The sequence below is a fragment of the Centroberyx affinis genome, unplaced genomic scaffold (genome assembly GCF_046629955.1).
Source record: "Centroberyx affinis isolate AG114_WGS23_722 - 3 ecotype Tasmania unplaced genomic scaffold, CSIRO-AGI_Caff_v1 ptg001922l_1, whole genome shotgun sequence".
In the NCBI taxonomy this organism is placed as follows: domain Eukaryota; kingdom Metazoa; phylum Chordata; class Actinopteri; order Beryciformes; family Berycidae; genus Centroberyx; species Centroberyx affinis.
The window spans coordinates 1-55,866 of NW_027280285.1; the positions used below are offsets into that span (position 1 = coordinate 1).

The window sequence follows — 55,866 nt, forward strand, 5'->3', positions numbered from 1 at the left end:
TTTTTCTTTGACTCTCTCTCTCTCTCTCCCTCTCTCTCTCTCTCGCTCTGTACAACACCACCCCCCACCCCCCCACCCCACCTCACCCCCCCCCCCACCTCTATCTCCTTGCAGACATACAGTCCATGCTGAATTTCACTTTAAATCAGGTCACTGCCTTCCCAGCGTCTACTCCTCTCTCTCTCTCTCTCTCTCTCTCTCTCTCTCTCTCTCTCTCTCTCTCTCTCTCTCTCTCTCTCTGTTCGTTTCGCCATCTCAATCGTTTCGCTTTTGACGTGCCGCCGCCAATCCAAGCCCTCCCTCCCCTCCACCTCCCATCTCGCTTTTCCCTCCTCCGCCTTCCTTCTGTCTTTTTCTTTCTCTCTCCATTTCTCCTCTCCCTCCCTCCCACATCCCTTCTTCATTGGCTGTCATTTCCTCGACCCAGTCTGCCCCCTCCTCCTCTCCTTCCTCTCCTTCCTCCCCCTCCTCCGCCTCCTCTTTTCATTTCCCCTCTCCCATTTTGTCCTCCCCTCTTTATCCTCTTTCTCTCGATTGCTCACGTGCGCTCTGTCTCTCTCTTGCTCGCTCTCGCTCTCTCTCTCTTTTTCTCTCTGTCTCCTGAAGATGTCATTTAGTAGTTGGCGTTCTCTAACAAGAAATCATTGTGTCTCCCTTGGGGAGGGGGTGATGGATTCAGAGGAGAGGTGGAGGGAAGGAGGGGGGGGGGGGGGGGGGGGGGGGGGGGGGGGCTGGCTGCAAAATGGAAAGAGGAGGGAGGGAGGGATGTGGGCAAGCAAGAGAAATGAGAGAGCGAGAGAGAGAGTGTATGAGAGAGGAAGAGCGAGAAAAAGGAGGGGGTGGAAGTTCAGTCCGGCGTCAATAAATCACTTAAGAGAGAGAATGGGTTGGGGAGTGTGTGTGTGTGTGTGTGTATGTTTGTGTGTTTTTTGTGTCTGTATGTGTGTGTACATACACACACACAAACATACACATGCATTCTCACACATGCGCACACACACACAGATGCACACACACGCGCACACACACATAGAACAGAGGCTAGCTGTCAACAAGACGAACAGCCTGCGGCCATAATGATGTTGTCATCATGATCTCTGCATGCATATCATTACTGGCCCTAACGGCCTTGTTGGGCCTGCCGCTAAACATGTTTGTGTGTGTGTGTGTGTGTGTACATGCGTGTGTATTAGACATCACATGGCAGAGCTTGTAGCCCTGATTACTGCCCTAATACTGGAGACAGAATGGAGGGAGGACTGGATGGAGAAATGGAATGAGGGATGGAAAGAGATAAATGGAGTGAGAGATGGAAAGAAAGATGGAGAGGAGGGGAGAGGGATGGAAAGAGAGATGATGAGAAGGAGGGAGGGAGGGAGAACTAGCTGTTGGCTGTGTAGTAGAGCAGATCAGAACAGACACACACCCACAGCTAGAACCACTGACCCCCAGCAGGAAGTACACACACACACCCACACACACACACACACACATACACTCTCACTCACTGACAAGGACTCAGAATGCAAACTCACACAAGAATAAGACACACAGAATAAAGACATACAAGGACGCATCAGAAACACATGCACACAGGCAGATAGCTCACACATGCACAGCCAAGACGCACAGAGAGAAAACACACAGAAACGTACGTGCTCTCTCCTCTGCCACACACACACGCACACACACACACACACACACTCTCTCTCTGTCTCTCTCCCTCTCCCTCTCTCTCTCTCTCTCTCTCTCTCTCTCTCTCTCTCTCTCTCTCTCTCTCTCTCTCTCTCTCTCTCTCTCTCTCTCTCTCTCTCTCTCTCTCTCTCTCTCTCTCTCTCTCTCTCTCTCTCTCTCTCTCTCTCTCTCTGTGTGGGCTGGCCGTGGCCACAGCAGATGCTGTCCATGAATATTTTAGCCAGGCTCCCTGGCAGAGTTTCCATTTGCATGGACCAGATGTAAGCAGCTGAAATATTTACCACACTGGCCCTGGGAGAAGCAGGCCACAGCCATGCTGTGTGTGTGTGTGTCTTTGTGTGTTTGTATGTGTGTAACTTTTTTGTGTGTGTGTTTTTTTTTTTGTTGTGCATGCCCAATCTTGGCTGTGTGTGTGTGTGTGTGTGTGTGCGCCTGTGTGTGTGCACGTGTGTTTATTCATCAAAGTGACAGTATCCCCACACCCACCCTCCCTTTTTTCTTTCAGACGGAGATTGCCAAGCGATTGAACGTGATCTGTGCTCAGCTCATCCCATTCCTGTCACAGGAGGTGGGACAGACAACACACACACACACACACATACAGACACACACACACACTCCAGCACGCCGTACCACGTTCAGTCCCTCTCTCTTTCTGTCTGACAGCAGCCCACACAGAAGGTGTGCACATGCATGCACACAGTAAGCAATAACTCATGGCGAAACACTTTGACATGCCGTCAGGCATACACATACATACACACACACACACAGACGCGCACACACACACACACACACACACACACACACAGCTGCAGATGGACGGAACTTCAAAGCACACTCATTTTCCTCGATGGCCAAATGCTTGCATGCCCTCACAAATCCCCGAGCTACGAAATCAGTATTTCAAACATGCTGTTAGTGAAAGTAGGAATACTTTTTCATGCTAATTAAGAAATATTCTACATAATAAATATTCATTTCAGTTTATGAAGGGAAAGCATCTGAGTTTAAGCCAAAGTATTTATTCAGCATCCACCTGCCCTCACTGGCCTCTTGGTTTGTTCCACAGCACCAGCAACAGGTGGTCCAGGCCATGGAGCGCGCCAAGCAGGTGACTATGGGGGAGTTAAATGCGTCGATAGGGGTACGTGGACTCCCCCCTCTGCCTCATACCGTGTGTACCCCATCCTCCCATATTTTTTTTATTTTCCGTCTTTTCTTTTCCTTTTATTGAATCAGGCCCTCGTTTGCCACCAGTCCTAAAATACACGGACCCTGTGGCCATATATTTAAAAGATAGGGTTTAAGATGGCCATTTCAAGAATTTGAGTGAATTCATTCTTTACCAGGCGCCTGAACAGCCTCACAAATTGAAGAATTTCTTCAAAAATGGGCCCAATCAAGTATACCGTATGATTTTCCAAATATTTGAAATGCAAATATGGTATGTGGCTGAGCTCCTGATTTGACTTCAGGCATTGTGCTTGTGTACTGTGTGTGTGTAACACTAAAACACACTCTCGGGCATACCCACGCTCACCTGGACCATTAATAATTTGCCAATAATTTACTGACTACACAGCAATTTAGCCTTCAAGCAGCTCTAGATTTGTGTCACCTTATTTCCCATCAGTAACCATACACTCCTTCAGATTGATTTGGCAGCAGTGCTTCCTCTCCTAAAGAGACACAGCCTTGACATCTTGAATTTCTCCTGTCCTCCACTTCATAGCATGGAGACCCCCCCGTTTTTTCTTTCCTCCTTTCCTCCTGTCTTCCGCTTCCCGTTAAGCTCCTTCCTCCAGTTCCTGTAAGTCACCCCAATATTTCTTTCTCCCCCTTCTCTCTCTCTTCTTCCTCTCTACAGCAGCAGCTTCAGGCGCAGCACCTCTCCCAGCATGCCCAAGGCCTGCCAATGGGCCCCCACCCGTCGGGACTGCCCCACCCCGGCCTGGCACTAGGCGGCGGGTCCAGCCTGCTGGCCCTCTCGGGGGCTCTGGGCGCCCAACTGGCTGCCAAGGATGAGAGGGCCCACCTAGAGGCAGCAGCTGCCGCCGCCGCCGCAGAGCACCACAGAGGTACAGGGACGAGGGGGACCTGTGGTGGGGTGTGGGGTGTGGGGTGTGGGGTGTGGGGTGTGGGGTGGGGAGAGGGAGACGGGGATGTAATGCATCATCTTACTTTTGTGATAGTTGGGGGAGTTTTTGCCGGACCGAGCTTTAGGCAAAATGAGCCATATCCACTTATTGTTTCACTTAGCGGTCCTCAAAGCAAAAAGTGTAAAATTCTAGATGAGTTTAGGGGCTTGAAGAGAGCTGGATTGCACTTTTGGAGATGGAAACATCTAGCTGAGGTGGGTATAGAGAATTACCGGAGCTTGGCTAGATGGATTCTGATGATTGGCTTGGCTTAGAATTCTTGGCAGGGCACAGAAGTGGTACTGATAATAACACTCCTCAGGGATATTTTCCACTGAGTCATCAGCTGTAGAGTGATGTAAAGTGATGGGAGATAATGTTGTGGGTGCGCGTGTGTGTGTGTGTGTGCGCGTCTGTGTGCGTGCGCGTGTGTCTGTGCATTTGCTCTCTTTTGGCCTGCTACTGGGACGTGGGGCACTGCTGCCTGGAATGAACTCAGACCGGGAAGCAGGACCGGTGAGTGAGCCACAGAACACCATCACCTGTTTAACATGTAGCTTTCCATCTCACACCTGTCCACACTTTGTTTCAGTATTCTTCAATATAGTAGGTAATCTCCTAAACTCAGTGTTGTACATTAGCAGGGTGTCCACAGAGCCTTAAAAAGTCTAGGAAATTCTTAAAATAAATGGTTTGAATTTAAGGGTTTAAAAAGTAGCCTATACAAATATCTTAATTACAGGTATTAGAAGTCATGTGTTTTTAACCATTCAATGACAGATTTCTTTGGGTTGCATATCCACTCTTGGATTAATTCAGAACACTGTTAGAAGTACAATATGCAAAACATGTGTTTTTCCACTGCATGTGCTTTACTAAACACAACTGACACATCTTTTAACAACTGATTTCCTGTTGTCCTTTTTCTTATATGCCCATTTATACTTTCATCAGCCATGTTCAGTTGGAAATAGTCTGGTTTTGCCAACTTTAATTCTTTACTTTGGTTTTTAAACTTGCCTTAAATTAAATTCCAGGTAGTATAAAAAATGACTTAAAGGTTTACATTTGGCTTTCTGAAGTCTGCAGATATCAGGATTTCTTTGAGACACAGGTGCAGGACTCAATAACAACAATTTAGTTCACAGGACTTATCAAAATACTAAAACTCTGACACACTCTGGGTGGGGGAAAAAAAGCGCAAGAGTGCCAAAGCATACTGAAACCCCTCCTTAGTCCTCTCTGCTTTCTTAAAGAAAACTTCTAACATTCCCCGTCTGCCTCTCACTCCTACAGCGAGTTGGCCAATCGATGCGGCCTGATATTCTTTCACATTCATCTCCGACGCTTATGAGCCTGACATGATTTATGCAGTCCCTCTCACCTCATTATCACCCTCTTCTCCCCTGTCTGCCCTCACTCCCCCTCTGCACTCCTCCCCTCCCCCCGTCTCCTCCTCCTCCCTTTCTCCTCTCCTCTACTTTCCCTCGCTCTTTGCCTCTGCTCTCGTTCTCAATTCAATATGCCCTTCTTCTCCCTCTCCCCTCCCCTCTTCATCTCTGTCCTCTCTCCTCTCCCTCCTCTCCTACTTTCTCTCTCCTCTGTCTTTCCTCTCCTCTCTCCTCTTATCTCTCATCTCTCCTCTCTCTTTCCTCTCCTCTCTCCTCCTCTCCCCCCTCCCTGCAGAGTTCTCTGTCCAACGGGGACAAGGGACGCTCAGCAGACTACCTCAGCAACGGCAAGAAGAGGAAAGCTGATGAGAAGGAGTTCATGACAGACTATGTGAGAACGCTTTTATAAGACTGTTTAATGTTTAAGTAACTCAATGGTAACTCAAAGAAAGCTTCACCCAAATCTGCCAGTCCACTTTAGACGAGACCACTGGTGCCTGTGTGGTGCCGCTGGGACTTTGGAGACCCGTCCTCATTTTACAGGATAATATTAAACTAAAATATTTGCACCCATTACCGCCATTACAGTAACTCAAAATGTATATATTTAGATCTATTAGCCTCATTATGGTAGTGCACGTACAAGCTTAAAGGATAAGGCTGGTGTTTTTTTAATGCATTGCTTACGTCAACAAATGAAAATAACAAAATCAACAATGCGTTTGCTCTACTCCTGTTATTTTCTGACTTCCCACGTACTGTTTTAGCTGTCAACCCAGAAGTCATTGGCTCCAATTGTAAGCTAAAAACCTTGAAATACAGCTCACAAAGACATAGTTTCAATTTTAAAAATTGCTAACTGTTACCACGAAAAGCTGTTGTAGTTATTACCAAATCAAATTCAACAAATTCTTCATTACACCGGGGACTATTTTCGGTGCTACAGAAATACTTTCCTGAGATCGCAAACGTCTTTACAGCCGGCTTATTAAGTTGTTTGAGGAAAAAGTCGGCTGGCCAGGTACATCGTGATGATGAAATATGCTGCCCAGAGCAACGGCATGGCTCTTTGACAAGTTTTAATCGTTTTTTTTATACAATGGAGTTCTATGGCTGCTGGGACATGGCTGCATTGGGCACCGGCTACATGGACGAGACTTGTTGGCAAAACAAAATCCTTGCTGATTTTGTTATTTTCATAGGATTTGTTGACAGTAAGCAATGCATTAAAAAACACCAGCCTTATCCTTTAAGCTTAAAGAGTGGGTAAGCACATTGTTTTCAGCCAGTCTCCACCTAGTGTACAATTCTGAAAGATGTGAAAAATGGGATGGGGAGCCAGAGAGAGCAGGCAAGTGCGTCTGTGATAACGGATCACTCATCTCTACTTGGTGGCAGTAACAATTTTCTGATCGTAAAGCATTTGGCGCTTCAGCGCACAGAGAAAAGTGCAACAACTATTTTCTGCTTGCAGAACCGGATTCAGGACTTAATTCGAACAATGTTGAAATTAATTACAGGATCAATGCTATTCACTATATAGAAGCTATACAACCATGTTTACAGCTCAAAAACATGATTTAGTGTTGATTCACTCTTTAAGAAGGATGATTTTTAGTAGACTAGTAGTAGTAGACTTATATATGTAGGGTGGTTATTTTATTGTATGGTTAGGGTTAGGCAAGTAATATCAGAATATTAGCATAACAACAGAATTATGCACACCCATCCCATTCTCCCTAACTACCAGTCAGGGTGCCCAGGCTCTGAACCCCCAGTTGGCCAGTGGCAGCAGGAGCAGACTGTGGGTGTACTGGGCAGCTCCCAGTGTTTCTGAGAAAAAAGGCCATGTGTGCTCAGTTAATCCTCCCTGGATAACGGTTTAAATAAGTGCACAGACAGTAGATCTGGCTGCGATGTGAACGTGCCAAAGCGTTAATCATTTGCGCCTACAATAAAAAAACATGAGCAGTGTCTTGTTTTGTTTATGTAGAGAGTTTCACCTGCATCCAAGTTAAACATCTAGAACTGGATCTGTCTCTGTTTGTGTTCAAGTGTAGGTGTGTTATATTTCGACATGTAACTGTACAACATACTGTATGGGGGTATATCTAACCCCTCTTTTTTTCTCTCTCTCTCTCTCTCTCTCTCTCTCTCTCTCTCTCTCTCTCTCTCTCTCTCTCTCTCTCTCTCTCTCTCTCTCTCTCTCTCTCTCTCTCTCTCTCTCTCTCTCTCTCTCTCTCTCTCTCTCTCTCTCTCTCTCTCTCTCTCAGGGCAGCGATGCGGATAAGAGTGATGATAATTTGGTGGTGGATGAGGTTAGTAGGCGGCCGCTGGCCTCTGTTCGCCTCACTTCACAGCTTTCATCTGCATACATCATGTAAACACACCCAGCAGGACCATCTGAATAAAAATACAATCCCCCTCCCCCCCCAAACTCTCCTCCTCCACCTCTGCCTGCCCCCCTCTCCCTACATACACAATCATAAAACACACATGCACACACACTTGCAGGCAATATATGGCATCTGCACTTTGTTAACAGTTTTATGTACAATTATTTTATGTATGACTGTTTTAGTTTTATTAGTTTTATGAATTAGTGCAGACAAAAGCAAACAAAATTGGATAATACAAACAAAGGATAAAGAGATACACACACACACACAAGGTTGGAAAACACTCCCAATGGCCTTGTAAAAATATCTACCTCACAAAGTACAACAATAAAAGTAAAAAAAATAATCAGCACAACCCATGAGTTTTTTTTTTTAAGTAATAATCTGTGACATATCATATAAATAACTTTCCGCTTTGCTACTCCTTATTGCCAGATGATACAACACAATAGTGATTCAACCTATATCCAGTTCATGAAAGCTTTTATGTTGCAGTGTTGGGTAGGTTTTTCCCGGGAAAAACGCTATGGGGCACAGGAAGTGATGTGTTTTACGTTTCCGCTTTGTTTGGAATAAATAGAAGAAGAACTGGGTAGTTGGCATGAGCAGTGATGGCCAGCATGTCTGAACAGAAAAAGAAAAGAGCGCCACCTACACAAGCTCAAACTTCATCAGCAGAAAATGCAAGGAAAAATATGTCACAGTACGGGACACACTGTTTGATTGACAGGTGATTTCTGGGAGGTGCAGTGCAGAAACTACATTTCCAAATTAATGTTCGCTTATCACCAAAAAAACAACAAAAAGGGAGCTTGAGGATTACCACTTTAAGCTTTTTTTTTTTAGTGGTTAAAGACAGTTTCCTCTCCTGCTGTCCTGTGCAATGGCACGGACAATAAAGTTGTGTGTATTGTGGATGCAGGACCCGTCGTCCCCACGCAGCGTGCAGTCCTACTCGTCCAGGGAGAACGGCCTGGACAAGATGCCCCCGTCTCGGAAGGAGGGCCCCCCGCAGGCCAGCCCCACCTCCCTGGCCTCCTCCAGCAGCGCCGCCTCCCCCTCCCGTGGCAAGGAGCCCCCACAGGTGGACACACACACACACACACACACACACACATCTGTCTTAACACAGTGTATACACATCCATTCATGTGCAGTTCACTGGCCCTCACACACACACACACACACACACACACACACACACGCACACACATTCACAGACAAACGCCCACATCTGTTTTCAGTCAGTATATACACATCCATTCACTCATTCACCCTCACACACATGCACACACACAACTAAATGGAGACAAAACACATGTACATTTGAGTCATTTCTATACAACCAACACACCCACACACAAAATAGTAATTTCCATAGTACAGATCCCAGCACACACACACACACACACACACTGTGTTTTGCTGTCTTGTTCAGGGTCAGTAGTGCGTCTCACCTGGTAGGAGTGGGACTGCTCTCTACAACGAGGAGTTTTTATATTCAACATCCCACACACAGTCAGTCAAGGCTGCTGATCCCACAGGTTTCTCTGGTCTCATCTGCCTTCACTCTTGCTGCCGTACTCTTTCATTAGTGCACTTTCCTGTTTCTTTCTTTGGCTCGCCGTCTTTCTTTCACCTTTTTTTTTTTTTTTAACATATCTAATTTTACCCATATTTATTCCTTTCTGTATCATATATTTATTTCCTTCCTTCCTTTTTACTATTTTCCCTTCCTAATGCTCCGTTCTTTCCTCCTCCTCTTTCCTCCCGCCCAGAGAGAGAAGTCCAGTACTCCCGGTATGAAGCCAGGGACTCCCATGTCTCAGGAGTCCAACACTGCGGGACCCAGCGGCCCCCCACAGTTCCGCCCCGTCCCTGGCAAGCCTGGTGTGGACCCACTGGGTAAGAGCATCCCACAAGTTTGCTTTTTGACCCAATGATTTTTTTTTCTTCCATTTGTCTTTGTAAAATCTGTACTCTGTAATGGATGCGATTTAAAATGTAGCTAAGTACAATACTTCTGCAAAAACGTACTTAAGTAAAACTAAAATACAATAAAACAAATTGTAAAAGAAATACACAAAAAAGCTACTGAATTACACTAAAGGGAGTAACTGTAATTATTTACTTCCACCCTTGGTTAAATGTAAAAGGTGCCATTGAACTTCAGAAAGCCTAAGCCTGATGTGAAATTGTAAAGCTTGCCCACATCAAAGGACAAACTATGATGTTCTTTTTTTTTTGGTTTGTTCTGTTTCTCACTATGTTGCTCAGGAGACCAAAAAGACAAATACCTCCAGCCGTCCTCTCAGGGACAAGAACATTCATTGCACACAGGGGAGCACTTTAAAATGTGACACCGCATTTGTAGAAATGGCTTTTTAGTGCGTACTCGCTTTGTTACTTGGAGTGATTCTATCAGCGTGTAGCACCCACCTGGGTGTTGGGCACCAGCGGTCGGTACGGGTGTCAGCCAGCTCCCCACCACCGACCACCATCTGGGCTTAATAAAGCAGCTGTGGGCAAAAATGTTCATCGCTCCCCACTTTTTAAATGGAAAGATTAGGAGAGGTGACGGACTGTGACTGTGAGCTGGTTCATAATGAGCCCCAATCTATTCCAATGCATCTCTCTCGCTCTCTCTCTCTCTCATTTTCTCTTTCTCTCACTCTCCTTTTCTAGTTTACCCCCCCTCTCTCTCTCTCCCTCCCTCTCTCTCTCCCTCTCTCTATCTCTCTCTCTCTCTCTCTCTCTCCCACTCTCCCTTTCTCTTTTACCTCTCTCCCTTTCTCTTTTATCTCTCTCTCTCTCTCTCTCTCTCTCTCTCTCTCTCTCTCTCTCTCTCTCTCTCTCTCTCTCTCTCTCTCTCTCTCTCTCTCACACGCACACACAGACACACACACACAAGCAATTATGCATACATACACTCTCACAGATGCACCTGCATGCATATATACACACTTATCTTAACACACACACACACACACACACACACACACACAACACACACACTTACACACTTTCGCTGCAGGAAGGCACGGTGGCCAGCAGGGGTCAGTAGTGGTCTAGTGCTGCAGCTGGCCACAGTGACAGCAGTGTGTTGTCCTGCCTTGTGTGGCAGCCTGGCATCTTGTTCACAGCCTGTCAGTCACAGCTGCCTCAGGCACTGAAAGGCTCTGCAGTGGGAGTCACCTCAATAATATCTGGGGCTTATTCCAGCCTATGCTAAAGCAACAGAAAACCCATTCTAAACGACATATTGCATGTTTTGGTTAGTATTGCGATGTAATATTGCTCCCTTAAATGTATCCTAACCAATATTCACCTTTCTCTCTCTCTTCTCTTCCCTCCATTTTCTCTCCTCTCTCCCTTTCGCCTCCCCCCCCCCCCCCCCTCCCCCCAGCTCTGGGTCTGAGAAACCCCCTGGCGGTGCAGGGAGCGTACCCCCCGGGGGCTTTTGGCCTGCCCCCTCCAGGGGTGAACGGTGAGCTGCCCGGGGCGGCGGGCTACGGCGCCGGCCTCCACCTGGTCTCCCCCCAGATGAACGGATCTGCAGCTGCCGCCGCCGCCGCCGCTGCAGCCGCCGCAGGTTACGGACGATCCCCCGTGGTGAGATAGACGTCCCCGCAGATAATTTGTCTTTTGGATGTCACTGTCATGTGCAATAGCTCTCCATGTGAGCCCATCAAAGAGGGCGGAGAGAGGGATATATGTTGGAGGAGAAGGGGCTATTGGAGAGGGAGAGCAGTGGGAAGGGAGGCAGCGTTTTTTTTTTTTTTTTTCTTTTATCCTTAAGCATCTATGACCTTGGCTTTTGAAAAGTCTCTTTGCCTTCATATGATCTCATTTTACTCTGCGATCTTCCATCTGATACTGTCTCTGTGTTGCAGAGACAGAGCGTGAAGTCCCTGTTCTTTTCTTTTCTTCTCTCCTATGTGAGCCAGCTCTTCTCTTCTCTTCTCTTCTCTTCTCTTCTCTTCTCTTCTATGTGAGCCTTCTCTTCTCTTCTCTTCTCTTCTCTTCTCTTCTATGTGAGCCTTCTCTTCTCTTCTCTTCTCTTCTCTTCTCTTCTCTGCCAGGTCTCTTCAAGTCTTTTCTTGACTCGGTGTATGTCTTGTTTTTTCCAGGTGGGCTATGAGTCCCCACACCCACATATGAGGGTCCCTGGGCTTCCTGCCAGCCTGCAGTCGGCCGCCTCGGGAAAGCCGTGAGTCTCCTCTTTCTCTGCTTATCATTCACATCTTCCACAGAGTTCAACTATTAACTGCAACTCAAAAACTCAGTCTCTCCTCAAATTTCAATTACAGCATCAGAAGAGCTGTAACAATGAAAAATTGTGTCAAAAAAACAGGAAGGAAATACTTTAATTAAAAATTGACTAGCAGAGAGAGAGACCTAGTGCGAGGCTTATGAGAGCTGAAGCTCATTTGAGCGGTGCTACTCAACAAGCCCAATTTATACCTCGCCTTTTCTGTGAACTACTTATTATACAGCGATGAAATTGTCACTTCATGGTACATATAGAGTTTGGAGCCTCCAATGTTCTGTTAGGTTAACCAAGTTAGGTTAACCAAAATGTACAATTGTACAACAATATGTACCCGTGTATCACAAACTTTAAATGAAAAATCCACTCTGGAGCTCCATAACACTGTTAAAAAAACGATGTAAAAGCGATGTACCTTGCTTTTCTGGGTTCAACTTTGGGTTCGGTGGAGTATTTTCCTTTTAATAGCAGTATTAAATAATAATAGTTTTGAGTGCAATAGCAGAAAAGTTTCAACTATCTGAAACAAATGGTAAACAATAGTGTTTTGGTGTCAGCCCATCAGAATTAAGTCTTTCCAGAGCCACCATTTTGCACCAACGTTCAACAGCCACACAGGGAGAAATCCATCATAGAAGAGACAGAGAGACCAGTTTCTCCACCTACAGTAACCACAACTCTTGTTTTTTCTCAACTGGAAAAACTTGCTGCCTTGCTCTTTCCATATTATCCCACATCTGAATGCAACAAGTTCAGGCCCGTTCTCTGGGGGTTGTCGAAAGTCATTGTGGGAAATGCAGAAAATCACTAATTGAAGCAGAAGTAAGAGAGACAGGTTGAAGGAAAAGCAGGTACACCAAAAATGTAAATTACAACACTTCACAAAATAACTCCAAAGGTGGATGTAGGACATGCCATATCTGATAGTTTTCTCTAACTTGTCTAGTTTCTTCTGTGTCTTATGGTTCAGTATGGGTCTAACAAAGTCTGTAAAGGTCTTCACCAAAGTTATATTGTGAACAATATATGCTACAACAATTAAATAAATTTGCCCTCTTTTGTCTCCAGCGCCCATTTGTTCCCGTCTGATCGTATGTTTATCTGTAGCACTTAACCTCTTAATTATTCATTTATTTGTGTCTCCTTCCTTCCTTCCATCCTCTCTCCAGCGCCTACTCGTTCCACGTGAGCGCGGACGGCCAGATGCAGCCGGTGCCCTTCCCCCCCGACGCCCTGCTGGGCCCGGGCATCCCCCGCCACGCCCGTCAGATCCACACCCTGAACCACGGAGAGGTGGTGTGCGCCGTCACCATCAGCACCTCCACGCGCCACGTCTACACCGGAGGCAAGGGCTGCGTCAAGGTGTGGGACATCAGCCAGCCGGGCAGCAAGAGCCCCATGGCCCAGCTGGACTGTCTGGTGAGACGCCGGGGAGTGAGGGAGACTGTTGAATGGATATTTGTAGAGTGATATTTAAGGTCTGCTGTCCCATCGTATGTCTCAACAGTGTCCCTTAAGTACTGTCTGTGAGGTCCTGTCATCTTGTAGGATGTGTCTGGTTTGATATGTGACTGGTATATCTGCGAGCTGCTGATCTGTTTCTGCACCAACATCACCAAGACAAACTGCTGTACATTTATTGTACTTGGAGATTAAAGGGATTTTCATTCCGATAAAGACACACACTCTCTGTCTTTCTCTCTGTCTTTCTCTCTCTCTCTCTCTCTCTCTCTCTCTCTCTCTCTCTCTCTCTCTCTCTCTCTCTCTTTCCCTCTCTCTCTTTCTCTCTCTCTCTCTCTCTCTCTCTCTCTCTCTCTCTCTCTCTCTCTCTCTCTCTCTCTCTCTCTCTCTCTCTCTCTCTCTCTCTCTCTCTCTCTCTCTCTCTCTCTCTCTCTCGCACACACACACACACACTTTGTATGATGAATTGCCCTTACATTGTTGTCCTAAAGCCAAATCCACCAGCAACTTTATTTATTGCTATGATACTGCTGAAGTAGCATGCTTAACTTCAGACTTCACAGATGACTTATCCCCCGCTGTCATTTACAGTGTGCTGCATCATATATCATTATATATAAATAAACAGCCATCTTTATGAGATATTTGTATTTCTGTTTTTTTATTGTGCCCAATCAGAACAGGGATAACTACATCCGCTCCTGCAAGCTGCTCCCCGATGGGCGGACCTTGATTGTGGGCGGGGAGGCCAGCACGCTGTCGATCTGGGACTTGGCCACGCCCACTCCCCGCATCAAGGCGGAGCTAACGTCGTCTGCCCCGGCCTGCTACGCTCTGGCCATCTCCCCTGACAACAAGGTCTGCTTCTCCTGCTGCAGCGACGGAAACATCGTAGTCTGGGACCTCCACAACCAGACACTGGTCAGGTAAGGAGAGAGGAGAGGAGAGGAGAGGAGAGGACCACAACTAGACTTCAGTCAGTTGAGGAGAGGAGGAGACGGGAGAGGAGGAAAGAGAAAGGACGAAGGGGAGATAGGAAGGAGAAAATATAAAAGATTTTGGTCTCTTACCACCAGACTTCATCAGGAGAGAGGAGGAGGAGGGATGAGAGGAGAAAGGGTGGGTAGGTGGGAGGAAATATCTTGGTCTGGGACTTCCCTTCCACAACTAGACATCAAAGGTCAGGTAAGGAGTGTGGAAGAGAAGAGAGAGGGAGGGAGGGAGGGAGTAAACACTGTAGTACCAGACTCACATCAGGTAAGAAGAGAGGAGGAGAGGGAGACGGGGAGAGAGCAGGAAGAAACATTTTAGTGAGGTAGGAGGCAATGGAGAGAGGGAAGTCTGAGTTTATTTAAAAGAGGACAGGGAGGAAGGGATAAAGGGGAGAAATATTGGAGAAGGCGAGGCCCTACACCACTTCTTCACCATTTCTAAAAGCAGTATTTTTCTGACTGTCTTTCTCTGGAGAAAGGAGGAAGGGGAGGAAGTAACTAAACTTTAGTTGGGAAGAGCAGAGAGAGTGGTGGTAGAGTGGTGTGTGTGTGTGTGTCTGACTGACTGTCTCCTGTGTGTGTCCTCCATGCAGGCAGTTCCAGGGTCACACAGACGGGGCGAGCTGCATTGACATCTCCAACGACGGCACCAAGCTGTGGACGGGGGGGCTGGACAACACCGTCCGCTGCTGGGACCTCCGAGAGGGACGGCAGCTGCAGCAGCACGACTTCACCTCGCAGGTACACACACACACACACACACACACACACACACACACAGCACATCTTCACCTCACAGGCACACACACACACACAGAGAAGCACAAATCAGATTTGTGGCAGTCCAGACTAACAGGCATTAGTCTGCTGACAGGCTGCTGATGACCATTTGATGACCGCTATTATCAGATACGAGCTCTCATCCTTCCTATAATAAGTTTCTCTCTATCCTCTCTTTTTTCCTACTTCTCCCCCATCTCTAAAACATTTTTCTTTCTTTATCTCCATATCTCCACTCCTTCTATCCCTGCCTGCATTTCTCCTTCTGTTCCCTCCATGTCTTCCTCTCTCCATCCCACTCTCATCCCTACTTCCTCCTTCCTTTGATTCCCTCCCTCCTTCTCCCTCTCTCCTTCTCCTCCCTCAATCTCTTCCCTCCCCCTTCCCTTGTATCCCACCTCCCTGTTCCTCTGCCCCTCGCTCCTTCCCCCGCTCTCTGTCAATCTCTCCCCTTCTCTCCCCACTTTCCCTTGTCTCCTCTCTCCCTTTCCCTCCCTCCCTCCATCTCCTTCTCTCCTCCCTCATTTCCTCTCTCCCGTCTCTCCATGCCCTCCTCTCTCCATTACGCTCTCATCCCTCCCTCCCCCTCTCTTCTTCTTCTCCTCCCTCCTCCCATCCCTCCTTTTCTCCCTCCCTCCACCCCCTCCCTCCCTGTCCCCAGATCTTCTCGCTGGGCTACTGTCCGACAGGCGAGTGGCTGGCTGTGGGCATGGAGAGCAGTAATGTGGAAGTGCTGCATGTCTCCAAACCTGACAAGTACCAGCTGCACCTCCACGAGAGCTGTGTGCTCTCCCTCAAGTTCGCCTACTGCGGTACGTACACACACACACACACACACACACACACACACACCGACTAGATTGATGGTTTGGTTACATCATATTCCCTCAGGGTATTTAATCACAGACAAGCCGAACAAATCTCTGCTTCTCTCATTCTTCAGAAACCGTTTCTTCCTTTTTGCCTTTGCCTACAAAAGCAAAGCAAGCCGTTCCTCTCAGTCTTCTCCATATCTATCCTCCCCTGAGGCTTTATCTGTTGATCGGTGTGTGTGTTTGTCCTGTAGGTAAATGGTTCGTGAGCACAGGCAAAGATAACCTCCTGAACGCGTGGCGGACACCTTACGGATCCAGCATATTCCAGGTAGGCCGTCCGACGCTGATTTCTATGCACAGTGTTCTGCAACTGTTGGAGACTTTCCCGATGAGGAAAATCTCCAGCTAGTTTTACGCTATGCTTGTTTAAAAGATATGTTATGATACATTGGAATGATGAGGAATTCGTGTGGCCTGCAAGCAACTTCCATTTATGAAGGCAAAAATTTTGAATGCAGTTTCATTTTCTCATCATCTTCTATTTTTCTCAATATTAGAGAATTTTCTTTAGAGACACCCACACGTATATCAATTTTAACTTGAATAGCAGCTGTTTAATCAGACCTGTGTGTTTCTGTGTTGCTATTTTATACCAAAAACAAGATTCTGACTGTTCCTAGCTAACATGGCTTCTTCTCCCTTTCTGTGTTCAGTCCAAGGAGTCTTCGTCGGTTCTCAGCTGTGACATCTCCCCCGATGACCAGTTCATCGTCACCGGCTCTGGGGACAAGAAGGCCACAGTCTACGAAGTCATCTACTGAAGAGAACTCTGATTGGCTGAAAAAAAGTAAATTAATAATCAGGGGGCGGAGCCCAGGCTCCCCCCTGCACCAATGACTGTACAGAGAGTCGGTGGCATGGAAACAAGAGACACTCACTCGTACTTTGTTGTTTTGTTTACGTTTGTGAAAGGAATGAGAGACAGTCAGAGAGAGAGAGAAGCAAGGGGCACAAAGTCACATCTCTGGAAAAAAAAAACGAACTTTGAACTTTGTTTTTAATGCTCTGAGAACGCTGGTTAGTCTATAGCTGCGCAATTGTGGGATTCCTCCAAAGAACTTTTTTTTGTTTTGTTTTTGTTTCTTTTTTCCTTGTTTTTTTTAACAAAATAAAACCTCTGTAGTGAACAAGAAATTAGGAAAAAAATCTTATTTTTTTAGCCTTTGAATTTTTCTCGAAACAGTTGGACCACATTAAGTGGATAGAAGGAGAGGAAGAGAAAGACAGAGACACGGGGCAGAGGAAGTGTGGGAAGGGTTCGGGGAGGGCTGGAAACTCGAATGGAAAAATACGGTCCATATTCCTGTGCTGTGTAAAGTCCCAGCCTGGGTCAGCTTGGCCCAGTTTGGCCTGGCCCGGTCCAGCCCAGTCCTCGGCACATGGCGGCTCCTCGGGGTAGCAGATGCGTGGCAGATGGCGGGACAGTGTGCTGTGAGGTTCCAACTATTTTCTCCTGGTTAGGTTTCAGCGGCAACATGATTGTATTATCTCCGGTACATACATGACTCCATGGACAGAACAGGGCTGGGTTTCCCCTCAAGTGTCTGTGCAGCGAGTTTGTCTTTGCTCTGTGCTCTTACAAAAGAACAAAGATGAACTTGTTCTTTAGATGTTTTTAGTGAAACCCAGCCCAGAACAGAACACCACTACCCCGGGACATAAAACAGAATTCAGCGCTCACAACAGGTACTCGTCAATTTCAGGGAAGTGGCTACTACTACGACGTCATCATCATTAACACTCAACATTAAGTGTGTTTTTCTATTGTATTTGTTAGGGCACATAGGCAGACAGGTATTTTCACAACTGCATCGTGAACCTTGACCTTGCTATATATGGACATGTAAATAAAGTTCTCTAAAGGCAAACAAGGATGTTATTTGTGACTTGGATTTGCTTGAGTAAACAGAGGGGAATTGGGGTGGGGGGGGGGGGGGGGGGCTTGGTTCCTGATTGCAGTTCTCAATCTTGATTGTCAGTGTATCATTTGTGTTTTTTTGTCTGTTTAGTGAGCATTTTTTCCACAGAAAACCAGGTTGGAACTGCTCCCTCAGGATGTTTGGTATTGGAATGGCTTGCAGGGCGGAAGTGAAGCAGATCTGTGGTAAAGCGGTGTGTATGTCACAGTATTGGCTGTCAAAAGGCACTTTTCCGCTGCAGGACCAGGTTAGACTTGCCAGGTTTATAGTGTTTATAACAAAAAAAAAAATCAAAAGGAGTATTTGTTGAATGATTTTTTGAAACCATAACACAGCCAGAAAATCATCTGTGCAAGATGTCAAAAGTATCTTAGAAATATTTGATGAAAAATGAGCGATGTGAATGGCGAGTAAACTCTGCCTGGCTCTCCCGACTACAGGAAACATTTCTGGCTCTCTGAGGGAACGGCGGCACAAAGCTGCTTCTCTAGTCAGACTCTGCATTGTCATTCTTGTGCCACGTCCTCGGAAACGGATGGCTGTAAGAGAACGTGTCTTGGGATTCAAACCCGCACCATGAACAAGTCGGTAGGATTCACAGCTCCACTGTGGCTCAAGCTCTGGGTAAATAATACCAGCGTAGTCTGTTTTGTGCTGAGCCAGCTTGTAATGTGGCTAGACAAAGGTGGTTTGCAGTACAATAGGCTGTAGAATGGATTATTATAGCAGTAAGACCCAAGAGGCTGTTCTTTAGTGATTATGGGTATGGTGGTGATCCAGTACTGTCCTGCAAAACCCAAAAGCAGCAACAGTGAGAGCAGTGAAACTCATTTATCTCCTGTCCTGACTAAAGGATTCTTGGCATACATTTGGATAGTATATTGTTTAGAATAGCAAAATAGCCAAAATCACAGTACAGAACACCCTCAAGGCTTTTATGGCTTTTATACAGTTGCCAACTCGTGTACTGTGCGAAAAGTTTTCTTCAAATTAATATACATACTGGATGGAAAAAATGAAATGGAAAGCTTGCTAACTAGCTCTCTGGTTACCACAATAGTTGGCATAGTAATCAATGTTAGGGTCCCTGATTGAGGCAGAGTGCCCCTTCTTAGCAATGTTATAGCAAGACCGTCTCATTGGGAGTTATTTATCAAGCAGTATACTCCAAAATTTAGATGCAGCACATTTCAAAATATGCAGTGGATGAAATTTCAGCTGCCAATTAAATGACACAGCCTTTGAAGATATTTGGCATGCATGTTTCATGTATTTAAGTTTAGGCCCATCATGTCAGCATCTTTTTAAAATTCTACACATGTGGAAATGTATGTAAATGAGATCCAATATCCCTGCTCTATTTGATGTGTGCAACTTATCCATGAGACGAGACGAGACCGCGAACACTGGTCACACTCCAGAAACCAAATCAAATTGGTCAGATGTAACCCAGTGTTTTCCTAGTTATTGATTTATATGTTGTCGGTGTTGCGCAAAAACTTGCATCACCAATTTGCCCTGTTTTACTGTAATGGCATGGATGACATCCCCGAGGTGTCAAATATGGTTTAGCATAATGCAAGTGGTGAAAGCCAAACCACTGAAAAGCCATTGTAAATTTAGAAAAAAAAAGAGTTTTTGAGAGTTTCTGAAATTACTGTGTGAAATGGTGAGGTGTGTATATGTGGAAGAGGCTGGTTTTGTGTATGAAGTCTCCAGTGGGACAGATGGCAGTGAGAGCTGGGGAGTAAAGACGTTTACTCATGATAGAGTACTTTCAGAGCGGAATAGGATTGTGTGGTTGCTTAAGGTTTTCATTTGTTGAAATGTGCAGCAAGTTTATTTCCTTATTTGAGTGTTAGTTGAGAGTTGGGGCTGGAAACGTGCGATTTAAACTGGGCAAAACTAGTTCTCGATGTTAAAAGAACAAAGTATTCCCTGTGGTCCTTGGAGTTATTCTCTTTCAGCGTTGACATCTCAAGGAAAAGACTGACACAAGAGACACTTGAAAAGATGAACACAAGTTTTGTTTATTTTTCACACATAGTATTTCTTGTACAGCACATGGGAAACACGTCAGGAGGGAAAACAGTGCATTTAAAAAAAAAGTTCCTTGGCTTTTTAAAAGAGTACTAATGATGAGCTTGTAAAACGGAAAAGTCTTTACTGTTGGAACAGAGAAAGCACAGGCAGGGGAGAGAGACGGTTACTGACGGTGAAAGAAGAGTATCAAATACTATGTCCCAAATATTCGCGCTAGCATACCACCAAATGCGTAGCCATTACACAGCATCATTCTGAGTAGTATGCAAGCTTGAGTATGAGATTATCATTTAAATCTGCCTATGGCTGACAGGCAGCGAGGGAAAGGGAAAGAGGCAGGCAAAGGCATTATACTATACATGTTATCTTCGACTCTCTCTCCTCACCCCCCCTCACTAGTACAGTGCTAGCCATTGTAGAAGTCCCCCGTAAATTCTTCTATCCTGCATTAGCGCTGCAGCGGGAAATGTAGACAAATCTTGCTTAATTTTTATACAGTTGAACTAAATATGCGTACTGTAACATAAAACTCATGCCTCTGTAACAGCTGGCTGCCAGACCATTCCTTGTGCCTACTAACGCCTGAATAAAATTAGAATTATCCAGTTCTATCCAATTAGTTATGCCAGCAGAAGTTCAGCATTTGTGCAGCAAGCATGCAGTAAAAAGTGGGACCTCTTCGATGGCTAAATCTGTATCCCCATGTCCCAGCCGGCGCCTGCTGTACAGACCACAGACTCAACAGAAACACTGAAGTAGCATTATTACACAATAAGGACTGAAAACAGACTAAAGTACGCTCACTACCACTTCTGTTCTGAGAAACAGGAACAAAACAGAAAGAAAAACCAACAAACAGTAGGCAGAGGAACTTTTCTCCGAAATGGAGGGTCTATGTTTTTTTTTTTCTTTACACAGGACTGCTGTTCTTGCAGTGCAGTGAGGGATACTGGCCCACTGCCTGTCACCATCACCAAGGATACAGGTACATTGGTTAAAAAAAGGAAAAAAAAAAGAAATAAACAAAAGGACAAAAATATTTTCCCCACCCCTGTGTTCCACGTGGTTGTGTGTGTGTGTCTACACGTGTGTGTGTGTGTGTGTGTGTATCCCTCTCGGTTTGCTCCCCTAGCCCAAAGCGCAGTCATAGGCAACCATAGCCCCCGATACATAAACATATCATTACATAAGACAAGCAAACACTATTCATAAAAAATACTGAAATAAATGACTAAAAAAAAAAAAAGCTTGAATGTGCCTTTTAAGTCTACACATTGGTGACGCATGTTCTACAGAAGCGGTGAGTTCCGATATACAGTTGCCAGCCAGTTTGGAATATGATACAAGGAGGATTGAAAAGGAAGAATCAGCCGTACGGTGTTATGCGTCAATTATTAGCAATCAATAGCTTATCAAACAAGGTTTAGCCAGAGCACTTTGAGCGCTTGCGCATTAGCAGGCAGTGTTGGACATATTACTCCAAACAGGGTCATCTGTTCGTAGATGAACTGATGGTGAAAAGTCATCAGCAACTAGTCGCATAAAATTTTGAAAGAAATGGGATTAGTTGCCGTTTAGTTGGCGGCTGATAGCGTAAACGGGTCGTGTTAATTTTCCCTGTCTCTGCCTTACAGTGAAGTTGGCGTGCTGCTACTTCATCTAGCTGACAGTGCCTTTAATGAGAGTGAGTGCAGCGCCCGGTGTCAGGAGAACAATCCAGAGGAATTAGAGGGAACAGCTCGGCTGATGTTCTCTGTTTGTGTCTCGGGGCCCTGGGAGAATCCCATTGACTCCACTGCTCATTAGACGCCGCCTTTGTCAGACCAAAATAAAATAGATATTAAGCAGTGAGACGGGGAGAGCTGCGATGAATGTTTAATTGGGTGCCCTGTGTGGTGTGTGTGTGTGTGTGTGTGCGCGTGCGTTTCTTTCTTTGTATGAGTACCTCAAGGGTTGTATCCGGGTGTGTGTATGCTCATACGTGCGTGTACGCCCGTTTGTGTGTGTGTGTGTATAGGTCTATGTTTCATGTCAGTGTATGTGCATTTCCGAGGCAGCCCCCCTCCATCCCCTCCGCCCTCCGCCCCCCACCCCCCGTCTCGGAGCGTCATCGTTCCCCAGCTCCTGACACCTCTCGCTGGGGAGAGCGGGCTGCGGCGTCAGCCTCATTAAGGCTTCCACTGTCTGGCTAATGAATCGATTGTGTGGTATCAGTGCTCCTGGCTGGCGCTCCCACAGTGCCGCTCCGCGCCTCCTCTGGGGGCCTCCCTTCCACTGAGCTCTTAATCAGGAAACAGCCCTAATTACCCTCCATCCCTCCTCCTCCTCCCCCTCCTCCTTCCTCCCACCCTCCCTTTCATTTCTCTTCCTTCCGCACTCTGGCTTTCTCTCCTCTTTCTTCTCGGTCTGTCTTTCTCTCTTTCTCTCTCTGTCTTTATCTTCATGCTCCACCGCCCTTTCCCTTTGTCCTCCTTATCTTGCTGCTTCTCTTCTCCTCTCTCTCTCCCTCCCTCTCTCTCTCTCTCTCTCTCTCTCTATCATGCCTCATCCTTGGGCTAAAAGTGGAAGGGGGGTGGGGGGCTGGGGGTGGGTTGCAGGTGGAGGCTTCCACAGTAGCTTATATCACAGTAAAGGGGGGTGTGGGGGGTGATGTATTGGGGTGAGGGGGACTCAGTCCTTTAGAAGGAAGCGGAGCTGGGAAGGAGGCGGCGCTGCTGCTGCTGCTGTACAGAGGATTGGGAGGGGTGGTGGGAAGGGGGGGGCATTTGTTGCTCCCAACCCCCCCCCCCCACCCCTAAACCCCACTCCGAAACGACCCCAAGCTCTCCGTCCCGTCCTGTCCCTGTCCTCAGTACACCACTTCATAGACGGTGGCCTTCTTGTCCCCGGAGCCCGTCACTATGTACTTGTCATCTGGGGAAACGTCACAGCTCAGCACAGACGAGGACTCCTTGGACTGGGAGGGGACGAGAGACATAGACAGAGAGAGAGAGAGAGGTGAAAGAGAGAGAAACACAAAGACATAAAGAGACACAGACAAACAGAGGCAGGGAGAGAGACAGAAAGAGCCAGAGACAAACAGAGAAAGAAACAGAGAGAGCGATGGAGACACAAACAGAGAGAGAGGGAGAGAGATGTTAGGAAAGATATGACTCATCACTTAATACTCAATCAAACGAGACATATTTGCATTTCTAAACAGTCGGCAATTATTTCCAAACAGACATCTCCACAGCTCCGGGATGCTGACTCATTCGTCTGCTTGTGTGAGAGACAGACAGTGTTCTCTCTCTCTTTCTCTCTCTCTCTCTCTCTTTTTCTCTCGCGCTCTGGAGAGATGCAGCCTCATTAACTGCAGGTTTAAGCATCACTAACAGCAGAAGTCTGATGGTCTGCATGTACTGGCAAAAGGCTCAATCCTCTCTCTCTCTCTCCTCTGTGTGCGAAAGCCAGACCTGGGCACCTGGCTTTAGATGATCTAAAGCTCCTTCTCCCTCCACCCCTCCATCCCTCCTCCTGTCCCTCCCTCTCTCCCTCCCTTCCTCCTCTGCTCTATCATCATTTATCTTCCTTCCTTTCTTCCCCGGCTCTCCTCCTCCTCCCCCCTCCTCCTCTTTCGCTGTGTCCCTCTCTCATCTCGGCTCTTCCTCCCCTCTGAACTCCTTCCCCTCCCTCACCCCTCCCTCCCCCCCCTCACCCCTCCCTGCTACAGGCACAGCAGGGCTGTCAATCATCAAGCCACTGGTGAGAGGCCATTTCAGACAGGATCCCTCACACTATACCCAGACAGCAGGAGGGAGGGATGGAGAGGGAGGGATGGAGAGGGGGGGTAGGAGGGGGTTGAGATAGGGGAGTGAGATGCAACAGAGAAGCCAAAGGTTGAGCAGAGGGTTGGAAAGAGAGAGAGAGAAAAGTAAGAGGGTAGAGTGGGCGAGAAAGATAAAAATGAGAAAGAAGGGAGAGGAAACAAGGGACCACAATAAATAGTAAAGGAGAGAGAGAGAGAGGAATGTAACAGACAAGCCAAAGGGTGAGCGGGGCTGAAAAGAATGAGAGAGAGAGAGAAAAGTAAGGGAGTGGAAACAGAGGTGGAGAGTGAGAGAGAGAGAGAGCAAAGGATAAAAAAAGAGAGAGGAGAGGAAGCAAGGGGAAAGGTAGGAAGGATAAACACAAAGACAAGGGCAGAGAAAAAAGTGCGGGGGAGAGGAGAAGAGATAAAAATGAGAAAGCGGGAGGGGGAGAGGAAGGAAGGACAACAATAAACAGAAAGACAAGGAGAGCGAGAAAGAGAGAGAGAGAGGGAGGAAAAATGGGTGTAGACGCAGAGCTAGAGGGTAGCGCGGGGGTAAATAGAAGCAGGAGACACGACTGGAAAGGACAGCAATAAACCAAGGAGAGAGAGAGAGAGAGACAGAGAAGCTCTGTATGTCATGGTGAGGAGGGGAGGAGGGGAGGAGGTGGGGGGGTTTGGCGTTTGGCAGGAGAGAAACGTTTGGCATTTGGCTAACAAAGCAGATAGCCAGCATTCTCATTTCAGTCCACGGGGAGACAGGAGCCGCCAACCCTGCCCGCTCTAGCTTACAGAAATATGACAGCCACACTGCCTCACACACGCGCACACACACACACACACACACACACACACACACACACACACACACATACACCCCTCCCAGCTTAAATGTACCTTCATCTCCCCTAGCTAGTCTCATTCACACCCAGATGAACTGGCTCAGCTAAAAAATGTTGCATCCCTGCATATTCATTTTTCAACGTTTCCGCATGCGGACAGATTGAAGAGGACGGAATTATTGCATTTGTTGTATGCTGTGTGAATGTATGTGTGTTGGGTTTGTGTGTGTGTGTGTGTGTGTGTGTGTGTGTTTAGCAGTCTGCTCTCTCTGATAAACCTCAGCAAGTCACCTTGGATCAACAAATCTGGGATAAAAAAAATGTCTCTCTGAACCCCCCCTTCTCTGCCTCTAGGGCTGAAAGTGTGTATGGTACAGGGATAGTGCAGGGACAGAAAGTAGAGATAGCCTCAATAACACTAACCAACTGACAGCTAGATGACAGCTGCACCCCCGAATACACACACACAAAAACACACACACATACAGTATATATACAGAGCATTGCGCTCGTCTCTCACCTGGAAAATACTGGCTCCATACGGCGTCCTCCATGCATTCAACAGATTGTCTTTCCCTGTGCTCACGAACCACTTGCCTGTAATAACACACACACACACACACACACACACCAGTTCAGGTTCAGTAAATGCATGGCGATGCAATATACATAACTGCATACCATTAGCGTGGAGTGGAGTGACAAGTGTGTGTGAGTGGCAGCAAGTATACAGTAGTAGCCTTTAGAAACACAATCATTCCAGACTGGGTGTGAGCCTGGGTGTGAGCCTGGGTGTGAGCCTGTGTGTGTGTGTGTGTGTGTGTGTGTGTGTGTGTGTGTACGTACCGCAGTAGGCGAACTTGAGGGAGAGCACACAGCTCTCGTGGAGGTGCAGCTGGTACTTGTCAGGTTTGGAGACATGCAGCACTTCCACATTACTGCTCTCCATGCCCACAGCCAGCCACTCGCCGGTCGGACAGTAGCCCAGCGAGAAGATCTGGGGAGGGAGGGAGGGAGGGAGGGAGAGAGAGAGGGATGAGAGTGGGATGGAGAAAGGAAGACATGGTGGGACGGGACAGGAGAGAGGAAATGAAGGAGGAGGGAATGAGAGAAGGAGATGGAGAGAGGGAGGAGGCAATGGAAGGGGGAGGGAAGGAGAGAAGGGGGAAGATTGAGGGAGAGAGGAGGCGGGAAACAAGGGGAGGGAAGGGATTGAGGGAGGGAGGGAAGGAGGGATGGGAGAGCGAGATGGAGGGAGAAAAAAGAGATGGAGGTGAGAGGGATGGAGAGATGAAGAAAAGGAGAGATGGGAGAGGAAGTGAGGAGAGGAGGAGAAAGAGAAAAAGGTGGAGAGGGAAGGGAGGGAGTGATATGAAGGAGGGAAAGAAGAGAGAGACAGAGAAAAAAGGAAAGAAGCAAGGTTGATGGACGGTTGAAGGAAGAGGCAGAGAGACATGAGGGAAGGAAAGAGAGAGGGAAGGAGGGAAAAGGTGAGGGGGTAGATAGAGAGAGAGAGAGATGGGGAGGGAGAAAAAGAGGGAGTGAGTGAGGGAAAGTGGTAGACGTAGAGAAACGGCGAGCGAGAGAGAAAGTCATTACACGGCAGATCGAAACTCATCTGACAACAGTGGTCAAGTCTATAGCCTTGTTGTGACAGTGAGGAGTGAATGAGAGAGACAGAGAGAGAGAGTGTGTGTGTGTGAGTGAGTACCTGTGAGGTACAGTCATGTTGGTGATGTGTGTGTGTGTGTGTGTGTGTTATTGTGTATTGGTGTAAATACCTGTGAGGTGCAGTCATATTGGTGTGTGTGTGTTTATGCTGTAGTGTATTTGTATTTATGTGTGTGCGTTTGTGTTGGTGTGTATTTGTGTGAGTACCTACAAGGTTAAGCTGTACTAGTGTGTGTGTGTGTGTGTGTGTGTGTGTTTATTCTGCTGTGTGTGTGTGTGTGTGTTTATTCTGTGGTGTCTGTATGTACTGTAGGTGTGTTTATTTTGTGGTGTATGTGTGTTCCTGCGGGATTAAGTTGAGCTGCTGTGTGTGTGTGTGTGTGTGTGTGTGTGTGTGTGTGTATCTGCAAAGTGAAGCCATGGTGCTGTGTGTGTGTTTATTCTGCATTGTATGTGAATGAGTGTGTACCTACGAGAAGAAGATGTGCTGTGTGTGTGTGTGTGTGTGTGTGTGTACCTGCGAGGTGAAGATGTACTCTGTGTGTGTGTGTGTGTGTGTGTACCTGCGAGGTGAAGATGTACTCTCTGTGTGTGTGTGTGTGTGTGTACCTGCGAGGTGAAGTCGTGCTGCTGCAGCTGCCGTCCCTCTCGGAGGTCCCAGCAGCGGACGGTGTTGTCCAGCCCCCCCGTCCACAGCTTGGTGCCGTCGTTGGAGATGTCGATGCAGCTCGCCCCGTCTGTGTGACCCTGGAACTGCCTGCATGGAGGACACACACAGGAGACAGTCAGACACACACACACACACACACACACACACACACACACACACACACACACACACACACACACACACACACACACACACACACACACACACACACACACACACACACACACACACACACACACACAGCCTCCTTCCTCTCTTCTCATTGTCTTTTCACCCATTTTATTTCTTTATTTCTTTTCTCCTTCCTCTACAGTCTTGTTGTGGAGGTGTCAGAACAAATATATTTTCTCCTCCCTCCTTCCCTCCCCCCCCACTTACCTCCTCTCCTCCCCCCTCTCTTCGCTCCTCTCTTCTCCCCTTCTCTCCTTTTCTCCTTATCTAACCAGAGTCTGGTTGCAGAAGTTTCATGTTTCCTTCTCTCCTCTCCTCTCTCCTTACCTGATTAGTGTCTGGTTGTGGAGGTCCAGACTAAGATGTTTCCACCTCCTCCCATCCCTCCCTCCCTCCCTCCGTGCCCCTCCTCCCTCTCCCCTCCCCTCCTTTCCTCCTGTCTCCTGACTACAGTCTGGTTGTAGAGGTAAGAGAGCAAATATCTGTTTTATTTTCTCCTTCCTATCTCCTCTACTTCCTCTCTCTTTCCTCCTCCCCTCTCTCCTCCCCCTTCCCCCCTCCTCTCCTCAACTGACTGGACTTTAGTTGTCCCACACCGAGATATTTCCTCTCCTCCCTCCCTCCCTTCCTTTCTCCCCTCCTCTCCTCCCTCCCTCTCTCCTTACCTGACCAGTGTCTGGTTGTGGAGGTCCCAGACTACGATGTTTCCGTCGCTGCAGCAGGAGAAGCAGACCTTGTTGTCAGGGGAGATGGCCAGAGCGTAGCAGGCCGGGGCAGACGACGTTAGCTCCGCCTTGATGCGGGGAGTGGGCGTGGCCAAGTCCCAGATTGACAACGTGCTGGCCTCCCCGCCCACAATCAAGGTCCGCCCGTCCGGGAGGATTTTACAGGAACGGATGTAGTTATCCCTGTTCTGATTGGGCAAGATAAGAAAACCATACAGGTTATGCCTGTTCTAATCAGAGGAAGGAGAAGACTGGTGTATGAGGCATTATGGGACAGATGGCAATATGATTGAGGAAGCTCAGGAAATTAATGTGGACATTTTGATAATGTCAATTTCAATGTGACTCAAAGAGGATTCAATTAAATGAAGGATGACAAAGTCAATAAGACCAAATCAGTCTGTACACTGTATGTGTGTATGTCTGTGTGTGTGTGTGTGTGTGTGTGTGTGTGTGTGTGTGTGTGTGTGTGTGCATGTGAACATTTGTGTGTATGTTTTAATGTTTGTGAATATGTTTGTATGACTGCATGCATATGTGTCCGTGGGTGTGTACTCACGCGCATCTGCACTCCTTTTGTGCATTTTAGTGTGTGTTTATGTGTGTGTGCCTGTTCATGTCTTTATATGAGGGCCCCTTCCTCCCCAGCGTCTCACCAGACAGTCCAGCTGGGCCATGGGGCTCTTGCTGCCTGGCTGGCTGATGTCCCACACCTTGACGCAGCCCTTGCCTCCGGTGTAGACGTGGCGCGTGGAGGTGCTGATGGTGACGGCGCACACCACCTCTCCGTGGTTCAGGGTGTGGATCTGACGGGCATGGCGGGGGATGCCCGGGCCCAGCAGGGCGTCGGGGGGGAAGGGCACCGGCTGCATCTGGCCGTCCGCGCTCACGTGGAACGAGTAGGCGCTGGAGAGAGGATGGATGGAAGGAAGGAGACATAAATAAATGAATAATTAAGAGGTTAAGAGCTGGACGTAAATACACAATCAGACGGGAACGAGTAGGCACTGGACAGGAGATGGAAGGAAGAGATGGAATGAATGAATCAGTGAATCAGTGTATCAATGAATCAGTGAAGATGGAAGAGCTGCAGCTACCCACACATACATATTAACACCCGCACACACACACACCCCCGCACACACACCGGTGTACAAGTCACGAAGACTGACAACACCATAATGGCCTTGGAACTCCAGTAATATTTGTCCAAAATCTGGCAATTACTTGGCCCACAATAGCCATAGGCGGGAATGCATAATGGCAGATTGTATTACAGGGCAGAGAGTTGGCGTGCCATTGCTAATGGTCGATCAATACTGTAGCGGTCGGGAGCCAAGGTTGTTTTATGATTTCGAATTAGCACTGAGAGAGAGAGAACTGCTGCTCCACAACAGACGACAAAAACAACACAATTCCCCAGTCAACAAAACCGAGGAGAATGTGGGCTGAAAGTGAACTGGAGTAGTTGTGCTTGACACCAGAAATTCTAAAGTACCTCCAGTGTCCAGGGCTTTCAGGTCTTAGACAAGGCTGCTGTGCAATACTGAGAAGCCCTGGCTATATAAAGACACGGTGAGCGGGGGCTAGGAGGGAAAAACACACTAGCGGGGAACACATTATTTCCCTGCTCACAGATTCCCATCCAAACCAAATATTTTAGATAATCAGTGAAGCAGTTTTGAACATCTATCTATCTATTTTCAATCGCCTGTCATGATGTTAGCCTGGTCAGCTTTTATGTATTTGTCTTTTTCACTATTAACAGAGAAGAGAATTAATAACTAACTGGCCCTGTGTAGCTCAAGCGTGGCAAGAACGCCACTGGGGTTCGAGGTTTTTAGAAAGGTGTTTAGAAACTCACGGTTTGCCACCGGAGGAACCGGGCAGAGAGGAGGACAGCCCCGGGGCCCTGAGGTGAGACCGGGACTCATATGCCACCTGGTGGGGACAACAGAGCGGGAGAATGATTGACAGCTTGAAAAACACACCAGTACTGCATACAGCTGACTTACTGACGATTTTCATTAAAAGGAGATTGATGATTTGGACGAAATGTCTGTAAAATAATTAAACCTAATCCATTTTATAGTAGACAAAATATAGGATGGATTAAAGATGTAATACAATACAAGATACAATATAGCATGACATTTGCAACAATTCTATTCTACTCTACTGTTCTCCACTCTACTCTAAGGCAGTCTTAGGGTTTGTAGAGTTTGCACACTGAAAGCTGCACCCAAGCTATGAATGTATGTGTGACATTTTGAGCACACCGCATTTCATCAGACTGATGACAGGTTGGTGACCCGACCTCCACCAGTGGCGTTAGTGCCTTACTCACCATGGGGCTTCGGGAGTAGGCGCTGGCTGCCGCGCTGATCTGGGGGGAGAGGGTGAGAGCCCCCCCGAAACCTCCGGGACTGGCCAGCTCCCCGTTGAGTCCTGCGTGGGACACCACCCCAAAATGAGCCGGGTACGAACCGGGGGGCACAGACATGGGACTGCGGAGAGCTGGGGAGGGAGGGATGAGAGGAAGGAGGGATTGAGCAATGAAAGATAGAGGAAAAACGAAAAAAAAAGTACAAAAAACAAGTACAAACACAGTCACAGAGGGTCAGAGAGGAATGGATACGTTTTTTATTAAACTTTTATTTTCCCTGGGAAGGGTTTCACGGAGCCCCTCTCCTCTCATTTTTTCCCAGTAGTAAGGGAGACTTGAACTGGTGTCCTACCAGTCACAAACCCGTTTCTCTTTAGGTTACTATTGCTCTCAACAACTGAGAGATTTGGGTGAAATAATATATTTGAGGTATTTCTGGGTGTGGCCAAAAGTGCAAGTCATAAGGTGAGATATCATTACAAGGCCACACTAATATGATAGTATAAACAAAATCGGGATATTGGGGGTCAAGAGGATATAAGGTATTGAGGGCAGAGGTAGGCTGAGTGTAAAACCCATGAAAGTCATGACATTCGTGGGAGAAGCCTGACATTCAGGCTGAATGGTTTAGATTAGCATTGGGCTGACAGTCAAACTAGTGTACAGTTAGTGCAGACCTAGGAGAAACAGTTCAATAAATGTCAATTGAAAAAAAGAAAAGAAATGTGAGGAATGCTTGTATTTTGCAAGGTCTTGCTCCATAACAGTGGCTGCTATAGAGGTCAGGCGTGCCCCGTGCTCATAGCCTCTGGCGATAATTAACATTAGCCTCTGGAATTCTCTGTGCAATAGAAACTGCTGTCTCATTGAGATACAAATATATACAGTACATTTATAAATATACATATTAATGTAGTGATGGCCAGAGAGCTTTACTCTGAAATAGTTCTGATATCAAAACCCATTTTCAGATTTATATTTTCCGCTGGGTTTGGGTTAACAGCCAGGTGTGTCTCACCCAGTGGGTCTGCGGCGGACGCTGCTTTGCTGACCAGGCGAAGGCAGGAGGTGCTGGGGCCTGGCGCTCCGGGGGCTCCTGGGGCTCCGGGGGTGAGGGACTCACGGTGGGACGGAGACGGGGTCCCAGACTTAGACAACGGAGACTGGGACTTATCCATCTGCAGGGAAGACAAAGAAAGCTAAATGTAACACGGAAAATAACAAATGGAAAATCTGTGATGGAAGGTGCTCACTTGATAATCAGTAAATTTATACCTATCAATGAATGTGAATGTGAATGAATGCGGCGTGCCATGCACTTGGTCGCAACAGTAGGTTTCTATAGCAACATGTTAAAACTTACAGAAATACATTAGGGTAAAGGAACACTTAAACAGAAACTACACAGTCAGCACAGCACAGCAGCTCCCTGAGAACAGTGGGAAGGCTGATGATGCAGCGTACCTGTGCAGAGTCCTTGGACTTCCCTGGGGTGGGGCTGCGGGCGTTTGGGGAGGAGGGGGCCTCTCCGGGGCCCGGGGAGCCCGGGAGCTCTTTCCTTAGGGTGGGGGCCCGGTCTAGCCCGTTCCCATGAGGGGAGTGGGGGGGGCTGCCGGCAGGGGAGTTAGCCTCCTGAGAGACACAGAGGAACGGGAAAATAAGTCAAAGATGCGCCCAGAGGATGAGAAAGTGGTTATGTCTGTCTTTTCAGGCGCAGAAACTCCATGTACATCTGTGGTATCAATTAACTCACTAGCAACGCTACCAGTCTCTCAGGGCTATCAACATTACACATTTATTAATTCATATGATTTTAAAGCCTATTGACAGTGGAGACAGCCAACTAAGTAAAAGGAAAACATCATGCCAGGCTCGCAAAAAGTAGATGCTTACATTTGGTTCACCAACGACTGAAAAATATGTGAACTGGGAATCTACAAGCCGGGAAGGAGTGTTTACTCTGGTGGTGTCAAGGAACATCTATGGGTCTGAGTTTGTGCCCCAATGCAGTCCATTTCTAGACCTTTTCTTCCCCTATGACTCTCCTCGGTGACTCTCCTCCTCAAAGTTTTTTTTTATTTTGTTGACATCTTTCGTGGTAAGCGCTCATTGCCACAGCGTTTTTTTTTTACACTGCACGTCCCGGAGATTACTTCACAATCAAACAATGTCGACAATACTGTCATGTCTTTTTCTCTGGATTTTCCGTTAATGAGGTTTGAGTTTCTTTGGTTTGTTTTCTTTGTCTGTTCAGTCACAGTGGCTATCGCTGCTCATGCTAACTACCCAGTTCTTCTTCTATTTATTCCAAACAAACCTCTGTTGCTGCTGCCACAAACATAAAACACACCACTCCTGTGCGCTAGAGGATTTTTTTCCTGGAAAGACCTACATGACACCAGGTGTTTACAACAGCAAATGTAAAAGATTTCATGAACTGGGTTATAGGTCGTACATCAATCGGCGATAGAGTAGCAAAACAGACATTTATTTATATAAAAATTTCACAGTTTATAACTTTAAGGATGTAACATGACCTAGAAGCCGCAGTTATGTGTTGTGACTTGTAAAGGGGACTCTGAGTTCTGGCTTGCGACGTTACTTGAAACAGGAGAGACTGCAGAGAAGCAGTGTCGCTGGTGGTGTATGGGCCTGGAGATAGTGTTGCTGTTACAGTCTGCTTTCATCACTAGAGCCACAGCTTCCACTGTTCCAGCCAGCTCTCCCTCCCCCAGAGCAGCAGAGTGCTGGAGTAAGCACTTCTCACAGGGTCGGTGTGATCAGCACAGACATTTTAGCGCTTACACACATGCACACGCACACTCACACACACACACACACACACACACACACACACACATGCATGAACACATTCCAACACAGCCACACACACATGCATTTACACAGGGTACACAAACGCACACACATACCCATACACAGGTTTGCATGTGAGCACACATAATCATACAAACACACACATGCACACACACACACACACATACACACATACATAACGATCACCAGAGACCTTCCCTCCCTTTTTCTGCCATTACCCACATTTGTCACATTTTTTTTCTTTCTGCTATTGTACCAGATTCCAAATCACACAAGAGACCGGTTCCGCTTTTGTGTGCAATATCAAAATACAGAGGGCTTAGATAAAACATATTTTGGTACACTGCGTGAAGTATTTAAAGAACTAAAATATTCCGGGGGCATAAACGGCTTTGCATATATTAAATGAGGCAGACTGCAGTTATCTAATGAGAGAAAGGAGGAGAAAAGGCAAAAGAGGGGTAAGAGAAAGTGGGAAAAGGAGAAAGAGAGATGGGAGAACAGAGAGAAATGTTGCAAGAGGTCGGAAAAACAGAAAAAGAGAGATAGAAGAGGTAGATATAAACAGATATGTAGAGACAGAGTGTGTGTGTGTGTGTGTGTGTGTGTGTGTGTGTGTGCCGGTTGAACAGGGACAGACATGGTTCACAAGGAGAGAACACAAACAGTGGCAGCTGATAATGAGCTTACATAGGAGCTCTTCCTATTTACAAGGAAGCTGCAGCGGGAAGAGCTGCACTACCTACCTACTGACTCGTTTCACATTTCACAACGCTGGATGTGCGCACACACACACACACACACACACACACACACACACACACACACACACACACACACACACACACACACACACACACACACACACACACACACACACACACACACACACACACACACACACACACACACACACACACACACACACACACACACACACAGAATAGTGACTCAGGAAACATTACCCTCATCCATGACAGTCCAAATGCTAAAACTAATACTGAAAATAAATAAGACAAAAACTCAAACTGAACATCTCTGAAACTTCATCTGAAAACTACCTGAAACTAGACTCAAATTGAACTCCCAATTTGATAAATCCAATCAAAATTAAAAAAAAACTAATGAAAAGCACAAAACTATTATAACCCTTACACACACACACACACACACACACCGTGGACCAGATTCATGTGTTGACTTTAACTGTAGACAGCTAGAGAGGCGGGGTTATGGGGAGGATGGAGGCTGGTTCCAGGTTTTGTCAGATCCATCTAAAGTTATTCTAACCAGCAACATTGCTCCTCCTAATGTTGGACTCATGCTTTATTTATGTGCGGGCTGCAGTACGGTGTCAGAGAGCCTCTCTCGGATAAAGATTGCTAGTAATTTGTGGCTCAGTGAGGAAGTCAAAGATATTTTCTGTGACGGAGGTGTACAGCACTTGTATAAACGTGGCTGTGTGGTGGTAATGAGGGGGTTGTTATGAAGACAGAGATATTTTCTATGTGGACTAATGGTGAAGTGCTCAGAAGAAAGCAGAGACACTGTAATAGAGATGGGTTGGTACGACTTCCATAAATATTACTTTTAAGATGGATTCCTATGAAGAGAGAAGAAATACTGCTCTAGGATGAAGAGGGGAGTGTCGAAGATCAGAGATATTTTCTTATGAAGATATATGACTTTTACATGAAGACAAAACAGGAATGGGTGGCTAGACTGTGTGTATTTCCATGATGGAGAAGTAATGAAGACCAGATATACTTTCTGTCAGACTCTTGGATGAAGACAACGCAGTAATATGTTGGTACCAATGTATTCTGGCTTCTAGGATGAGTTTTTGGGAGATTAGGAGTCCTATGTGATCAAAGCCTTACACTGTGTTGAGTGATAGTGGGTGACTAGCATTATCCAAAGAAAGACTGACCTTGTAGTAATAAGAAGCTATTAGTGTTTTTTATGAAAAGGCCTGTAGATTCCTGAATTTAAAAAATGAAATATCATTAGCTGGATTTATTTTTGGAACTATTTCCGGTGAGTAACCATGCATTCATTTGCCACACACTGTATCCCATCACCCACCACGCTCACTTCCTCTATAAACAGGGAGTAGTAGTAGCTGGTAGCTCAAAACAGTATGTTGTTTTCATATCATATTTTGACTAACCTTCCACATAATACTGCCAGACTTGGCTGCATATCATTTAAAATTACTTACTATTTAGCTTTAGAGCTGCTACAAGGTCTAATTTTCTGACTTTTAAGATAAAACTAGTCTAGTCTGATAGGGGACACATGAATGATTTTGGTGTCTATATTCTCATCACTTGACAGGTAGGTTGACCAATCTCCCAAAAACTTGGTGTATTCCTTTAAGGGCGAGGATGCCAAAGATATTCTAAGCTATGGAGATATGCAACTCACCTCATTGGAGACGTCCACTACCAGGTTGTCTTCACTCTTGTCTCCGTCACTGTCCTGAGGAACAAAGAGGACAGAATCAGAGAACAAATTATATGATTTCTGGATAGTCAATATCACCCACCCGGACACAGACACGGCATTAATAAAAAGGATACACACACACACAGACACACAGATCGATATATCAATATCACTGACTGCTCTTTGCTTCCTTTGCCTGTCAGTGGGCCATACAACATCTAACACAGAGATATATTTTCACACACTCACCCAACATCTCCCGCATAAATGCACACAAACACAATCTCTCTCTCTCTCTGTCTCTCTCTCACACACACACACACACACACATACATTTTGCTCTTTGCCCACCCATGGCTCTCTTTCTCTCTCCGTCTAGCCATAACACTGCTCTTCTCTCTCTCTCTCTCTCTCTCTCTCTCTCTCTCTCTCCCTCTCTCTCTCTATTTCTAGGGTGAGAGCGATGGCACTTAGTCACCATGGCAACAGTGCTTTGATGTGATCATGGCCTGATATTCCTATTGACATCAGTGTGGAGTGACATCAGTACCTAATTATACAGAGCCAAAACAGGGCCATGTCTACAGCCTATTCCTAGAATAAGAATATAGAAACAGAGAGCGAGAGAGGGAGAGAGAGAGAGAGGAGAGAGAGAGAAGAGAGGGGTGCATGTGAGAGTGAGAGAGAAACAGAAAAAGGAAAAGGAGAAAAAGAGAGATAGGAAAGAGAGAGATCAAGAGAAAATGAAACAGATAACAGATAGAAGGGGAAAAACAAAGTCAGAAAAAGCGAAAAAGGCAGAGAGGGAGAAGGAAAACAGAGAGAAAGTGAGAGACAGTGATAAAGAGACAGGGAGAGAGAGATAGCGAAGAAGAGCGAGCGGCAGACAGAGAGAAATGAGAGCTGTAATACGGCTCGACAGAGAGAGAGAGAGGAAAAACATTCAGAAAAGTGGAAACTATCTGCGCTTGTTGGTGCTCTAAACTAATGGAGGAGAAGATTCGGACCGTTGCTGTTGATGCCAAACTGAGTTAGCTGGAGGCCGTCTCGCACAGACAGACTCCCGGTGTCAATCAATCCTCCAGACTGCAAACACACAGCCATCTAATTCATTACAGCTATCTGCCTTGGCCGTCTCTCCTCTGGCATTACATCCCCTCTGGCTCCCTGCTCTTCCCCATTGGACCCATCCAAACCAAACACGTCTCCCATTGGCCGGGAGCCCTCAACCGCCATGTGGCCTATGATGTCATCGGCGATGTCATACATACACACACAGGCACAGACTCACATGCACGCCATGACGCTTTCTGGATATGCGTATGGCTTTCTGTAGACTACTCAATGTAATTATGATGCATGTCCTTCAGTTTCCCACATATATACAGATAGTTTCGTAGTGGTTCAACATTTATATTTTTATATTCTAAAAATGTGGCATTTACACATAAATATCATTTAAACATAGCACATATTTCATATATAGTAATCCATTTTTAAGTAAGCAACTATAGTAATCCATTTTTAAGTAAGCAAACAATACTGCTGTGTAACAACTGTATGTAAATCGATGTATGTAAGTACTCAGTATCCATAATCTTTCCAATACAGTCTACATAACGCTGACTTGTCGGCTGCATCTGTTTTATATGTTTATATAACCTCAGTTGTTCATATTCTATTTTTTTATGTTTAGAATCTATTTTTCCCTGTTGTATCCTATTACTTTTGCTGCTGCAAGTACTCGATTTCCCCACAAGGATCATTAGAGTTTAATTTTATCTTCATACTTCATTTCATTTTCATCATCTCATCTTACAAGGACAGAAATGCAGTTAAACACACACACACACGTACATAGGAGTGGGGTGGGAGGGGCTCCTTGTCGTCACAGCGCCTCCTCTTGGCCTCGGCTCCTCCCTGCGAGGAGGAGTAGCCTCCTGACGGACCCTGCCGCTCCTCAGCAGGCTGACTGTCTGTCGACGACACCGACTTACTCTAGGGGGAGAGGCACGGACACAGATACACACGTCAAATTATGAACACACACACACACACACACACACACACAGACACACACAGACAAACACTCAAACATAAACTTTGTGAAAACATGAACAGACATCTTGTTACAGACACAGCATGTTACACACAAAAAAAACCACACGCAATCACACATAATTGCGCCAAAGATAGCAGATGTAAGCACAGGTCTTGACGTGAAGCAGAACATTGGATAAACACACACACACACACACAAACATAATACACAAACAAAATATCACCCCAAAGACTGCAGACATAAGCTCTGGTAAAGACACAAAGAAGCACATTTGACAGAAACACAAACATAAACCCACATAAAACATGAACACACACACTTTAACATGTCACGCACACACACACACACACACACACACACACACACACACTCACAAGCACACTCCAAAGACAGCAGACGTAAGCACAGGTTAAGACACATAGAAGCACGCTGGACAACCCATAAAGCTAATTAGCGCTCTTCCCCTGACACACCAGCCTTCATGTAAAATATGACTCTCATTATTGGCCAATAAAGCTGTGCAGGCATATTTACAATACGGCCCGGCCTGGTGCTCGGCACTCAGAAAAGCCGATCAAAGCATTGTGTTGTGTTGTGATGTGTTGTGCTGGGGCAGGGGCCAGGGGGTTCAGTGAGGGCCACTTGTCCTCCTCTGTCCCCCTGTGGGGAGGACGAGAACAGTAAGGTTTAACACACCAGTGAGTCAGACAGGAAGGAGCCCACGGGGCCGACAGGAAGGAGCGTTGGACGGAGGAGAGGAGAAACCGCACAATGGACCTCAGTGCGGCTCAACAAACTTCTCTCTCTTCTTTCTTCTTCTCCTCCTCCTCCCTCTTCTCCCTTCTCTTCACTTCCTCTCGCTGTCCCTTTCTTCCCCTCCACTTAAAATTCCAAGATGTTTTACTGGCGCGGGGCTTTCTGACAAATGCCGATTGATATGCATCTCTCCCCTGCCTTCGCTCCCCCCTCCCCTCCCCTCTCCTCCCCTCCCCTCCCCTCCCTCGCTCCGTAATGCTTGGCTAAGTTCAGCACAAACCTCAGCTCATGAGAGAAATATTTTCCTGGTGCTTAACAATCAGCATTGTGTTTAGCAATTAAATTATGCTAAGGGTTTCAGTGCGGATAGAGAGAGGGAGGGAAAGTAAAGTCTATAGCAGTCTTAAATCATTTTCATTTTGCAATAAAAGCCAAGACAAAGACTCACCGGCTTTCTTTCTTTTTTTTTTTCTTTTTTTTTTTTTTTTTTACAACCTTCCCTCCCTATTTTTCTTGTTTTTTCTTTCCCTTTCTTCTTTTTGGTCTCTCTTTTTTTCCCCTCAATCTCACTCTCCATCTCTCTCTCTCTCCTCTTTGTGTGTTATCAACAGTTACACTGATGAAGGCCAGCTGTCCGTTGCAGCCAATACAGTTAGGGAATGTTAACACGACTTTCACAGAGCAGGGCGGTCTGCAGCCAGAGAGAAAAGGACCAGCCATAGACTTCCACTGAATTCAAATCAGCCCATTTGCATGGCATTAATTCTCCAGGCGATTAACTGTGACTTTTCACGACAGCAAAACAAAATAAGCACAAACGGTAGATCATTTATATACATTTCCCGTTTCACTGCACATTGTGTGTACTCAGTCCAGGGCGTGTTTTAGGAGTTTTAAAACCCTTGAATTATGGTAAACCATCCTCTCACCCCTTCCCTTTACACTTAATTAAAGGAGAGTACCATTGGATCTGAGCTTTGAAATATGTTACTTCTATGCACTTATAAGAGTCTTGTCTGTATTAGTGAACACTGACTATTGTCTCCTGTACAAAGAAACCAAACAAGTCCCCTAAACTCCTCCTAAAGTCACACTGATATACAGATCCATAAAGAATAAGAGAGAAAGAGAATAAATAGTGTCATGTGATGCTTGGAGAATAGTTGCCATTGATTATTAGCGACATGCCACCATGTTGGAGGAGAGACAACAAAAGGAAAGATTGCAATGTTATCGCCGCTTCCTCCCTCATATCTTTTCCTTGCTTATAGTATAATTTGACCAATCTACCAACGCACAGAAATTAGGTACTTTCCTTGTTTTGTCAGGAAAGAAGAGGCGATAACGTTGCAATCTTTCCCTTTGTTGTCACTCCTCTAGCACGGTGGCATGTCCCTCGTAAACACTGATAACCACTTTCCAAACAGATACTGTAGATAAGTTGATTGTGAAAGCGTGTAGGATGATTTTCTAGAGGTCAGGGTACATTTTCTGTCTTGGAAATGGCAGCGCTACCATAATAAAAAGCGCTCTCTGATGTAAAGACCTAAACAAACATCATATGGGGCTACAAAGTCGGCCTCCCAATCATGGACTGTTCATCTGCACAACATACTTTTCGGTCTTCTAGTACTGCAATTTCACTACACAATAGGGAGAATGTGCACAGATGACTCATTTGATCATAGGTTTCACTCTTCCGACTGTGGTTATCACCTCTCCTATAGTAATGACTGTTATGCAATTCTATACTAAATCATAACGACAAAAATCTTTGCAGATGGGGTTCCTAAGGACAAAATCGTATGAAATGGATCTCAGTGGTCAAATCTGTTAATATTTGGGAGTTCCTTGGCATGAAAAGTTTGGGAATCTATGCTCTAGTATATATTTTCATGCAAAAGTTGCTCATGTTTACATACTAATTAGACTATTATGGGCTAGTATTCCCTGTTTACTGGGTTTGCATCCTTTCACTTGTTCTGTAATTCTTGCAGATAACCAAAACTCACTGGTAATGATAAAGCTGTTTGTCCATTTGTTCAAATTGTAATTTCCTCTGGATAACAGCGAAATGCCAGGAGCTCAGATGTTAGTGTGATGTAGGAAACCTTGAGGAGCTCAAGGTTGATAGCGTTGAGCAGCTATTGTGCTGGCGTTGAGTTGTGCTACTTCTGGCTGTGCTCCAGCAATACACAGCCTTTTTTAGAGGCCACTTTACAGTGCTTCTCCATTTCCCTCAGTTTATCACTGTCACACACACACACACACACACACACACACACACATACAGATACACGAGGTGAAATGTGTGCGTGCACAAGACTTCCACTCATATGAATGTACACACTCGCACACACATATACACACACACATACACACACAGTTGCTTACCCTGCTGGGTGCTCCCTCTGGGACGGAGCAGAGAAAGGGGAGAAGAGAGAACAGAGCAGAGGAAGAGAAAGGGAAAGAGCAAGAGGGGAGAGAGAGGGATGGAGAGAGAAGGGGGGGAAAAGGGAGAAAGTTTGACGTCAGTCCTGATAATAATAACAACAGTCCCCCAGCCAGCCAAGGTCAGGCTGAACTACGACTGCTCCTCTCTAATAAAGATACAGACCTGCTATTGTGCATGATTCCAGTATCCTTTCTCCTCTGCCCCCCCTCTCTCTCACTCTTTCTCTCTCTCTGTTCCCCAACCAGACAAAGCTCTCTGTCTTCCACTGTTGCCTCTTTCAACACTCATCTATCTTTTCATTCATTCTGTCTTTCTCATGTAAGGGCAGAAACACACACAGCCGCAGACACGCATCACATGCGCACGCACACACAGACGTTAAACTATGAACACGCCAATATATAATGGTATGAGCGCATTGATCTCTCTATCTCTCTCCCTTTTTTTTTTACTCTCGCTCATTCTTTATTTCTTTCTAGCTCTCGGTTTATTCATGAGCCAGTCTCTCTTGGCCCGGTGCCTGAAAGAGAGAGCAAAGATAAGATATTCTATCGGGGTGAATGGGAGTTCATTGGGAGAAATAGTTTCTCTTGCATTTACACAATCGCCATGAATATGTCTGTCCGTATTATGATAGCAATCTAAACAACGGAGTTCAAATTCAGTCCAAAAGGTGACTTTCTGAACAAATTATGGAGATGATTCAAGACTTTCACATCAGTAGTACCTGACACAAATGATGTATAGTATTGCCTTGTTGATGCGTGCATTTAAAATTATTTTTAAAATGATCTATTCTTCACTTTTACAGTTGATGTCAGGGTTCCTCTGTGCGGCCTTTTCGTCCATTCTAGTAGGAATTAAATTCAGTTTGGAATGAAAAATAGCATGAAATAAATGCAAAATATAAAAAAAAAAAATAGCTGAATTTTCTTTTATGTGTGAAATTCTTTCCTGAGTGGTTTCAGTCTGAAATATCATCCAGTATTATTATATCTATCCATTACTCCCAATTTCGTCCAGTATTATTTTGATATAAGGTACTCAACCCCACCGAATATTTTCTCAAAATGTTCAATAGTGTTGTAGGGAGAAATTATTTTGCACAGTAATTCATTTTGTTTGGGCTAACCTGAAAAGAAATATACTGATGTTAGACTGCAAAGCTAGCTACGATCATACATATTTCATTCAACGTAACGCAATCTGCAGGGTCTTTAAAGGACTGTGGTGACGTGTGGTGTGACCTAGCCAGTAGCTTCATATAAAATTAAAGGCCCTGGTCAAGTCCTGCTGTAAAAGCCACTGATTTCTCCAAGATCACTCAGGAACCTTCCCATGAACTTTGGGTGTGAAATCTAAACTACTGCTCTCCTCTCCTCTAGTGATTCACAGAAGGCTATCGCTGCCTACAAGTGAAAATATCACAAAACAGAATGATCTACCATATTTTAAGATACTGACCTAAGCAATACGAAGCTCCTGAAACAACTGAAACTGCATTAGAAACAAGTATACCTTTTGTACAGTCCCACAGTGCATTTACAGTGATGACATACTGACCAAATTAATTATCAGTTTTATTTGAATGTGATCTCAGCTCTCTGGCTCCCTAGATGATCAGCTGCCTTAATCTCTTCTGTGGAGCACACAGTAACGTTTGGCTTCATTTGCATATTTAGGGGATTCAAATTAAAATTGCAGTTAATATGTGATGATTGATAGTTTACGTTTTCACATTTTCTTATAATAATTCAACTTTTATTTGTTTTTATTCATTTGATACTGCTCAATAAAGGACAAACTTGTACAAAATGATTTTTACAACATAATGAAGTGTCATAGGCTTATTTCCCGCTAAATCTGGCTCTTGAGGATCAAACTTTTTTACTTGTTTTTATCGTACAAATAACATTTTAGGACTAAATTCAAGGTTAAAATTCGACAGCCCCTTTTACCTCGGAGATGTTCCGGGTCCAGGTGGTTGCGCTCGTCCTTGGAGGCGAGGTGGGCCGAGACCCCCAGGGCCCCGGTCAGCGCCAGGAGCCCCGAGCCCCCCGCGCCCAGGGACAGGCCCGACGGGTGGGGCGTCAGGGGGATGCCGGGGGCGTGGTGAGACAGGTGCTGGAGCTGCTGCTGCTGTGGCCACAGGGAAGGGAGGGAGCGGGGAGGAAGGGGTTTTTGGGGGGGGTGTTAGACAAGGGGGTGGGTGGTTAGAAAAGAGAGGGAAAAGGAGAGAGAGATAGAAATCGAGGAGGAGAAAGTGAAAGAGAGTAGAGGAGAGGGAGGGAAAGAAAGTGAATGTAAGGGGAAATGGGGGGGGGTTAAGAGAAAGGGATGTGTGGTTAGGAGAGGGAAAAGGCAAAAAGAGAGGAGAGTAGAAAGGAGAAAGTTAAGTAAAATGACGAAGTGAGGTGAGAGTGAGAAAGGGAGATGAAAGCCAGTTGGAGAATTCGCCAGTGAGAGAGGATAATGAGAGAGCGAAAGATGAAGGGAGATGTGAGGTTACAGAGATTAGAGGGTTAAGAAGGGAGAGAGATGGACGCCAAGGAGGAGGAAGAGGAAAGGAAAAGAAAAAAAAAATAAAATTGAAAGATAGGGATAGACAGGAGGTTAGAGAGAGAGAAAGAGGAGGTAGAGATGGAAGCCAAGGGAAGAGACAAAGAGGGAGAAACGAGGGAGAACGAGTGAAATGTTGGGGCGATGAATGGGATTTATTATGGGGGAAAGGCAGGGATAGGAAGAGAATGACAGAGGCCAAGGGAAAAGAGAGAGAGAGAGAGAAAGGGTAGAAGAGGGGAAAGAGAAGGGGGAGTATGTGTCAGGGAGTAAATGATGGTGAGGAACGCAGGGAAATCACGGTGGAAGCAATGGAAATTGAAGGAAAGATAGATGTACGGCAGGGGGAAGATAGAGAGGGAGGGTAAATGAGCGCAGGAAGAGGGAAGAGGGAAAGTGCGTACCTCAGAGAGCAAAAGATAAGAGACGGCAAAAAACAAAGGGGAAAGGAGAAAGCGAGGACGGGGGCCAAAGGGAGAGGAAGGGAAGGATAAAAGATTACAAAAGGGAGGGACGAGAAAATCCGGAAAGAAAATGTGTCAGACAGAGAAAGGAGAGAAAGAGAAATAGAAAAAAAAAAGAGGAGGGTGGGGATAGAAGGAGTGGAGAGCAGAGGAGCAGAGACAGATAAAGAGAGGCTATTTTCCTGAGGGTAGCATTATGATGTGTTTTGGTGTGTTGTTTTGTCGAGCTGGCGCGCTAGACACACACACACACACATATACACGCACACGCGCGCGCACACACACACACACACACACACACGCACACCTCAGAGACAGCAGTGTTTGTAGTGCTGGGAGGAACAAAAGGCTTTAAGTAGACAGTAATGTGATCAGTGCTCTGACAAGCTCTGGAAAGCCCCTCCGCTACAGCACTCACAACCATCATCCTGTCTGTGTGTGTATGTGTGTGTGTGTGTGTGTGTGTGTGTGTGTGTGTGTGTGTGTGTGTGTGTGTAATATGTCATCTGCTGTAAGTCCACCATTTACTTGTGCATGTGGGTGTGTGCATAATGTTTACATGCAGGCATTTGCGTGTGTTTGTGTAATATGCTGCCTCTTGTAGCTCTGCATTGATGGCATTATTCTAGTGAACGCGCGTGTGTGTGTGTGTATGCGCGTGCGTGCGTGTTGCCATGGCGATTGGAGGTGACTCACCCCGATGATGGCGTTGAGTTCAGCCATGGTGACCTGCTTGGCCCTCTCCACTGCTTGGACCACCTGTTGCTGGTGCTACACAGACACCACACACACACACACACACACAGACACACACCAAGATGCATACACAGAAAGTAAAGAAAGTTGACATTGTTATCAATACACAGGTATGTGAACATACTGTGTTGCATGTACAGTCGGTAACCACACAGTAATAAGCCTCTTTGCCTTATATGAAGAAACCGTTGGGAAAGGTGTTAAAACAACAGCAGCGTGCAGAAATGACCACATACACTGTTTGTACAGGGAGTATAAATACATTCCTGGATTGAGCAACCATGCATTCACACACCGCAAACACTGCAAACATAAAGCGCACACACACGCATACATACACAGTCAGATATACACTCACACACATAGGCTACAGAGATGTGCACACAAACACAAAGACACACAAATCTCAGTTCTGTGTGTACACAAACTCCCAATGTAATCAGTCACACAAATGCAAACATGCATGTGTACGCATGTCAGCGCAAGCACACACACACACACACACACACACACACACACACACTGTCAATATTGATCAAACTGACAGAACTGTGACCTTCCTGTCTCTAGGGACGCACACTCCTCAGTGTGCACACACACACACACACACACCGCACACACACGGGCAAAAAGAAATGTGTCCACAGACTTGTACTCCAATCTACATGCTCTTGTACATACACCCAATACACACCCATGTACACACACACGCACACACGCACACACGCACACACGCACGCACACACACACACACACACACACACACACACACACACACACACACACACACACACACACACACACAGTGGAATAAAGCTACACACCAGGGTTTCACTCTCATTCAGTCTGAGCTTTGTCTTCATGCCCACACTCAGAAACAGAAAGAAAGGATATTATATCAGCAACATTTCCAAATTTCCATTCAATCATTTTCTCCTTTTACTCATTTGGGTTCTATTCAGCAGACATAGATTGAATTACTAATTGGAAGGGATGCGAGTACTTTTTTGAGATTGATTGATCTTGTCTGCCACAATGAAATCCACTGGATTGTTCCCAAAGTTAAAAAAAGGCCTCCAATATTGAACCCCTGGCAGACCAAAGCAAACGCTCAGACTGAGAGAACCGTAATGAATAATTGAGACAGGACTTAATGTTTGATCTCAAGCGATTGTAAATGTGTCCAAGTAAACCAGGCCACCATTTTCAACTTTATAAGTGAGTTGGTTTTTTGGACAAGGTGATCATTTCTTTCCTACAGAGCCGGAGGCAACCACAGGAAAAAATATATATTTATGTATTTCGAGGCCACAATTTACCCCGTCGAGAGCACAGGGTGGTACTGTGTGTGCATGAGATACTGTAGACCTCCTTCCCTCGTTTTGATTTATTTGAGTTCCCGATATACAAATCATTCCCTCACTCTGGTTAATTTGTGTCCTCACTTATATTATTATGTGCATACAATTTCATAGTTTGTGCGAATAAATTAATTAACACGTGCCCACAATGGGGCTTGTGCTCCATTTAGCTTATCCGGCAAGTTTCAAACTGATTTCACCCACTTGCCATAATTGGTTTGAATTTATTTGATTGCATTGATTTATTTAGTGTAATTAGCTGGATATTGTGTTGAATGAAGATATACAGTATTTAGTTGAATGAGGCGTTTGATAAGGTATCAATAGATTCATGAGTTGATTTGTTTTTACTTTAGGTCAAAAAACACGGGATGAGTTATCGAGGCATTTTCTGCTGACAGTGCTTGCGATTATTGTTATTGATTATTATCAAGGCGTTATTGTTGGTAAGAAACAACTCACAAGGATACTGAGAGCTAATGGGCTGTGCTGTTATCAGTATGCAGACTTGAGAGATGTTACAGACTTTATAAAGGATTTGTATCAGTCAACACTTGTAGCTTTCCAACACCACGTCTCAGAGAACGGGTTCGGGCAGCTGCACTGGCTCTACACTGTATATTAACTTATAATGTGTACATGTCTTATCTTTTATCTATTTGCACACGTTTTATAGGCTACAACTCAAGCACATGCACTATATATTGTGAGCACACAATAGCATGTCAGGCACATGAGTTAATACTTTGTTATTACTTTTCCCTACAGGACGGCCACTCCCAGGCTCCGCATCCGTTTAATTTTGTTCTAATATATTTGATATATTCTGATTTATTTGTTATTCTGGTACGGTATAGGCCTAGTGTGTGAAAAGTACAGTCTGTTGATTGTGTGTGTGCGTGTGTGTGTGTGTGTGTGAGAGTGTGTGTGTGTGATTGAGTGTGGCTGTGGTGATACGTACCTCCTGAGAGAGGAAGGGGATGATCTGAGCGCAGATGGCACTGAGACGCTTGACAATCTCCGCCTGTGACACAGAGAGAGCGAGAGAGGAGAGAGACGAAGGGAGAGAGAGAAAAAGATAATATATGATAATCTATCATAACGTAACATAATAAGTACACAATCAAAACAGAGCACATGATACACCTTTACAGTACATTAAGCCTTTGTCGCATTAAAACACCTTTCCAGTGAGAGAGGAGCAGTGTTAGTGCTGTGAGACTGAAAAAGAGAGGAAAAAAAGGGGTGAGGGAGTGGAAGACAGAGGAAGAGGAAGAGGATAAAGAGGAGGAGGAGGAGGAGGAAGAGGAGAAGGAGAATGAAAGCACAATTTGGGCTCCAGTCATCATCTGATCTTTTAGCACCATCACACTTTCATTTAGCTCGGCCTCACACACTCTTACCCACTCACCTTCCTTCTCCCTCTCTCTCTCTCTCTCTCTGTCTCGTTCTCACATTTATTCTCACACACACACAAACACATGCTCAAACAAACACACACAAATGCATGTACTCAAAGAGCACAGACACACACACACTCTCTCACACACACTCTCACTCTCTCTCTCTCTCTCTCTCTCCCTCTCAACCTCTCAAAGTAGTCCATTCAGTGCCATTACATTTGTCCATTTCCTCGAACCCGTAGAATCCATGAAAAATGCTCTTTCTTGGTCTGGGGAGGGTGAATACCATCTAGTTCTTGTTCGCCTAACCCCCACCCCTCTCCACACACACACACACACACACACACACAGACACACAGACACACAGACATATAAACACACACATGTACGCAAAAACATGCACACATGTAGAAAGCCTGGAAAGCATCCATAGAATACAGCTGCCTACATACACACACACATACACGTACACTCAAAAAACACAAGCACACACACACACACAGTTTCTCTCTCTCTCTCTCTCTCTCACACACACACACACACACACAGAACCTCTGCGGTGTGTCTAATTCTATCTGTCTGAGTGCCCTCAGCCTCATTTTGTTCTCTTCTTCACTCAGCCGTTCTCTCTTTTTCTACAACAGCTCTCACACCGAGCCATTATTACCCTATTCATCCTCTTCCTCCCATCCCTCGCTCTCTCTCTCTTACATCTCTATCTCTCCTCCCTCGCTTTGTCTCATTTTCTCTCCTCTTTCTAGTTTGCCAGTCTCTCGTTCCCATTCTCTCTCTCTCTCTCTCTCTCTCTACCCCTCGGTTTCCTTCCCTTTCAACCTTTTTCCCTTTCTCTAACGACAGCCTCTCCCCTCTCTGTCTTTCTCTGTCTGTTACTTTTCTGTCACACCTTATCACTGCCACACTTCCATTTTTCCTTCATCCCTCCCTGTACCTCTCTTGCTCTCTCTCTTTCTCTCTCTGTATCCCTCCATCCGCACTAACACATGTTTCTGGCACATGAAAATACTGGAGACGGTGGGGGGGGGGGGAGAAAGAGAGAGAGAGAGAGAGAAGGGGGGTGGGGGGGGGACTACAATGACTGACAGGGCTGTGCACACCTATCATACAAAGACCTCTCTCTCTCTCTCTCTCTCTCTCTCTCTCACACACACACACACACACAATCAGCCAGCCTGTCAGTTGTAGCCAGAGTCATCTCGGCTCCAGACTTTATAAACTAGCTATCACCAGACACACGGCTCTGTTCCAAGGACAGACACAGCCTCATCACATCATACATGTGTTAATGTATGCATGTGTATGTGTGTGTGTGTGTGCATGTGTGGCTGTGGCTAGGCGCCTGAGTGTATTTGGAGGGATGTGTGTGTATGTGTGTATGTGTGTATGTGTGTGTGTGCTGACTATACAGAGAAGTGAGACAGAGAGAAAGGAACAGAGAACGAGGAAGAGAGAGAGGTGTTTACAGCAGAGAATAGATTCATGTGGCTATTTTGTATTGTTGTCATTATGAAACTCATTTTTTGCCAGTACTGTAATTAGTTCAATAATAGTATCATATAGGTCTATGGCAATCAATTACTTTCAGATTCAATTAAATTCAAACCTCCTTCACCCTGCTCTGTTCCACTGCACTCTAAATCACTGTTGGGAATACGATAAGGCACAGGGGACTCAACCCAACTCCCCCGAGTTCTTCTTTAAGTTGGCATTGATAAGGCATTTATGCTTTATCAACTACCCTCCACAACTCTGAAAATAAACATGTTAACCACCAATGATCTACTAATTTCAGACACTCACTCAGTCATAGTTAATAAATTGTTGCTGTTGCATCTCAAAAATGTAAACTTTTCAGGAACTAAGAAAAACAGCCTTGTTTTTAGCTTGATGACAATGTATTCTGAAGTTTATCCAGTAGGTTTTCAAAGGGTTTCATCAGCCCAACAGGTTGGAGAGTTTCTTAACCCACAGAGGAGCATGTAATCCTTCAAGTGAAGAGAAAACACAAAAATCGCCCAAATTGGAGTTATGAGGTTTTCACACGAGAGCAGCGAAATGCTAGTTATATCTCTGCAAAAAAAGGCGATGGACCTTCATGCAGTCATTCTTGACACTGCAATGCTGCCAAAGTCTCCAGAATAAGTGAGCCATTTCAAAGGTACTAAGAGCCTCACAGTAGCTAGATGTACCGGTCGTGCTGGCTCTGTTAACAGGTAGCACAGACAGACTAATGCGTCTTTCCCCAGATAAATCAGCTGTCTCATTTGAATTAGCCTATGCTTCGCCTCTGGGAATCAGGCACGGCCGTCTTATCTGTCAAAAGACGTCACAATCTGGGACCAATTTAATCAGTACAACCTTTGCCCAACCCTGATAGACGTTTATCGGCAACGTTTGTCTTATGTGAATATCAAATTGTGAAACAGCTCAACAGGGAGAAGAGGCAGGTCAGAGCAATAGGAGACATTAACTGTAGCAGGTATGGTTGATCACTAACCTACTGGGGGAAGAATCTGATCAGGCCTTTTTGAATTACATATTATACATATATTGTTTCTACTGTGAATAATCAACAAAAAAAAAACAGTGGGGCCCTTCATGGAGCTCTGGGGTTCTTTGACCACTTCTCATCTCTCCTCTCCTCCCCTCTTCAGTTGTATCCCACCTTTCTGCAACTACACCAGATTGCCTCCTACTGTACGGCAGGTGGGCAGAGGGAGTATCTCCTGCCCCAGATCAGTTCAGATGACCTGGTTCGGCTTTGGCCATATTGGAGCCAAATTGACAGCAACTGATCCTGGATCACATCCCAAACAGAGTAAATAAGAAAAGAAGAGAGTTTGTGGGAGTTTTTCCTTGTTCTCATTGAGGGTCTAAGGTTGGGGGTGTCATTTTCATTCATTGTTTCATAATGTGGGCGTTGTGAAGCCCTTTGAGAACAGAACAGAACAAAAAAGAGCAGAACAGAACAAATTAGAACAGAACAGAACAAACAGAGCAGAGAGAGCAGAACAGATCAGAACAGATTAGAATAGAAAAGAACACAATAGAACATAGAACACATTTGGCCGGGCCAAACTTCATCTATCATCAAGATTGGCAGTCATGATAAAATCTACCCTTCCACTGGAAAACTGATGGGGTCGGCTTCATGGACACAGATTAAACACCGTCTGAATTTTAAAAAAAATGCTTTCAGTGGAGATTTCTATAGGGAAAAGTCCTAATCTATATCAGAACTAAAAGAGGTTTAGTCTATGAAGGCAGACCATACTGTAGGGCCAAAATAATAACCCAAATTATTTTGCTACACATTGTGATCAGAATGATTAATTACGATTTTTTTTTTTTTACTTTCATAACATAATTTTACTGAACCTTTTTGCATATTATATCAACATATTGACTATTTTCAACTATCCTAAATGAAAAAAAACTGTTTCCAATATTTCAGATATGACAATATTTCATGATTTATCATTGTGAAAACCAAAATCATGATATAAAATTGTGCACGCTGCATTAATTGCACCGCCCTCCCACACCATGCGGTAATGTATCGTTAAAGAGACATCTGCAACAGAGCAGCATCCCACCAATTCTGTGTCCTGGCCAATAGGGGCTGGACGGTTGTGTGAGTGAAACTGTCCATTCAGCCGATGGGTTGCAGAATAGAATAGAAGCGAGCTGGGCTGGACCGGGCCGAGCCGGGCCAGGTGTCAGAAACAACACGGCACAGTCTCGCTCCGCAGCTCTGCCAAAGCCCAGACACCAGGGAGCGCTGGCAAAGACCGTCCGGATGGAGGGATGAACGGGTGGAGGGATGAACGGATGGACAGATACAAAGGAAGAGAGGGGGCTGGTCAATAAACACCTGAGGGCAGATAACGCTGCCAACTGGCATGGCGAGGGAGAGAGACAGAGGGAGAGAGAGAGAGAGAGAGAGAGAGAAAGGCAATGAGACAGAGAGATAAAGGCTTTAAGTGGGAGGGAGACAGTGTGTAGGTGAGCGAGAGACAAAGACAAGCGAGGGGGAGAAAGATTGAGTATGCCAGGCGTAGGGTTTCATTTAGAAAAGAGCAAAGCATTCCCAAAAATACTCTCCAGAAGAAAGACAAATAGGTGGAGGGAAGGAGGGAGGGAGAAAGGATGGAGGAGAGGAGGGAAGGAGGGAGACAAGGAAGGAGGAATGAATTGCAGGACAAGGACAGCCTGTTCCGGAGGCTGTGGAGCATATTAGCCTGTCAGTGCCTGAGGGACACACACACACACACACACACACACACACACATACACACATATTCACACACATACACACACACACACACACACACACACACACACTGCCTCTGGTATATCAACACAACCACACACACATACACACACAAATACACACACACACACAGTACCAGCTTGTTCAGACTTGTCATCTCGTCGGATCATTGACGGGATGATAATCACAACCAGCAAAACATTAATATGATCACTGTGCCTTGTTGCTGCATAATAAAACCTGGGATATGTGATAAGGGCAACACACACACGCACACACGCACACACACACACACACACACAAACAGGGAATACAACTGGTTGCAAGTTACAAAAATCCTGAAAACCTAAATAGGCATCATACAAAATTACACCTGCACGTGTCAATACATAATTATGTGCACATTTGAGCTAAAGTCTAACCTATTTATCGCTTTAAACAAAAAGTATTGTCACAAAGTGCTTTAGAGAAAACAAAAAGACAGATAAAAAGTTTAATAAAAACAAGAGATAGAACTTCACAAACTCACAAGGAATGGGGACAGAGCTGGTGTGTGTGTGTGTGTGTGTGTGTGCGTGCGTATGTACGTACGTGTGTGTGCATGCCCAAACACACATGTGTAAATGGATTTGAGAGCACTGGTAATACCAGGACAGTACACAGTAAGTGAATGGCAGACTGCAGGAAAGTAAACAAAGAGAAAGTAATGGCTGGGATGGTGGGAGTTGGAGTAGATTGTAGGCTGTGTTGAAAAAAATAGATACTGAGTCTGGACTTAAAGGATAATTCCACCCTAAACCACCCTGAAAAACACTGTTAAAATCAGCTATTAGCAATGTACCTTGCATTTATGGACCCATTTTGTTGTTTGGTGGTGAAGTTTTCTCATTTCCGTGGATAACTGGCCGGATAACAGGTAGACATGACACAAAGATATTTTTTTCAGCGAACTAAAACATGAACGGTATACGTCAGTTTTTGCTGTCAGCCCCTCAGAATCAAAGAGCGAGGGCTTCTTTCTAGACTCACCATTTTCCACCCATCATACAGGGAGAAATCCATTGTAGAAGAGGCAGAGAGACCAATTTCTCCACCGACAGTATAGCCTCAGTAGACCAGACTGCAATGCAGCATTAAGACATGTTGCGTTTTGCATAAGGGCCGCGACTCTCAATTTTTCTCGACCGGAAAAACTCGCTCTCCTGTTCTTACTATACAACCGCTATACTACCGAAATGCAACAAGTTCATGCCCGTTGTCTGGCGGTTGTTGAAAGGCATTCTGGGAAATATGTGAAATCACTAACTGAAGTAGAAGTAAATGAGGCATGTTGAGGGAACGCGGGTACACCAAAAACAGTAAATGACACCACAGATTGATCATATCTAACAGTATGAGTGTATCCATGGGTGGACTTGTCCTTTAAATACGGCCAGAAGCTTGTTACAGAAGGAGGGGGCTGTATAGGAGAAGGCTCTGCCCCCCAGCTGTTTTCTTTCAAATGCTTGGAATGACAAGGAGTCCTACATCGTATAAGTGTAGAGTATTGGCAGGCTTGTATATATAATGTGATATAATGAGACCTATATGGAACGGCTTGTAATGGAGACAAGGGATGCGGACAACTTGGGATGGGGGGGACGGAAACAAGCTGTTTTTTTTGTTTTTTTTTCATTGTACATTTTATACACATGACACTAGAGTGAACTTGAACTGGAAAACCGGGGGAAACCACATCCCTGTGAAAGACCAGCATTGTATTCGGTCCCCCAGCATGACGGCGAGAGGCAGTGATCGCGTGCATCTTGCCAATAAAGCTTGGTGAATTTGAATGTGATGAGCGTGGGTTGAGGTTGGCACAGGAGGAGGGAGACGGTGCCCAGTGTGCTTGGGCACTGCCAGCTGTGCCAGTCTCCGAGTCCCACTACGGCTGGGCAAGCCAGCTTTATGTGGGGGGGGAGTAGGGGTGCGCATATGCATGTGTGTGTGTGTGTGTGTGTGTGTGTGTGAATGTGAATGATATCCTCTCTCCTCTACTCACTCTAATTGCTCTCAACAAAAATCCCTTCTATCTCTCTTAGCTCCTATTCTATTTCTATTCGCAGCACTTCGCTCTAGCTTAGAGGTTAGAAAAGCAGGCTTGTGACCGGAGCAGTCGCCGGTTTGAACCCCTGTACCTGTTGGGATAATGTAGGTCGGGAAAGTGAATGAATAGCGGTTGAGTAAGGCACTTGACCCCCCCCCCCCCCCCCCCCCAACTGCTGAAGACTGCAGTGGTGAATGTGAGGAACTGCGTGAATGTAAAGCAAGGTGTCAGCGGAAAAGTGAAAGGAAATAAAAAGTTCCCTGGATAAATAAAGGTTAAAAAATGGTTCAATGGTCGCAGGAATATGGTGGGAACACTAAAACGCTCTGATCATTACACCTCCTGCTATTGGTTGCTTGTAACTTTGGTGATTTAGGAATTAAAGCTTCTTCTACTTTGCAGACATCCTAAGTTGCCCTGGATAAAAGCGTTAACTGAATGCCTAAAAATGGAAAATGTGCGCGTGAAATTTTGCACATCATTACATGTGTGTGTGTAAGACATTATGAGCATAATATTCATGTGTTACTGTGCCTCACAGTCTGTGTGTTGCATGTGTATGGCTGCAGTATAGGCTCATTTATTTTCAAGAGTCAGAGGGTGTGTACATAACACACACACGCACACACGCACACACACACACACACACAGAATCCTGGAGCTTATCTCTGTCCCCTGCTGCCTAATTGGACTGCTCTCCCCTCTGCTAACAGTTAAAGGTAAATATTTGTAGCCAATGACGTACTAATCACCCACTGATTGTGGTGGCAGGCACAGAGGTATTCACTGAAAGCAGCCATTCCTGCTTTCTCTCTTTCAATCTCTCTCTCCCTTTCTCTCTCTTTCCTCTTCTTCTCCATGCAATCAGCCTCCTACTTTCTCTATTCCGCTGGCTCTTTTTTTTCCCCTTCCACAGTATCTCACTCTCTCTCTCTCTGTCCTCTCACTCCGTTTTCCCTCAGTGCACTTGGCCTCGCTCGCTCGCACTCTCTCTCTGCCCTCCTTCTCATTCTCTCTCGTTCCTCTCTCCTTCTTGCTCTCTCTCTCTCTCTCTCTCCGCCCTGCTTCTCTCTCTGAATCTTTCTCCACCCTCCCTCTCTTTTCTCTCTCGCTCAGTCTTGTTTTTTCCTCTCTCCGCCCTCCTTCTCTCTCTTTCTCTCTCTCTCTCCTCTGGGCAGCGTGCCAGCTCCTCTTCCCTGGCGCTGAGCCAACTCCCCCCCCCCCCCCTACTCCCTCCTCCTCCTCCTCCTCCTCTCCTCCTCATCCCCTCCCTTCCTCCATCCCCCTTGCCTCTGATTGATGGCCCCTCTATTCGGGAAGGAGAGGAAGGGAAACAGAGAGAGAGAGAGAGAGAGGAAAGGAGAGCAGGAAAGCACACACGTGCACCAAAACACACACACACACACACACACACACACACAAACACACACCATTGACACACAGAAGAAACACTCAAAGACACACACATGTGCGGATGCACTCTGAAAAGCGTGCACGTCCACAAATACAAACATACACAGGAGTACATACACACACACATACAAATGCACACACATACATATGCACACTGAAAAACACGCACAAAAAAGCCATGCACACACACACACCACACACACACACACAAGGGCACACAGAAAACCAATCCAAACAGAGCAGAGGAGAGCACACATACAAAGAGCTGTGTGCAGAGCAAGCAGAGCCTCCCAGCGTGAGACCAACAAGCACACACACACACACACACACATACACACACATACACGCACCTCTTCAGACACATACACACACACACACACACACACATGCACCTCTTCAGACACATACACACATAAAGACACCAATTCAACCTTCAGTGCAGAACCAATACAAGATAGGCAGCAGACCAGGCAGCAGAAACATTTAGAATGAAAAATACAGACAGACAGCTCACTTCTACTCCTCCAACACTCTCTCTCTCTCTCACACACACACACACACACACACTGATGCATGCACGGCACACTTACAAACATGTACAACAGCAAATACACACAAACACACACACAAGCAAGCATACAAGCACGAAGATGTATGCACCGCACAAATGCATCCAGAATATACAAACATGCACTCACGCACACACGCACTCCAAAAAATACACACACACGTACACATCACACATGCACACATACA

At 45.7% G+C, this 55,866-nt stretch overlaps 2 protein-coding genes across 2 annotated transcripts; one reads left to right on the forward strand and one right to left on the reverse strand.

The window, feature by feature from the left end:
- Positions 1 to 2,200: 2,200 nt before the first annotated feature.
- Positions 2,201 to 17,864, forward strand: tle2a (TLE family member 2, transcriptional corepressor a; the record flags this gene model as incomplete). Its single annotated transcript, XM_071530376.1, has 16 exons — positions 2,201 to 2,263; positions 2,768 to 2,872; positions 3,566 to 3,776; positions 4,336 to 4,352; positions 5,523 to 5,618; positions 7,501 to 7,545; positions 8,549 to 8,710; positions 9,405 to 9,531; positions 11,033 to 11,238; positions 11,757 to 11,836; positions 13,066 to 13,315; positions 14,036 to 14,283; positions 14,943 to 15,090; positions 15,791 to 15,941; positions 16,196 to 16,272; positions 16,658 to 17,864. Coding segments are annotated over 16 exons (2,094 nt in total), but the record flags the coding sequence as incomplete, so codon positions are not given.
- Positions 17,865 to 19,932: 2,068 nt separating this feature from the next.
- On the reverse strand, positions 19,933 to 46,939 carry tle2b (TLE family member 2, transcriptional corepressor b). The gene is made up of 16 exons (XM_071530375.1): positions 46,879 to 46,939; positions 44,497 to 44,571; positions 42,736 to 42,916; positions 40,717 to 40,733; positions 37,362 to 37,502; positions 35,484 to 35,537; positions 31,686 to 31,853; positions 31,240 to 31,399; positions 30,183 to 30,352; positions 29,700 to 29,776; positions 28,492 to 28,741; positions 27,776 to 28,023; positions 26,879 to 27,026; positions 25,445 to 25,595; positions 25,119 to 25,195; positions 19,933 to 22,922 (listed from the first exon to the last, which is right to left on the reverse strand). Exons 2-16 carry the CDS (start codon positions 44,521 to 44,523, stop codon positions 22,815 to 22,817), a joined length of 1,977 nt encoding a protein of 658 aa, XP_071386476.1. The 5' UTR covers positions 44,524 to 44,571; positions 46,879 to 46,939; the 3' UTR covers positions 19,933 to 22,814.
- Between the last annotated feature and the right edge of the window lie 8,927 nt (positions 46,940 to 55,866).

Coding starts and splice junctions, on each gene's coding strand:
- tle2b (XM_071530375.1), bottom strand. CDS start 44,523: ATGGCTGAACTCAACGCCATCATCGGG. Junction 27,027..27,775: donor CACAACCAGACACTGGTCAG/GTAAGGAGAGAG, acceptor TCCTCCATGCAG/GCAGTTCCAGGGTCACACAG. Junction 22,923..25,118: donor ATGGAGCCAGTATTTTCCAG/GTGAGAGACGAG, acceptor GTCCCCTCCCAG/TCCAAGGAGTCCTCGTCTGT.